The 71,542-nt window shown below is 41.0% G+C and overlaps 3 protein-coding genes across 9 annotated transcripts in view; 1 reads left to right on the top strand and 2 right to left on the bottom strand.

Moving 5' to 3' along the window:
* Window positions 1–16,101: 16,101 nt before the first annotated feature.
* On the bottom strand, window positions 16,102–49,131 carry GABPA (GA binding protein transcription factor subunit alpha). Of its 4 annotated transcripts, none has more exons than XM_080653978.1 (10): window positions 49,045–49,131; window positions 42,666–42,768; window positions 40,125–40,269; window positions 38,608–38,692; window positions 36,754–36,999; window positions 31,120–31,314; window positions 29,284–29,337; window positions 28,237–28,377; window positions 27,457–27,649; window positions 16,102–19,736 (listed from the first exon to the last, which is right to left on the bottom strand). In XM_080653978.1, exons 2-10 carry the CDS (start codon window positions 42,740–42,742, stop codon window positions 19,508–19,510), a joined length of 1,365 nt encoding a protein of 454 aa, XP_080510104.1. In that variant the 5' UTR covers window positions 42,743–42,768; window positions 49,045–49,131; the 3' UTR covers window positions 16,102–19,507. The 4 variants fall into 4 exon arrangements, with proteins under 4 accessions (XP_080510104.1, XP_080510102.1, XP_080510105.1 ...); XM_080653976.1 differs by lacking the exon at window positions 49,045–49,131 and adding an exon at window positions 48,530–48,739; XM_080653979.1 differs by lacking the exon at window positions 49,045–49,131 and adding an exon at window positions 47,094–47,202.
* ATP5PF (ATP synthase peripheral stalk subunit F6) lies at window positions 48,558–57,755 on the top strand. Of its 2 annotated transcripts, none has more exons than XM_080653986.1 (4): window positions 48,558–49,123; window positions 53,136–53,310; window positions 56,447–56,571; window positions 57,576–57,755. In XM_080653986.1, the coding sequence occupies exons 2-4, from the start codon at window positions 53,147–53,149 to the stop codon at window positions 57,611–57,613; spliced, it is 327 nt and encodes a 108-aa protein (XP_080510112.1). In that variant the 5' UTR covers window positions 48,558–49,123; window positions 53,136–53,146; the 3' UTR covers window positions 57,614–57,755. The 2 variants fall into 2 exon arrangements, with proteins under 2 accessions (XP_080510112.1, XP_080510111.1); XM_080653985.1 differs by having other exon boundaries at window positions 49,080–49,256.
* Window positions 57,756–67,123: 9,368 nt separating this feature from the next.
* Window positions 67,124–71,542, bottom strand: part of JAM2 (junctional adhesion molecule 2) — a 56,916-nt gene continuing 52,497 nt past the window's right edge. For 2 of the 3 annotated variants that reach the window (XM_080658402.1, XM_080658403.1), the window contains exons 8-9: window positions 69,357–69,399; window positions 67,124–67,301 (exon numbers count right to left, since the gene is read on the bottom strand). In XM_080658402.1, coding sequence (XP_080514528.1) covers window positions 67,269–67,301; window positions 69,357–69,399 — 76 coding nt within the window. In that variant the 3' untranslated portion in view covers window positions 67,124–67,268. Of the gene's footprint in view, window positions 67,302–69,356; window positions 69,400–70,276 lie in introns of all 3 variants that reach the window. The other variant, XR_013960057.1, reaches the window with a different exon arrangement.

Raw genomic sequence — 71,542 nt, 5'->3', positions numbered from 1 at the left:
GGGAAAGCCTGTGGCAGCCTCCCGCAGCCTTTGTGCGCACTGGCGCGAGCGGACTTTCAGTCTTCCGCCTTCCCCGGCTCCCGAGTCTCCGCCCGAGAGTCCAGACTCCCCCCACAAGAGCGTGGGTCCCCAGGGGCTCGCCCGGAATAGGTGTTCAGTGCAGTCAGAACTGGGGTTCAATGCGGTCGGGGGCTCCCTTCCCCCTTCCGCCAGAGAAAGCCAGCCAGGCACTCCGCCGCCCTTCCTCTCTGCGCGCACAAAGACCCTTTGCCGTACCTCCAATTCTCTGTGAGCTTTTCTCCTTCCTTCTAGTTGTAGAATTTTCACTCAGTCAGCTTTCCTGTGGTTCTGGATGGTGTCCGTTCTGTCTTTTAGTTGTAGTTTTGAAATTGTTGTGCGAGGCAGCAGTTTAGGTGTTTACCTATGCCGCCATCTTGGTTTCTCTCCAACAAATAATTTCTTATAGCTCAATTAAGAATAAGCAAAATAAATGGTTTTATTTCTCATTCATTGATTCCTTCTCCAACACTCTTTTGTCTTTTTGTAGATTATCTTCTGACCAATGTCATTTTCCTTCCTGAAGACTTCTTTACACATTTCTCATAGAAAATGTCTGCTGGCATTGAATCTCCTCAGTTTTTGTTTGTCTGAGATAGTCTTTATTTCTCATTCATTTTTAAAGGGTTATTTTGTGGGATATAGAATTCCAGGTTAGTGGGGGATTTTTCTCTCAAAACTTCAAATATTTCACTCCACTCATTTCTTATTTAACAGGCTTTCTGATGAGAAGTCATAGTAATCCCCTATAATTCTTATCCTTGTTCCCCTATAAGTAAGGCTTATTAAATATTTCTTTCAATATTTTCTCTTTGTCTTGGTTTTCTGCATTTAAATAAGATATGTTTATGTGAAAATTTGTGTATTTACCTAGTTGATGTTCTCTAAGCTTCTGAGATCTGTGGTTTTGTGTCTGTCATTAATTTTAGGAAATTCTTAGGTATAATTACTTCAAATATTTCTCCTGCTTCAATCTTTCCCTTCTTTTAGTATTCCAGTTGGGTATGGTATGCCTCTTGAAATTGTTCCATAGTTGTTGGAAGTTCTGTTTCATTTTATTCATCCTTTTTTTTTTCCTCTTTGTATTTCATTTTGGGAAGTTTTACTTGACAAATCTTCAAGTTCACTGATTCTTTCATCTACCACATCCAGTGTACCGATAAGCCCACTAAAGACATCTGCACTTCTATTACAGGTTTGTTTGTTTTTTATCTCTAGCATTTCCCTTTGATCCTTTCTGAGAGTTTCCATCTTTCTGCTTACATTTTCCATCTGTTACTACATGCTGTCTATGTTTTCTACACTTCTTTCTTGACATATTAATCAGAGTTATTTCAGATTCCCTGTCTAATAATTCTAATACCTATGTTACATCTGAGTCTGGTTCTGATGCTTGCTTGTCTTTTAGGTTTCATATTTTTCTCTTTTTTCTTTCATTTTCTTTTCAGAGTATCTTGAAAACATTTTTTTTGTTGAAAGGCAGACATGATGTATCAGATAAAAGGAGCTGAGGTTAGAAAGAGTCAGTTTTACGTTCATCTGATTAGAAATTGGACTTCGCTTCAAGTTTACTATAATTGTAGGTGCCAAGGGCTTCAGATTCCTCTAGTGTCCTTATTTTTATCTCTTCTGATAACTCTGGGTTTCCTTAGACTCCTCAGATAGAGTCTCCAGCTTCCAGCTCTTTATTTCCTAAGAAGAGATCAAAAAGAAAAAAAGAAACTAAGGATGAAAAACACTGTAACAGCAATCCACTGTTATTATATCGGAGCACTACTGGTGTGGCGGCAAAGGTGTGGGGGAAGAGAAGCATTCTGTCATCTTATGATTAAATCCCAGTGTTTCAGTGGGCCTGAGTCCCTGGGCTGTGACCTTCACAATGTTTCTTATCTCGCTCTTCTTCTTCAGTAAGAAGGCTAGAGGGGGCTGGAGTGGGAGGAATGTCCTTCTCCGGTTGAGAAGAGGTTCTTTTCCACTGAAGAGGTCTCCTTTGTTATGGAGAATGCCCTGGGCATGTTTCAAAGTGGTTACTTTCTCTCTCTGAGAGCCAGGAGCAGATCTGTCTTGGTTCTGCATCAGGAGAATGTGATGGAATTCCTGGAGGTGAAACCCATGACAAAGAGCGAGCCTCCCTTAGACGGGGCCCCAAATTGTCTAACTCTCCAGCGAATTCCCAGCAGCTGTCAGCAGTTAGAATCACCAGGTATGTGTTTCTGCCAGTTTATAGCGCTAACCTCAGCTGTTGGGGTTGAGCAGATATTGTCTGTGACTCTGAATTCACTTGTCCTTCCAGATTTCATGTGGCAGTTTACCCTGTAACCTCAGCCCTATGCTGGGTCCAAGGAAAGTCCTAGATTTTCAGTTTGTTCAGCTTTTTCTTACGGTGGGAACAGGAGTAACGACTTCCAAGCTCTTTACATGTCAGACCTGGAACTAGAAATCCTCCAGATATTTTATTTTTATTATTTTATTCTTCTAAACTCAAAAAGAAGCTGTGAGTGTGACATAATATTCCCACAGTAATGATTTATCATCCCAAGTGTGGGTAGAAATATTTTCTACTTGCCCTAGTGCCATATCCAAAAGTAACCATAAACACATCATATCAGAATGCATAGTTTTAGGCCAGGAATTTCGTGCTGTCAATTGGTTGACATGGGCATCACATTTAGACTGCCATCTCCACTCCAAAGGCTGCATACAGTGTTTTCTTTTCTCTCTCTTCTTTCCTCCACACTCAATGTTGAGTATCATTTGCTGAGAACATTTTTATATATATGCTGACAGCACTTAGAACCATGAAATACTCTTATGTGTTTTGTTAAGCTGTTTTCTACTGTGATATAGAACCTTATTGTTACATCTCTTGTTTCGGTTTCTGTGAACTTAGAAACTTAAATCTCCTTGTCTCACTGTAAAACAGACCCTGGAACTTGAGTTGAAAGAATCAGAACTAAAACTATGGTGCAAAGTTTACAGAGGCACCAAAAGGAAACCCAGTGTTTGAGGTAAAAAATATTTTAATGAAATTTTTTTCAGTGAATGCAAAAACAACCATGATGAATAAAATGTAAAGCGTATAAATGACATTTGAATCAGTATATTATCTTGTCTAAAGACTGCAAATCCTTCATACGTGGGCCAAGCATGCAACCAACTCTTTAATTGACCACAGCATAACTAAGACAGGTTATAGTCTTTCTTTCTCTCTCTCTCTCTCTCTCTCTCTCTCTCTCTCTCTCTCGCGCGCGCTACACACACACACACACACACACACACACACACACACACACTAGAGGCCCTTTGCATGAAATTTATGCACGGGAGCAGGGGGGAGGGGTGTCCCTCAGCCTGGCCTGCACCCTCTCCATTCCAGAACACCTCAGGGGATGTCCTGAACTGGCCATTGGACATTCCTGTTGCAATCCGGGACCACTGCCTCCTAACTGCTCATCTGCCTGCCTGCCTGATTGCCCCTAACCACTCTACCTGCCTGCCTAGTCACCCCTAACTGCCCTCCCCTGCCGACCTGGTTGCCTCTAACTGACCTCCCCTGCCAGCCTGGTCACCCCTAACTGCTCTCCCCTGTTGGCCTGGTTGCCCCTAACCACCTCTGCCTCGGCCCCCACCACCGTGGCTTTGTCCAGAAGGATGTCTGGTCTAATTAGCATAATTAGACACTAGGGGCCCAGTGCACGAATTTGTGCACCTTGAAAGGAACTGTGGGCTATGAGGCTGCGCTAGGCACAGGGGTGGGTCTTGGCCCATCCTCTGCGCCCCCGCCTGGCCCCTCCCACCACAGCCCCTGGTCCCCTGTCTGTTGGCAGCCCTGCTCCCACTGCCACTGCTCCCACCCACTGATGGTTCAGAGCAATTGGGGCCGGCGCCAGCAGCAGGTGCGAATGGTGGCTGCTGCCCCAATCACCCCTCAAGAGCAGGAGGTGGTGGAGAAGCTCTCAGGGTGATCAGGACCGGCTGCGGGTGCAAGCAGGGCTGATGCCTGCAGTGGGTGCAAGCAGCGGCTCTGGCACTGGCAGCAGGTGCAAGTGGGGCCGGCACCAACAGCAGGTGCAAGCACTGAGCGGGACCCTGGCGCACGGGAGCAAAGAATTTTCAGTAACCACTAGAGGCTCGCCCCTAGGGCAGTGACTGGCGTCTGCCTTGGTCTGGTGCCCCCGTTCACCTGCTCCACCATCCTGTGGCGGCCAACACCCGCCATGTTCTGCACATGCCCCCTGGTGGTCAGCACATGTCATAGTGACTTGTTGTTCTGTTGTTCGGTCTATTTGCATATTAGCCTTTTATTATATAGAATATATGTATATCTTTGTTGATTTCAGAGAGGAAGAAAAAGGGAAAGAGATGGAAACATCAGTGATGAGAGAGAATCATTGATTGGCTGCCTCTTGCACGATTGGGGATGGAGCCCACAACCCAGGCATATGCTGTAACCTCCTGGTTCATAGGTCAATGCTCAACCACTGAGCCACTGAAGCTGGACTAGGTTACAGTCTTTGGTAAGACTTTACTCAAGCTTCCGGGGCCACAGAAAGTGATTTCAATGCAAGAGACAAGCAGTTTTACTTTAGCTCTCAATGAACCTGCTGCTCTCAGAGCTCTTCAGACAAGAGTATCCTTACCAGGTGCATGGGACCAGCCTGCCTGAGGACAGAGAGTATCTAGACCTGCCCTGAGAGTGCCCTTGAGCTTATCTCCTGACGTTAGTGCCCCACCTTACCAGCTGCAGATCTACACAGCAGAACTGGGATCCATCTACTTCCTCCCTAATCTTCCTCTAGAATAGCTAACCACGGAATTATCAGTCCTAATTTCCCCCTTTAGAATCCATTTCTTCTTAGGATAATTGATGGTAAGAATATCCCTTTTGTTCAACAAAAGCCTTGGCTACAAGGCTTTGAATTTGTCCTAAAGCCTCAGTAGGAAATGACATCAGCGCACATTGCTACCACCATCAAAAATTTCTGCAAATATGGATGATGTGTTTTAATAGCCCCACACACAGACCAGCATAGTCCGGGCTGAGTTCCATCTGGCCAATTCAGTTCCCTCTTCATGCGAGATGACGTCTGAGATGCGTGTGGTTTTCACCAACATCAAGTCTCAATTCCTGGTCACTTATGAACAACTTCTCAAATAACAGAAGCAATAAAAACAGACACACACGCGCGCACGCGCACACACACACACACACACACACACACACACACACGTTCACTCCCGCAGAAAGAGTAGCAGATCATAGGCATAGTGCAGTTTACATTCAAATAGAGAAATATGACACTCTACAAAGGTTACCCTGCTTTGACTCTTCTCTCTGTGTGTGTCTCTCACACACACACACTTCAATTATTTTTTAAATATATATATATATATTTTATTGATTCCAAGGAAGGGGGGGGGGGAGAGAGAGAGAGAGAGAGAGAGAGAGAGAGAGAGAGAGAGAGAGAGAGAGAAACATCAATAATAAGAGAGAATTATTGACTGGCTGTCTCCTGCACACCCCACACTAGGGATCAAGCCTACAACCCAAGCATGTGCCCTGACTAGGAATCGAACCGTGACCTCCTGGTTCACAGGTCCATGTTCAACCACTGAGCCACACTGCCCAGGCTCACTTCAATTAATATTACACAGACTGTTCTACATCTAGAGGAGATCCTCTTCCAGTTTAACACATTTGCTTAATATATGCATCGCCAAATGATCTCTTCTGCTGGTTTCCCCAGAACAGAGGCCTCAGGTTATATTCAAGTCTTCACTTGCAACAGGGTTTCCACCAGTGTGATTAAGGTTTTCAAAATACTGAAAGCAAATTTTAGCTAAGGCACCAAGTTACAATAAATACGTCTTCTATTTTGACAGATTAGCACCAGTCACTAGTAAAAATATCAAGATTTCACTGGTCCTAAAAATAAGGACAAATCTCAGTTCCTCGTCACTTACGAACAAGATGTTATAAAGATAAACGCATTTAGTTTAAGAATACACCTTTATTCCTTGATTATATCCTTACTACCTCTTTTTTCTATTAATAAATTATTCTTTCATTAATTCATGATAAACTCATATGTCTTTTAAATTCCTAGTTTGGCAAAAATAAAAGTTTAAAACCATGAGTCAGACACCTAGAGTTGTTTTGTGGGTTTGTTGTTGTTGTTTGCTAATGGGCTGATTTTCCCCCCCAACATTTGTATGTTGAAGTCCTAACCCCCAATATCACAGAATGTGACTGTGTTTGGAGAGAGGGTCTTTTAAGAGGTAATTCAGTTAAAATGAGGTCATTAGATTGGACCCTAACCCAAGATGACTGGTGTCCTTATGAGAAGGGGAATTAGGGCACAGACACACACAGAGGGAAGACCTGTGAAGACACAGGGAGAAGACGGCCAAGGAGAGAGGCCTCAGAAGAAACCAACCCTGCCCTAACCGGTTTGGCTCGATGGAAAGAGCGTCGGCCTGCGGTCTGAAGGGCCCGGGTTTGATTCCGGTCCAGGGCACATGCCTGGGTTGTGGGATGGATCCCCAATGGGGTCCGTGCAGGAGGCAGCCGCTCGATAATTCTCATCATCGATGTTTCTATCTCTCTCTTCCTCTCCCTTCCACTCTGAAATCAATAAAAATATATTTAGCCCTGGCCGGTGTGGCTCAGTGGATAGAGCCTCGGCCTGCGGACTGAAAGGTCCCAGGTTCAATTCCCGGTCAAGGGCATGTACCTTGGTTGCGGGCACCTCCCACTATTGGTGTTTCTCTCTCATCGATGTTTCTAACTCTCTATCCCTCTCCCTTCCTCTCTGTAAAAAAATCAATAAAATAAATTTTAAAATATATATATATTAATTTTTTAAAAAAGAAACCAACCCTGCTGACAGTTTGATCCTGAACTGCTAGCCTCCAGAATTGTGAGAAAGTAAATTTCTGTGGTTTAAGACACCTACTCTGTGGTACTTTGTATGGCAGCCCTAGCAAACTAACATACTGTTTTTTGTATTGTTTTTGTAATTTTTCTCTTCCATGAAATCCCAACATTTTAGGAATCTCATCTCAACTTAACATGGGTCCGTTTTGTCTTGCAAATGGGCAAGCAGTTTGGCTTTGGAAAGGGGTGTCAATACTTCTTTCGAATCTCCTAGCACAACGTAGACATTTAATATTTGTTGAAAGCTTGTGATTAAAAAAAAAAAGTTACCCAAAAGATCACAGGGGAAATTAATTACTTAAGAAAATGCTTCAACACACACCCAGCAGACAAACTAGCAGCTATCTTACCGTCATCAGTAAACCCAAATCTGAAAACCAAGATTCATTTGACAGAATTTGCTTCACAAGGACCATTCCGAAGGAATCACTTCCTCTCTCTCTCTCTTTTTCATTCTTCCTTTCACCCTTGTGATTATCATTGTCCCACTCCGGGGGACTTTTCCGTCGGACTCCTTCAGGAGGTGAAGTCACTTCACAGATACTTTCTAGGAAGCACCTGTCTTCCTTGTCACCCAGTCCAGGAATCCCATTTGCAACCAAGTCCCAGTCAAGGTCCTGAAAACCTAGGTCCTCTCTGTGCCTTTAAAACCCACTTCCTTGTTTCAGTGCCTGTTTTTGAAACACCTGTGAGTGCACTGAGAGATCAATTCCCCAATTTCTCCAGCTCAGACCTGAGCGCCTCTCTCTGGACACCGTGACCCTCACCCACAGAGCATTCATCATCCAAAGCTGTTGATGGTGATGAAGGGCTGCGCAATCCTGGGTTTCCCAGCAGGGTTCCGAATACACAGTGTCCTCCATGCTCATCATTATTACTAGTTCATAGGTTTAAAACAGAAACAGCAAGCCCTGCTGCCGGCGTGGCTTAGTGGTTGAGCATCAACCTATGAGCCAGGAGATCACGGTTCGATCCCCAGTGAGGGCACATGCCTGGGTAGCGGGCTCAATCCCCAGTAGGGGGCGTGCAGGAGGCAGCCAATCAATGATTCTCTCTCATCATAGATGTTTCTATCTCTCTCTCCCTCTCCCTTCGTCTCTGAAATCAATAAAAATATACTTAAAATATAAGAAAACAGAAACAATAATTCTTAGCGGATGTGTTGAGTTCCAAGCTTGGTTGCAAATGGGATTCCTTGACTAGGTGGCTTTAGTACCAAGGACATCTCATATTGAGCTGAATATCCTTCATCTTTGCAAAAACCTTTTCTTCACGGAGGGTATCCCGTACCTTGCTATAGAAAATTGAATTTTAAACAGGTTGTTACCTACTTTTAGGCAGAACAACAACAAAGAATAGTCATTTTTTAAAGTAGGATAAAATGTAACCTATCATCTTAACCAGGAAAATGGCCTTTCACATCAAGTGTGACAATGAGAAACGGTCTGAAAGGAGATTCCCAAATCCTGTTCCTGTGGAGGCAGGTTTCCTAACAAAACCTTTGTGTAACCTCAGCGCCAGCACTTCGCACTTGTGAATATCACAATATGCTCTGTGGGGAGTGTTAATGGGTACATCTGTTTGCCTCCCCGCACAGCCCATTAACATCTGAAAACATGTTTCCCCTTTCAGAAAAACACCCCGTGAATGCTTGTTGACGAACAGGTTTCAGTTACCAGGTGCCTTCACTTTGCCATGTAAACTAACAGGAAAAGATACTCGAATCCTGAAACAGCTGCTAAAATGCAAGGACGCTATTTACTGTGGAGCCATCAAGTGCCTGGCATTTTTTTCTCCAACTTCTGTTAATGCACAGACACTCCGAACCATTAACACTTCTTTAGATAAACAACATGGTCTGTGCTGCGGGTGTCCTCTGTTACCCTGCCGATTTCCTGCAGGGAGAGAGACAGCCCGCCAGCCCTTTGCCGCAAACATAACCTGAAGATGTCTATTGACTGCGCAGAAGCGGGACTGAAGGCTGTAACACGCTACCTCAATGCACCAGTTCAGAGCGTGGGAGGATTTACCTGCTGTATCACTGCAGAGAGCAGCAATATCAGCAGCTTCCAAATTCATTACAGATTGGTTATTTGTTTGTTTGCTGACTCACGTTAGAGCAGATGAATGCATTCACTCAGCCATTCTGACTCCCAGAACGAATTCAGATGTTTTGCCCTGTTCCCCACCCTTCATTTAGCAACATCTCCCAAAATATATGCTTCTTGCTTCAGCCGAGTTGTGAGATGGATATCTCCTCCTCTCTGCTGCTTTATGCCAGATGTTTAAGATACCTTTGCCATAGTGACATCAACTGGAAAAAGCGGGAACTGGAACCTCTAAGCATCACAGAGACCCCCAAACTCCTATTTTTCTACATTACTTACAAGTCCTGCGCAAAGAGTCCTTGTATAAGTACCACAACGATCATCCCAGCTGCATTTGAAAGAGGACTTTTCAAATTGCTATATAAGTAATAAAAACAATGTTTATTATTATAAAAATAACCAAGAGAGCCGAAACCGGTTTGGCTCGGTGGATAGAGCGTCGGCCTGCGGACTGAAGGGTCCCGGGTTCGGTTCCGGTCAAGGGCATGTACCTTGGTTGCGGGCACATCCCCAGTGGGAGGTGTGCAGGAGGCAGCTGATCGATGTTTCTCTCTCGTCGATGTTTCTAGCTCTCTATCCCTCTCCCTTCCTCTCTGTAAAATATCAATAAAATATATTAAAATAAATAAATAAATAAATAACCAAGAGAACTAAGAGAACTAATTAGTCCGTATTTTTTGACTCGTACTTGGAAAACATCCTGGCAATAGTGATATGAGTGATTCTTCACTTGTCTTTCACATTTAAAAAAAATAGATTTCAAAATAAATTTATGGTATTATAAAATTAATGGGCAACTCATACTACTTATGGATAAACTTTATTGGAATAGTCATTCCTTTATTAGGCAAATACATATTTTAAAATCAGATACATAAGGCATCAACAATGCAAGTTGGGCTACAAATATGCATGAACCATGGTTGTTTTCTGTCTCCTGGGAATTTACAATACTACCAGGTAAACCGTTTACAATACATTTGAATAAAACCTATAAAATATAGACTGTGTTCATGGCTGTAAAGACAGTGACAAGAATTTAAAGGAAGAAAATCAGTCGGCATTTTAATTGGAATTCGAAGAATAAGTAAGATTTTTAAAAAATAATACAAATAAACAATACTTTATTGTTTTTTTTATCCCTATAAGTAATCTTAAGCTTTGTTCTGGAACTAGGCTTGATTTTTAAGCTTAGCAAGTCTTCTTTGAGCTCGCTAACTCATCCTCATGATGACAAGATTCCCCTCTCTGTCTGGTAGGAGCATAACTATTTCTGGTCTCATGTGAGCCTCAAGCATTGCGCCCCCTGCTCCTGGCAGGTGGGTCTTTCTGGTCTCTGCGCAAGACCCCCAGGCCCCTCCCCCACCCCGCCCAGGTCTCCCAGACTCTGTCTCTGCGCAGCCCTCTTCTTTCTGTGACTGCCCTGCAAACGCCAGCTGCCTGGGCTCCCCAGTCATCGCCCCCTAAATTCCTTTGCCCCCATTCTGCATGCTGGAATCTCAGACCACACAGTGAGCTGGAACATCTTGGGGCTCCCTCCTTGGCTTCCCCCTCTTAGGGTCCCAGGCCTGTGCTCCCTGATGTCCAATATCCAAGATATGTTGTTTCTTTTTTCCTTCTTCTTGTTTTATGTTTGTGTAAGGAGGGAAAATATATCCAGTCCCTGTGTCTTAGTCTGTTCGGGCTGCCTTAGCAAACTATCACTGATTTCTCACCGCTCTGGAGGCAGGAAGCCCAAGATCAGGGTGCAGGTGGCAACACGGTCAGGAGCAGGCCTTCCAGGTTGCATGGCGGTCCTCACGTGGTGGAAGGGGTGGGAGCGCTCTCTCAGGCCTCCTTTGTGAGGACCATAATCTCATTCATGAGAGAGAGACCCTCATGACCTAATCACCTCCCTGAGGCCCCACCTCCTAACACCATCACACTGGGCATTAGGATTTCAACACATGAATTTGTGGGGGAGGGGTGAACACAAACATCCAGACCATAGCACCCCCTTACTCCCACTTGACCATGAGTGGCAGTGTGACCACAGCAATGTGTTTTTATTATGGAGAATTTAGAATATACAAATTTGTGGGGAGTTTTGTTTTTTGTTTTTGACAGAATTTTTTAGTGGAGTCTTTATAGATTTATAAATAATAATACATTAACTCAATAGTTTAAACTTGCACATAACACAACAAAGGTACATTAAAAAAAAACATGAATGCTTGATTAGGTGTTTCATTACATCTAAAATATTATCACGCCACAGCCAAGGCTGCTTTTTAAAATAGAACATGATTAATGTTCTCAGTTAAAGACCCACGCTGGCCCTGACTGGTTTGGCTCAGTGGATGGAGCGTCGGCCTGCAGACTGAGAGGTCCCGGGTTCGGTTCCGGTCAAGGGCGTGTACCTTGGTTGCGGGCATATCCCCAGTAGGAGGTGTGCAGGAGGCAGCTGGTCGATGCTTCTCTCTCATTGATGTTTCTAACTCTCTATCCCTCTCCCTTCCTTTCTGTAAAAAATCAATAAAATATATTAAAAAAAAAAAAAAAAAGACCCACGCTGGCCGTTTTTATCCTCTCTCCTCTTCTCTGTTTTCTCTTTACTTGCATATCCAACATAGTCCTTCCTTATACTGCGCTCCTTCTGAGTGTACTGCTATGTCATGGGCCCTTCGACACCCACTATTTAAAGAACTCCTTCACTTATTAGTCTTAACTGAGATCTGTCTTTACGTGGAGTACATTGCCAGAACTTTGGCGTCCTATACACCTGGCAGCTACGGGCAATTAGAAGTCACACCCTGGGGGTACACGTAGCTCCCGTGGGAAGACCCTGGACAGGACTGATGCTTTTATGGAACCCCTTCATCTGGGATAACAAAGCCCTGGGACTCAGTGTAGCAAGTGGACTCTGGACTGGGTTTCAGCCTCTTTACAACTGCACAGCTGCAGTCCTGGGATACGGTTCCGTTTGCAGTTCTTGGAGTGGGCATTAACTCATTTCCTCATGCTGTTGGTATCAGAGGACTAGGCGTCTGCAGATGAGTGTCAGTCCGTGAACTGTTTGTGATCTGTCCACAAGGACAGATACTGAAACAATGATAGCAGTTTGACAGAGAAATCTTATGTCTGTGAAACCTACTAATTTTTTTAAAGTAGGTATTTTTTTTAATCTTTTTTCATTTCGTTTCTCTAGTAATTCAATTTTAAACTCTATTGTAATTTACATAGCCACGTGCCCCCATTTTAAGTTTCTATTTAAACAAGTTTGGGCAAATTGTCCACCTATGTAATAGAGCAAAATGCAGGCTATGCTCATCAACTCTCAACTTTTTCTTGTGCTCAGTCTTTGTTACTGCTGAGTGGCACTTCCATCACGCATTCTGCATTTGTTTATTCAGTCACCTGCTGAAAGACATTTGTTTACATTTGGGGGCCATGATGAATAAAACTACTATAAATATTAGTGTTCAAGTCTTGCAGTGGATTTATGTTTTATTTCTCTTAGGTCAATGCCTAGGATGAGAACTGCTAGGTTGTGACAAAAATGTGTTAAACTATTTCAAAGTAGTGTGCTAATTTACATTTTCACCAGCTATTTGCCTGATGTTCATTTGTCACCACCACCACTTGGTGTTGTGAGACTTTTAGCTTTCAGCAGTTATAATGGGTAGGGATACTGAATTGTGATTTTGTTTCCTTATGACCAATAATGCTGAACTTTTTATATGCTTATTAGCTATTTATATATATTTTTGGAAGTGTCTGTTCAAATCTTTTGGCCATGTTATTGCATTTTCTTGTTAAGAAAAGGGTTCCATATATATTTTGTCTATTTACCTCCCATTTGCCCGCTCTTCCACCTCCACCCCATTCCCCTGCCACAATCATTACACTGTTGTGTACCTCCATGAGTTTTTTTTTCTTATATTTTTAAAATAAGAACTTTGTAAAACATATGCATTATAAGTATTTTTTCCAAATCCATGTTTTGACTTTAAAGTTTCAAAAAACAAAGGTTTTTAAAAATACTGCAGTGTATTTTACTGATATCTCTGGACTTTGCTTTTTTGTCTTATCTAAAAAGTCTTTGATACCCCACACTCATGAACATGTTCTTGTTTTACTTCTGTAAGTTTTAGAGTTTTTCCTTTTTGGCTGATGATCCATTTTTTTATCCATCTTATTTTTTTGTGTGATATGAGGTAAGGATTGAGGTTCATTTTTCTCCATAAATATACCCAGTTGTTCTAACATTTAAAGGACTATCCTTTTTCTATTGAATTGTCTACCTTTATCTCAATACCATATCTTAGTTACTTTAGCTTTAAATAGCAAAGCTTTATATAATGTAAATTCTCTTAATTTTTCTTTTCCAAATTGTTTTAACTATTCTGGGTCACTTGAATTTACACATACATTTTACACATAAATTTTGTTTACAAGAAAGACTGCCAGAATTTTTACTTGAATTCCATTATTTATACATCAAATTAGGGATAATTAACATTTATAAAAGTGAGTCTTCCAATTCGCAATTATGGTATACAGACAGGCCTCGGGTTATGTCTGACTCAACGTATGTCATTTCATGGTTACATCGCCATCTCCCATTTACTTATTTTAAAAAAAAGTTCCATTATTTCACCGTATGTACATATGTGCTTTATGCTTATTATTTATTTACCACAAGTAAAGGTCAGGAATTATCTTTCAATTTTTTTTTTTACTGTTTCACTTCATTACTGCTGTGTATGTGCTCCATGTGAGTGACATAGGTGCTTATGTAAGTGGGTTCCAATTTACAGCGAAAATCGCGTTACTTCGCGCAGTAGGAAAGGATCTCCAACGTAACCCGAGGACCTACTGTATCTCCATCCACTTAGATTTTCATTCATTTTTCTTTTTCTTTTTAAAAAAATATATTTTATTGATTTTTTACAGAGAGGAAGGGAGAGGGATAAAGAGTTAGAAACATCGATCAGCTGCCTCCTGCACCATCCCCACTGGGTATGTGCCCGCAACCAAGGTACATGCCCTTGACCGGAATCGAACCTGGGACCCTTGAGTCTGCAGGCCAGACGTTCTATCCATTGAGCCAAACTGGTTAGGGCTTTTCTTTCATTTTTTACCAACTTCTGTGGTTTTCATTGAACAAGTCTTGTACAAATTTTGTTATATTTGTCCCTGTCCCTAAGTATTTCATGTTTTCTAATTCTACTAAGTGGTAGCTTTTACATTTCAATGACCAATTATATGTTGCTAGCATGTGGAAATACTAGTAAAACTGAATTATGTCTATTGACCTTGGACCTTACTTTACTCATTTATCAATTCTAGTCGTTTATCTATTTTTTAGGATTTTCAACATTTGATCATGTCTCCTGCAAAGAGTTTAATTTCTTACAATATGCATACTTTTTCTACCGTACTTATTTCATAGGTTGGATCTTCAGTACAGTATTAAATTGAAATGGTGACAGCATACATCTTGTTGCCTTCCCCAAATCTTAGGAGAAAAACAAACCATTATGTATGTTAAGTGTAGGTTTTTCAGATACTCCCTGTCAAGTTCCCTTCTAATTCTGGTTTGCTCAGTTTTTATCATAAATGGATACTGAATTTTATTGTACACATTTTCTGCACCTATTCAGATGACCATGTCTCCCCACCGTGTTGTTAATTTGGTGAATTACATTGGTTTTTGTAAATTCTAGTGATTCGTATTTAAAAACAAATTTGTGGTAAAATACACATAACATATAAGCGTAAGTGTACCTACCGGTCAGTATCATTAAGTACATTTATTGTTGTGCAACCAATCTCCACAACTTTTTCATCTTGCGTAATTTAAACTCTGTATTCATTAAACTCCCCATTTCCTTCTGCCCCTTTTAATTCATTTTTTAAAAATATATTTTTGATTTCAGAAAGGAGGGGAAAGGGAGAGATAGGAACATCAATGAGAGAGAATCATTGATCTGCTGCCTCCTGCAGGGGCCTACTAGGGATCAAGCCTACAACCCAGGCATGTGCCCTTGACCGAAATCGAACCCAGGACTCTTCAGTCCGCAGGCCGATGCTCTATTCACTGAGCCAACGCAGTTAGGGCCCATTTTTTTATATTTTATGAAAATTTCAGTCTGTGACCAATTGGAAATAAAGATTGTCCTTCACCTCAGAAAGTTTTATAAGCCATGTTCTAAGTCAGTCAGCTTACTAGTAATAAAAAGAATGCATTTTTTAATTTTTATTGTTGAAAATATTACATATGCCCCCCTTTTCCCACTGACCCCTTATAGCCCACCCCCATCCCTTCACCACACTATTGTGTGTCCATACAAGTTCTTTGGTAAAAGAAAGCATTTAAACATGTTCTTGGCTTGCAAATTCAGGTTTAAAGTCCCACCAAAAAGAAAAATGTATCAGTGTTTGGGGAGAACAAATATACATCACTTCCAAGTAGGTAAAATTAGCTGTGTTTTTAAAGCAATTTATTTCACTCAGACCGTAATTTCTTTTTCAGGGATGCCGAAGTCTTGACCACTGGCTCACCATAAACAAAAGCACAAGCCATTTTCTCCTGTCCTCTTTGATTCCTCTGCACTTCAGTCCCGGCTGAAGCATCCTGCTGTCACTCAGCCAACATGGACAAGTAATGTTTTTAAATCAAAACAAAAATAGACTTTACTAAGAATTTCTAGTTTAATAATCATTGGCTTGCCTTTTGACATATGCAGGCTTAACATTTCTCCAGTTATTCTACAACGGTTCGGCTTTGTGGATGGGGTTTCATTCATTCATGCATGCATGCATTCATTCATTAATTCATTTTAAAGACTAAACTCTATCACTCAATTTTAGTTCATGACATCTGTTCTTCACAAATTGAGGGTTTTAAAGTATGTGGGAATGATATATACAACAGATGTGGACTGTCGTATTTTCATCCAACCAAATATCCCTATAACTTGAGACTGCAGGAATAAAATGTCTAACACGGAAATATACTGTATAATAGTTTTATTTTTCTCATTTTACTATTTTTACATTTTATGCACAAATATTTTTATCTGAGTAAAAATAGAAAATAACTGTTTTATGTAAAATTACAAAAAAAATAAAAACCACAAAGAAATACATAATTGTTATTATGACAGTATAAGTGTCTTTATTTAAAGAGTAAAAATGTATGCAAAAATCCTCCTCCCTTTTACAAAAAATTGAGAATTTTTTTTTCTGGCAGCAAGTGAAATATCACTAAATATCAATATTTTTACACTTCCTAGATATGAAGACATTAAGTTAGTCACAGGTTGTTTTGCAGTTATGAATTTAAAAACATTTTTGTGCTATTTCAAAGATACACTGGTTCTTTTTAAAAGGCAGTAGCATAAAATGATGAATATGGAATATAGCAGACCTTGCTGTAAATATCTGGAGGTACAAATCTTTAAAGAAATATCATACTTGAGTTTCACCATTAGTCAGGGGAGAAAAACAACTAAACAAATTTTCCTAATTAACTGACATAGACTGATACAAAATGAATATGATTAGTTGATTCATGTGAAGATCAACCACACAAAGTAATTCTGCCTAATTTGATTTTCTGATGCCAGCACAAATCTCCAAACTTCAGGCTAGTTCTATACCTATAAAGGTGGCTCAGTGAGAACCTCATGTGGAAAACAAGTTTTAAAACAAAAGTGAACATTTCATTATTCTTGTACTTAAGGTATAAAAGATGACAAATAATTTTATCTTTCTTCCTTTAAATATATTGTAAATTCTCCTATGAAAAATTCATACATTAAAACGTAACGAAGAATGAATAGTGTGAATTATATTTTCTTCCATAATCTTTCTATATGGGAAAAGACTACCTGACTTTCTGATAACTGTAACCTCAATAAGGACAGTGAAAATCGTTTACTGTAACGACACAAAGTAACAGAAATTTCTTGAATCAATTGGGCAAACTACCTATGTTATGGTGCATAAAATGATAAGAGGCAACGAAGAAAAAAGAAAAAAACTTGATCATGTATGAGAACTGTCTCTGTTCAAATTGTAATGAACAATAAAAACTGTTATAGAAAAAAATGGAGAATGTGTTGTTTTTAAGCATCTGAGAAATGCTACAGACGAAATAATAATTTGACTTTAGGGATCTAAAAGAAATGTGGGTGTTCCTTGCTTTAAAAACATAAAAAATGTATACTCACACACACCTATAACTGAGATATAAAGGAAGTCTGCCATCCTGGCTAAAATGTTAACATAATGTCACCTTAAAAGCACTTCAAAAGTAAAGTATTTTAAGCTCTAGAAAATAAATCAGAATAGTGTAATTTTTTAGAACTATAAGTGATTTGTCAATTCCCTAGGCCAGTGGTCGGCAAACCGCGGCGGCGCAAGCCGCGGTTTGCCGCTCTGTTGACTAATGAGTTTGCCGACCACTGCCCTAGGCCATAAGTGGATGGTGCGAAACCTTATTTTTAGCCATTAGTTATCTGAAAGTAGGGCTTTTGTATATGAATTCATATTGCTAGTCTACTCAGATATTCTTGCAACCACTGCACCCAATATCTACTAACAATCTGTCAGTCTATTTTGCGTGTTTATAAAATGGTAACAGTGGGATGTTACGAACTTCATTCTTTTTTAGATGTGTACTGCAGTCTTAAAGGACTTAATACAAATGGTAATATAAATGGACCAACATTATACTATGTAGCCCTATAGCACAGCACTTAAAATTATGATTTGATGTTATCAGACAAAGAGATCACAGACCTCTCCTCTCCTCCTTGCTCCTAAGAGCCGTCTCCTGTGGTTCATTCCAAATGCTATTTAGTATATTGATGGCAGCAACTGCTAGCAATGCCACGTTGCCTATATTACCATGGCCCTTTCCTCCTGGTTAGTCAAAAACATTAACCCTTATAAAGCTGTTTAGAGGGATGAATTTAAAGTAAATGATGAGGGAGAAGGTGCATAAAGTAATATTTGAGAATAAATCTTCTGCTATAAGAGGATTAGAAGTTATTTGCCCGTATCTCACATCAGGATTTGTACATAATACCTTAAAACAAACAACAAAACGAAAGCAAGGAGAGCGAGCAAGCAAACAAAAAAGATACATATTTCTAGCCACTTCTGCTTAGTGTTAGCTTGTGGTAAGTAAAGAGTTTCATATTTATAAGAATTATTTAATTTTTTAAGATTAAAAAAATGAGTTACTACCTTTCCAAATATCTTTCCTTTTGAATATTATGTCTTCATATATGTGTATACCTGTATTTATAGGAAATGGTCATGTGGACATGTATACATATATCTGTATACTCATATATATTCAAAAAGAGAAATTAAATAAATGGGCAATTTTGCTTTAAGAGAAAACTGCCTGTACTGGAGGTAAAATTTTCTTTTTAAACTATTTGCAAATAATTTCCTAATATCTTGAAAGGTGAAGTACTGCTGACTGATTTAAAATCTTCATTTCATCAGAAACACAATGACCATGTAAGCTGCTTTGCATAATAAACCAGCATGAAAGGGTAATTAAAAAAAAAAAAAAAAAAGAGAGAGAGAGAGAAGCCAAACCAATTTTCTGGCTGAGGTATACCTTCTTGGTTTTTTAGATCTCTGACAGGAAAAAGAGATCATTTCAAAAATTTTTTAATAGTTGGTTTATTAGATTCAATGCTTCTCTTAGAAGAATTTAAATTCTTGACCTGACATTACGAATCTATACAAAGACCTGAGCCAGACTTAAACCTGGGTCTCCCTCCTCAGTACTGCTCTTCTGCCAGCTGACTTCTTTGTCCTTTGCTTGCAAATATATAAATTACTTTAATAACTTGATACTAATAGTTTAGTAATTTATTAATATTATACTTTTATTTGATATGACTATTTTAGCTCTGCCTGCTTAGATGAAACAGGCACACATGCTTTCGCCGTTAAAGTTCCATTTTCTGGTTTTATGTAAAGCAACATCTAAAGCAGCAGAGAGGGTAAACAGTTATACTTTCAAAAATAGTTAAGCCAGACTGTTTCCTGAAGATACTTCATTTATTTTTCATCCTCAGATGCTGCTGGCTATTTTTGGTAGGGCTAGACATTAATACTGACCAGTTTAGCTTTCCTGACTGTTAACAAACTACCCACAATGAACCTGCCTTCATACTGAAGCCATTGTGGTGATCCTGTAACATACACATATTCTAAAATATATGCTCAAAGTAAAAAGATCCAAATTCACAAGAGTATGAAATATTTATAAAAAAAATCATGCATCAGACTGTACAGTCTAGAAATAAAGATTCAAATTCAGTAATAAAGGTAAGAGCAATGCTTGCTCTCATAGTTAAGAAAGACCTTGAAATCCCAGCAGATCCTGGGCTCAGTTATCCTTTTCTGCTTGCAGAGAAGCTGCAGCCAGGGCTACTGCCGTGACAGGCTGGGCGATTCCATGGAGCTGCATCTTTGCAAGTTTCTTCTGTTCACACTCTGTGACCAAACGGTTCAACTCTGCCGCACTGTATCCAATAAGAGTCTTCAAGTCACAGACAAACTTGTACACAAATCGCTTGCCCTGAACTTTACAAATCATGTCCCCATCATAATAATACCTTTAAAAAGAGAAAAACACATCAGTACTATATAAAAAATAAAGAGTTTGGACTTCCCACAGTATTTCACACTCTTCCATAAGCAGAAGAATAGGAGAATACTGCATCTATCATAACAGAAGTTAACATAAAAGTTACATAGAAATATTTAATGTTACCATACAAGGAAACTTCAAAACATTACTTACTACAATTTCAATGCTCAGCACTCCAAAACTTTACATACTACATTTTCAAAGCATGTTTTCTACAATTAGGATGAAACACTGATTTAAAAACAAACATTATTAAATAAAACAAAAACCTTTGGGAGCAGTAACAGAACCCTATGGACAGGGGCTTAGAGTCAGAATGCTGAGATTCGAAATCTACTATCTTTACTTAAAATTTCCTTTGAGACCAGAAGAAAGCCACATTTTCTCTAAGCTTTTATTCCTCTTCTATAAAATAAGATTTAAAACAGTACTTACCCTCATAGAACTGTTGAGGATTAAAAGGATTATCTTTGCAAGGTGCCTATACATACAATAACTAGCACATAATCCTCTATAAAATATAAGGTATGTTAATAATTAAGAACCATATAATGCGAAGAAATTTTTACTATATTCTATGGATTTTTGGAATGTCCACAATTCTTTTCTGTCTTGTACAAAACCCTATATTGTGTAACCATGCCTTCAGTTAATATGTAAAGACTTTCCTTTCTGAGAAATTCACCAAACCCAATAGGGAACCTCAGAAGTATAAGTAAACAGGGCAGAAGAAACAAAAAAGAAAAACGGAAGTAGTACATCACTAAGAAACAATGCTTCTAAGCCTTGGGGAAATCACTCCAAAACAGTGATTTTCAATCTTTTTCATCTCATGGAACACATAAATTACTAAAATTCTGAGGCACACACAAAATATATTTTTTGCCAATCTGACAAAAAAAAGTTATAATTTTGATTCAGTCACACCAAACAGCTATTGTTGTCATTTTTTATTTGACAATCTAAGGGAAAAAAGGTCAGTGCCCCTGACTAAATAGATATAGCATAAAAATTCTTGCAGCACACTGGTTGAAAACTACTGCTCTAGAAGTCTAGTTTATTGCTGCTTTCTATGGAGATGGAAATAGAACAGAATTTATATTTAACTCAGAAAATAGACTTTATTTACTTCTATGCCCTGCCAATTCCAATTCCAATGAAAAGGGGGTGGAGAGGGGGCGAGTAAGTGAATACTTCTGGGCCGGCAGACTGTGAAGCCTTTATGTTAAAATTACACTGCCTATATGCACCCATTTGACAAGAGCTGTTAGTGACTTATTACAAAAGGAACATGTGCAAAAGTACCACTGGTATAAACTACCATATTTAGCAGGATTTCATTATAAAAGTCACTCCATTTAATTGAGTACATTAATGAAATGACTGACCTAAACACAGGAAATCATGTCATCTTTCCCTAAATGCAGAACAGCAAAAACAGAATAGTCATGTTCACTTCCCCCCAGTAAGAGATGTAACATTGGCTATAATCTTGTGTTTCCTTTTGTGTCAATTACGTTAATACATAATTTAGATCTCAGTCCACAAACCACCAAATGCTTGGCATCCAGTTTAAAATGCTACTGGCATTTCAATTTCTTAAGTAAATCCTATATAATAAAAGCATAGTATGCAAATTGTCCCCTCGACTGGGAGGTCATCCGGGAGTTCAACCAGGGGGCAGGGCCAGTCGGGGGAAGGGAGGGAGGACCCAGCCGGCAGCCAATAGAGACCCTACCAGTGTACAAATTTTGTGCACTGGGCCTCTAGTTTCTACATAATATGTAAGGCTGTACAAGCAGACACCACAGAAAAAAGGAAAATGAAGAAGGGAAGTGGTTTTATATTTCAAAGAGAAAAATTAAGTTGGTATAGTCTTAAGTTTCTTGGCAAGAGGTGATAAAAAATTTATATACATTAAGTTTTAATTTTATTTAACACTTCCTTCAATCTAGTAGATAAATTACACAACCACCACCAATTCATTGCATTTGCCCCCTCTCTAAAATGAGGAAAGTTGAAAGGTACACAATACCTGAATTTTCATGGTCATAATTTATTTCCTCCCTCTTTTTTTTGAAAAAAAAAAAAAATTATCTTTTTAACCTTCTAAATAGTGAAATATACTACACAAACAAAAAGGACAAAAAAGTGAACAGCTCAGTGATTACAAATTGCACATTCACCTGTTAAGTACAAATGAGGTCAGGAAACAACACTGCCAGCACCCCAGAATCCCCTCCACAGCTCCTCCCAATCATCACTTTCCCTGCCTCAAAGATAAACACAATCCTGTTTCATGATAGTAATCTCAGTGCTTTTATTTATAGTCTTACCACCCAAAATGTGACCGGGAATCGAACCATGATCCTGGTTCACAGGTGGACGCTTAACCATTGAGCCACGCCAGCCGGGCCAAAAATACATCCTAAATGCTGTAACTTAGTTTTTCTGCTTTTTTGTTTTTTTTTAAATATATTTTTATTGATTTTTTACAGAGAGGAAGGGAGAGGTATAGAGAGTTAGAAACATCGATCAGCTGCTTCCTGTACACCCCCTACTGGGGATGTGCCCACAACCAAGGTACATGCCCTTGACCAGAATTGAACCTGGGACTCTTCAGTCTGCAGGCTGACACACTATCCACTGAGCCAAACCAGTTAGGGCAGTTTTTCTGCTTTTTGCACTTTACTGTCTAAATGCATTCATATAGGATATGAACGGGTCTGGATTTTGGGGGGTTTGAATTCTTTCACTGAAGATTATATTTACGAGGTTCAGTATCTATGCTTGTAGCAACAACAGTTCATTTTCATGGGTACACAGTATATTCTCTTGTATACCACAATTTATTTATTCACTCTACTGTTGATAGATACAGGCATCCTAATATATAAAAACTCAGGGTCTGTAACATCCAAAACGACCGAAGGCTCGACTGACCGGAAATCAGTCCTGCAGTCAGTGCTGGGTTGCCGTGGCAACCCAGCATTGACTGCCGTGGCTGCAGGCGCGGCAACCCAGCACTGACTGCGGAGGGGGCTGTGGATCAGGCCCAGAGAGAAATCTGGAGAGAGAGGCAGGGTCTGATCCATAGCCTCCGTAGCAGCTGCTGATCAGCACTTGCCTTTCTCTTTCTCTCCGGGCCTGGCCAGGGCTGCTGATCAGCCCCGCCTCTCTGATCAGGCCCGGAGATAGGCCCAGAGATGCTGACTGGGATAGAAACCGACCAATCAGAACCAAATCTGGGTGAAGTGCGAGGAGCCAATGGCTGCCTAGGAGGCGGAGCTTTTGACGATGACTGGCATAGAAACCGACCAATCAGAATCAAATCTGGATGAACTGCGAAGGCAGAACCTAAGGTGGGGGATGAGGAGGGGTTTTAAGGGCAGCAGCTGTTTGGTGTAAGGTATAAGAAAGCAGTTCAATTTTTTAATGACCAGTTTGGCAGTATAGGGCATATGGCTGGCTATCAGTCCAGAGATTATGTATTTTTGTCTGCCAAGAGCATCTCCTCCTGCTGAAAAAGGCTTTCCCCCCCATTTAAACAAGCCTATCCTATATGATCTAACTATACTATGTAATAAAAGGGTAATATGCTAATTAGACCGGGTCGACTGACATCTTCCGGATGTCCGACTTCCTTCCGGACAAAGCCATGGTGGTGGGGGCCGAGGCAGAGGCAGTTAGGGGCAATCAGGCCAGCAGGGGAGGGCAGTTAGGGGCAACCAGGCTAGCAGGGGAGGGCAGTTAGGGGCGATCAGGCAGGCAGGCAGAGGGGTTAGGGGCAATCAGGCCGGCAGGCAGGTGAGCAGTTAGGAACCAGCGGTTCCAGATTGCGAGAGAGATGTCTGATTGGAGAGGGTGCAGGCTGGGCTGAGGGAACAACGCGCCCCCCCCCCCCCGCAACCCTGCATGAATTTCGTGCACCAGGCCACTAGTCATAATCATAATCTCTCACTATGAAACTCATACTCAATGTCCAAGGGAAATGTGAAGTAGCAACAAAATGATATTTAGAAATACAGAAGTAAATTGCAGAACTACTTTACTATATTCACTCATCAAAAAAATTTTTTAAAAGACACAATTCTATGATATTCCTATATATACTACTTCCCAGATACTTAAAAACATACTGAATTTCCATCATTGTAGCAAACATAATTCCTTATAGCAATTACATCAAAAAATTTTATATGGAGAAACCAAGATGGTGGCATAGGTAAACACCTGAAATTGCTGCCTCGCACAACAACTTCAAAACTACAACTAAAAGACAAAACGGATATCATCCACAATCACAGGAAGGCTAGCTAAGTGGAAATTCTACAACCAGAAGGGAAGAGAAAAGCACACTGAGACTCAGAGAAGCTGCAGAAGTAAAGAGCAGAGGTATGGAGGCACACGGGCATGCGCGCGGGCAGAGAAGGCTGGCAACTGAGTACGCGGCTGGCTTTTTCAATCCGGAGGGAGACACAAGCTCCCGACTGCTCTGAACTCCAGTTCTGGGCGAGACTCTGGGGACCCAGACTCATATCGGGGGAAACTGGACTGTCTGGCAGCGGGTGGAACTCGAGGGCAGCTTTCTTTCAGAGGTGCTTGCAGCAATTACCAAGGGACACTGAGACCCGGGGGCCTCTTAGGGCAGGGCTGATGGGAAGCCATTGCTGTTTGCTCCGCCCTGAGACTCTGCCCCATCCAAGCTGTGCGCAGAGGCTTTTGCATATGAATGGCCTGGTCCTTTGAAATCTAAATTTACCTAACAAACTGCAGCTGAGTCAGAGAAACCCAGAACATCCAAAAGAAGGCCCAAGGCCCCACAGCAGCTGGCACTGCTTCACAGCTGGGTCTCATCTGGGCACCTCCAAAACCCAAACAAAGAGGAATCTGCACATCCCTCCGTAGCTCCTGCTGGGTGGCCTCAGGCAGAGGCTAAATTTGCACCTCCTTAGAGATCCAAGAGCCAGTGTACCCAGAGTAGGACCAACCAGATTACAACTCCTCAGACCCATAAGGGACACACTCAGGGGGCAGACTCAGTGAGCACCAAAGCCCCACTGAAGCAAGTCTTACCCCATAAGGGTGTCTCCAGCACAGAAGTTCTCCCATCGAAGACACAGCTGATCCTCACAGCCAATTGACCTGGAGGTCAATTCCTCCCAGTGATACCAACAAAAATCAAGGCTTAACTACAAGACTGTGCACACAGCCCATAAAGGGGTGCACCAAGAGTGTCCACCTCAGGTAACTGGGGAGGCTGAGCCACTGGGACCTATAGGACACCTACCACACAAAGCCACTCTATCAACTCAGGGAAGCAGCCAAAATGTGGAGACAAAGAAATAGGTCACAAATGAAAGAAATGGAGGAAAGCAAACTACAGGATATAGAGTTCAAAACCACGGTTATAAGGTTTTTCAAGAATTTTCTAGAAAAGGCCGATAAATTTAGTGAGACCCTCGAGGATATGAAAAAGGACCAACTAGAAATTAAGCATACACTGACTGAAATAAAAAAATAATATACAGAGATCCAACAGCAGACTAGAGGATCACAAGAATCAAGTCAAAGATCTGAAATACAAAGAAGCAAAAAACACCCAACTGGAAAAGCAAAAAGAAAAAAGAATCCAAAAATATGAAGATAGTGTAAAGGAGCCTCTGGGACAACTTCAAGTGTACCAACATCCAAATTATGGGGGTGCCAGAAGAGAGAGAGAGAGAGCAAGATACTGAAAACCTATTTGAAGAAATAATGATAGAAAACTTCCCCCACCTGGTGAAAGAAATAGACTTACAAAACTTCCCCCAGGAAGCTCAGAGAACCTCAAACAAAAGGAATCCAAAGAGGACCACACCAAGACACATCATAATTAAAATGCCAAGAGCATGCCGAAACCGGTTTGGCTCAGTGGATAGAGCATCAGCCTGGGGACTGAAAGGTCCCAGGTTCGATTCCGGTCATGGGCATGTACCTTGGTTGCGGGCACATCCTCAGTGGGAGGTGTGCAGGAGGCAGCTGATCGATGTTTCTCTCTCATCGATGTTTCTAGCTCTCTATCCCTCTCCCTTCCTCTCTGTGAAATATCAATAAAATATAAAAAAAAAAAATGCCAAGAGCAAAAGACAAAGAGAGAATATTAAAAGCAGCAAGAGAAAAACAGTCAGTTACCTACAAGGGAGCACCCATACGATTGTCAGCTGATTTCTCAACAGAAACTATGCAGGCCAGACAGGAGTGGCAAGAAATATTCAAAGTGATGAATAGCAAGAACCTAGAACCAAGTTTACTCTACCCAGCAAAGCTATCATTCAGAATTGAGGGTCAGATAAAGAGCTTCACAGATAAGAAAAAGCTAAAGGAGTTCATCACCACCAAACCAGTGGTATATGAAATGCTGAAAGGTATTCTTTAAGAAGAGGAAGAAGAAGAAAAAGGTAAAGATAAAAATTATGAACAACAAATACATATCAACAACTGAATCTAAAAATCAAGTGAATAAAAAATCTGATGAACAGAATAAACTAGTCAATATAATAGAATCAGGGGCATAGAAAGGGAGTGGACTGACAATTCTCAGGGGGAAAGAGGTGTGGGGGTGTGGGGGTGTGGGAAGAGACCGGACAAAAATCGTACACCTATGGATGAGGACAGTGCCCGGGGCGGGGGCGGGGGGGAGGGGGGGTGGTAAGGGCAGAGGGTGGGTTGGGAACCAGGTGGAGGAGAGCTATGGGGGGAAAAAAGAGGAACAATTGTAATAATCTGAACAATAAAGATTTATTAAGAGAAAAAAAATTTTATACTACTTAGGGGAAATTATAAATAATTTTATTCTATTTCAATTCTATCAATGTAAACGTTGGAAATTCAGATTTAGTCAGATTGTAGGGGGAGGAAAAAAAACAGGAAAACAGGCCACCATTTTGCATCCAACATTTTGCATATTTGCTCAAGTTTACACTCAATGCACCTATGCAAATGACAGCGTCTTTATCTGTTATGTAAATAATAGAAACCTCAAAGATTAAATATGTTGGTTTTAAACACAGTAGTATCTGCTTTTAAATCAGATAAAAACAAGTAACTTTTCCCCATTAGGTATCAGCAGATTATGGGACAGGCCGGGAGTGGTATGACATTCAAAATATTGAAAGGTAAAAACTGCCAGCCAAGAATAATCTCAGTTAACCTTCATATGTTGTTTTTTTTTTTATTGATTTCAGAGAGGAAGGGAGAGGGGGAGAGAGAGAGAGAGAGAGAGAGAGAGAGAGAAACATCAATGATGAGAGAATCATTGATTGGCTACCTCCTGCACGCCCCCTACTAGGGACCAAGCCCGCAACCCAGGCATGTGCCCTTGACCAGAATCGAACCTGGGACCCTTCAGTCCACAGGCCAACGCTCTATGCACTGAGCCAAACCAGCTAGGGATAACCTTCAGATATAAAGAAGAAATCAAGGCTTTCCCTGATAAACCAAAGCAAATAATCTTAGAGTAGTCTGTAAAAAAAACTCTTTATTAAGAAGCCATTTTTAACATAAGTGTGAAAAATTTTAGCATATATATAAAACATCTTATGAACAAGTCAAGGATTTTAACACCATTACATCACAACGTTCACACCAAGAAGGAGGAGCCATATTTTAGAAAAGCTTGATATTTAAAAAGTAATAAATGTTACCTTAATGCACGACTGAGTTTCTCATAGTTCATTGTAGGTTTATTTTTACGTTGTCCCCATTTCTGTGCAACCAGTTCAGGCTGATTTAGTTTAAACTCGCCTTCATCACCAACCCAAGAAATGCAGTCTCGAGCATCCTTGTCAGTAAGAAGTTCTAGCAAAAACTGCCACAGTTGAATCTGGCCATTGTTTCCTAAATTGACAGGGACAAGCAATGACCAAAGTGCTATGAATTACAAAAGGGCAAAAGGCAACTAACAGGCTCTCTGGCTTTTAGCTCAGCCAAGCTAAAAGCACAGGTTTTTTCCCCCAAAACTGTCTAAGCACTGCCAGAGAAATAGGCCATACTCAGATTTTCACATCCTATCCTATGTAATAAAAGCCTAATATGCTAAGTGTCTGACCATTCGTTTGATCAGTCGCTATGCCACACACTGACCATGAGGGGGCAGACGGTCCGACATGTAGGTTAGCTTGCTGCTGGGGTCCAGGCGGATCCAGACTGGGTGAGGCCAGCCAGATACGCCCTGGAGCCCTCCCACAGTCCCTCCCCCGCCCCACTCGTGCACCAGTGGGGTCCCTTGGCCTGGCCTGTGCCCTCTCACAATCCGGGACCCCTTGGGGGATGTCGGAGAGCCTGTTTCTGCCCAATCCCCGCAGGCCAGGCCGAGGGACCCCACAGGTGCACGCATCTGTGCACTGGGCCCCTAGTAGTGAAATAAAACAAAATATACATAATTTAATAAATGTTATAAATACCAGATGAAAATGCAAAAATACCTGTTCTGTTCCCAGGTGAACTTCTATCTTCTCCTGAAATCCTTGGAGCTCTTTGTACTTTAGCTGCCTTTGCACTGCTGTTTATACCTTTAATGGTAGTTGGTGTTGCAGACTGAACTGATGCTGGAATAATTTGAACAGCTGCAAATAAAGACAAGGGAAAAAACTGTTTCCACTTCTAATACAAGCAGGAAAAAAACTACTGAAAGACATAAAATGCAATTAAGTTTAACGAATGCCCCTCTAATTACCTCAACAAAAGGCATTATTTCAAAAAGCCTTAATCCATAAGTTTTAAACAAAATTACGAAAAAGTTCCGAGGATAAGGTATGATGTTGGTTTGCATGACAGTTCATGAATCTCAACTTAGTAAGAGGTGGTCTTCTTATTTTTGAAATAACTTAGTGATGTATATACAGTCTTAAAATATTTGTTCATTAAAAATGGTTTGTCAACTGCTGGAGAAAATGTGGACAAATGAGGACTCACATTCCACTACTGATGAGAGTACAAACATTTACCACCACTTTGAGGAAAAAACTGGTAATACCTAGTAAGGTTGAAAAGGTAGAAACCTTATGATACTACAATCAAAGAATCTCATGTATATTCTGACAAATGCTTATTCAGTGATGTTGACAAAGTTTAATATACAGCAGTGAAAATGAATGACATCGAGCAGTAAGTATCAACATGGGTAAGTCTCATAACTTCTACCCAAAAAGTTTAAATGTGCAAAACAATGCTATAAAGTGTTTATGGTTACATAATTGGTAAATATCTACACAGTGATAAACATCCACTTCAGGATAGTCATTTAAAACAGGATCTACAACTGGTAAAGTTTAGATTTTATATATAAATATTTAGTTTTTAATAGTGTATGGTGTTATGGTATATAGATGGTGGTTGTTTATTATTTCTTTGTATATCTAAAATACTTCATAAATATTTAGTTTGTTCTTTTTTTACTATCTCGCAGTACTGAATAAAGGAAACATTTCTTACTGATAAATGGGCCTTATGTTATGGGCATGAATACTCACGTTGATCAATTGTAACTATCTCGTTCATCTGTTGTTCCTGGCTTGCCAATACATCTGAAGAACACACATAAAAATTTGTTTTTATTTAAAACCAGAATGTAAACCCCAATCCAGTAAAATTGAACTTAATAAATTTGATCCTTTTATAAGAAACTCCACAATTACAAACAAAACCAAACAAACAAAAAAGCAAAACATTAAACAATTGAAAGTTACTGGCATGATAACTTTAAAAAATATTTGATAGTCACTTTATAACGAACAGATATTTTTAAGAGAAGTAGCAGGGAAAGCTTCAATTTCTTTTAGAGTTCATTATTCAGAGAGTAATTTCTAAAGTAAATATCTATAATTTCTAAATGTAAATATCTATATCTATTTTTCTATCTACATAAAACCATGTAAAACATGAAAATCTTCAATATCAGATCAGAAATGAGAATATACACCACATTGAAATTATTTAGATATATACTCTTCAAAAAGGCTCCTTCTCAAGATGATCTGAGAAATCTTCATAATTTAATAATTTGTTCTAATATCCACTTTCAAATAACACTGCTTTAATTTGATAATGCTTTAAAGATAGATACATTTTCAATAAAACTGTAAATGTCCTAAATGTCACAACTGAACTAGATTAATTTAACATGTCTACAAATACAACTCCCAGTATAAGAGGACATCATAAAAGGCCCTAACGTAATCCATTAGAGAACCATTCGTTACTCATCTATTGCTATTCCTTACTCAAATGCTATTCTTTACCTCTCCAACAAGAGGAATGCTTCCCAGTCTCTATTACTTTAGCCTATTTACTGCCCACTATTGCCCCAAAGCTTCTGTCTTGAAACTGAATTGTACCCACCAGCAACCATATGTGTACTGAGCGTGAGTTCTGAGACCTGGGCTCCCAACACAGTTCTGCTTAGGGCACCATGCCAGGACCTAGTTCCAGACACACAGAGCTGGAAAAGGCTGGGAATAAAAAGAAGTCTGAATTCCACCTGTCAGATGGAAGTTGTCTTTGGGGGTCCTGAGTTTGGGAGTTTAAACAACTACATGGAACTAGCCCAGGAGAGATCTGGGTTCTGATCCGAGCACTCACTCACTGGATGTGTGACTTTGGTTAAGTTACTCAACTAACTTGAACATTAATTCATGTTTAAATGAGATATCCTCAACCTACCACCTCATGTGGTTGTCCTGAGGATTAAAAGCAAATGCTTTTCAGAAACACAGTGCCTGAAAGATAGTTAACTTTTCAGTAAACTGAAGACGCTACCGTTTTATCCAGATTCCTAGTTTTGAGCATTTTCCCCAAGAACTGCTGTCTTGAAGAAAAATCCATGCCTTATGTTTGTGGCAGATGGCCCCCCCCACCCCAAATTTTATAAAAGTACCTTGAAGAGGTAAAAGGTGCTACTGAAACTAAAACTGTTCTATTTGTGACTATAAATGAACAAAGGTGCCCTAGTCTGAAAAGGCAAAAGAGAGAGTCACCATCACATGGCACAGGCGTGACCAACTGATAAGATTAGCCTCTAAGTCCTAATTTTCAGAAAGTTTTGTCTTTTTCCTGGGATCTCTCAAAATAGAAGGCACAACATGGAAAGAGGTTTTTGAAAGCTTATAATAAGACCATATAGGCACTCGGTGATTTACAGCCTTAATACAGAGATTAAATAAAATAATACATATAAAACTCTTACCACAGCCTTATCCAGTTAATAAATGTTAAGTATTATTGCTATTATCAATAAGCAATTACCATAACAAAGGTAAAAAAAAAATTAAACTTAAGTTACAATGTAAATAGATAACTCCAATTCATACATTTTCGAAGCAGCTCCAGATGACTCCAGAGAATTTCTCCCCGAGGGACACGCTGAAAAAAATCTTCTTGGTTGAGACTACATAATTCTCGTCCTGAAATGTTGAGTGTGCTGAGATCTATATCAGTCATGCTGAATTCCTTCATGACCCAAACTACCCAATGCAAGACTTGGTCTGTAGACCACTGTATAGGATCTAAAAAGAAAAAATATTAGCATTAGCCTAGTTCCATCTTTTTATTATATACATTTATAGTTAACTTGTCAATACACACACACACACACACACACACACACACACACACACACACACACACAGAGATAAAATCCAGACAGCCTTTTTCTCCCAAGTAAGTAAACAAACAGTACATAAAGTAAAAAGATTTTTATGCTACATTTTCTCCATAGCTATTTTTCAATTCCTTCATCAAAATTTTTGATGGATTCCCATGGTTCTACATCAGTCTGAAATTTTATCAAGAAAAACAAAATGCTAAATTGCTCTCCAGTGGGCCAACTAGAATAATATATGTGATTATGGAGTAAGTTATCCAAGTTTAAAAAATTATCTTGTAGCAGTGTATGATTTGGTGCACCGGGGAAAAAAAGGGGGGTGGAGTTTCTAAGGAGCTAATTTATTATCCAAAATGTGAACAAAGTACTCATTCCTCCCTTCCACTTCCTGTAAAAAGCTGGCTGCTCTGCATTTACCCTTATGGTGGCACTTACCATACAACATGCTAACTGCCTCTTTACTTAGCTTTCTTCCCCTATAATTCATTAAGGTCTTAATTAAATACAAGGACTGTGTCGTGTAAACCATTCTATCTTCAAAACTTACCACAGTGCCTTGTGCATACATTTGTTGAATTTACAAAAGGTGAATCCAAACAGTTTCATGTCCTCATCACGTTTTATTGATTAAATTCACAAATGAAAAAATAGCCAACACGTATAAATATTTCATTGTTGTATCCCTGAGACCTAACAGCATTCTACCCAGAGAGGTTTAATAAATACCAGCTGAATTAATTTTGGTATAGGTACTGATGCATGGAGATGATCAATCCAAATGATAGTGGTTATATGCCATCAAGATACATGCTATTCAATATGAAAATAAGTGATAAAAATAATGTTTAGGTACTTATCAAGAGCCATTTTATAGTAAAATGAACATAATCAATATAAGAATACAGGACTAATAACCACAGAATTGATTATTTGATTTTTCACAAAGAAGTTAAGGAAGGAGGATTCTGAGAAGATGGCAGCAGTTTTAAATTTCTCTGAATTAAAAAAAAAAATCACTAAAAGCAACTAAAGAGCAAAACAAAAAATCCATTAATATTTACAATAAAACCAGGGGATAAGTTATCCCATGGACCCCAAAATACATGCAAGATAAAGGCAAAGCAGTAATAGCCACAAGCCCTCCACAGTATCAGCATCTGTGCAGAATGCACAGGGAGAAGCAAAGAGACATCTCACATTATCCACTGTGAAAGCAGGTAAACCTGAACAGTCAGGAAGTATTCATTAAAAGCACAACAGGCCAAGGTGAAAGGAGCAACTCAAAGTAGTTTTGCCCAATCCAACAACAGCTGAATACAAAGGTCTGTGGTAAGGTTTAAGGGGCCAGAGCAGTGTAACACCTATGACTTTTTCAAACTGAGCCAAAATCACTTCCAGAGAGTGGACCACAAAGAGGAGAAACTGGTGGGAGAGGAATTAAAAATGAGCACAAGGAAAAGGAAAGAGGAGGACCAGATAAAAGTGGACTAAGGGAACAGACAGGAACTGAGAAACAAGTGGCTCTATGTTTGAATACTACTTAAAAATAAGAGAGGAGGGGGTGCGGACGGTTAGAAAAACCATTATAGACCACTCTTCTCTTTAAAATTCCAAGAAAGCACCCTAGCCAATTTGGCTCAGTGGATAGAGCATCAGCCCATGGACTGAAGGGTTCCAGGTTTGATTTCAGTCAAGGGCATATACCTTGGTTGCAGGCTCAATCCCCAGCCATAGCTGGGGTGTGCAGAAGGCAACCAATTGATGTGTCTCTTTCACATCAATGTTTCTCTGTCTCTCTTCATCCCTCCCACTCACTGAAAAATAAAAAGGAAAAATATACTTGGGTGAGGATTAACAAAAGTCTATGAAAGCTCATTGTAGATAAAAAGAAACAAAAAAAGTTAGGAGAAAATAGAGATAGTTAAAAATAGTCTGATTTGTTTTCTGAAATAACTAGAGGCCTGGTGCATAAAATTCGTGCACTGGGGGGGAGGGGGGTGTCGTCCCTCAGCCTGGCCTGTGCCCTTTCACAGTCTGGGAGCCTCGAGGGACGTCCGACTGTGGGGAGTGGGCCTAAGCCGCAGTCGGACATCCTTAGAGCTGCTGCGGAGGCAGGCCGCTGTACTCGCCAGCCGTCAGCCCAGCTTGTAGCTGAGTGGTGCTCCCCCTGTGGGAGCGCACTGACCACCAGGGGGCAGCTCCTGCATTGAGCATCTGCCCCCTGGTGGGCAGTGCGTATCATAGAGACCGGTTGTTCCACCATTCAGTCAATTTGCATACTACCCTTTTATTATATAGGATATCAGTACTTCTGGTTTGACATTACTAATTGGCTATGCTTGCTTCTTTTCTCAGACTCCTGTAAAATGACAGTAAAGGACTTTTTAAGAGATGAAAACTCATAGGAATATAACTGGGAAATGTCAGAAATGATTTGGGAGATTTCCACAAATTTTTCGAAGACAATAAGCAGAGTGACAAGCCAGCAAAGTAGGAAAAGCTATAACCTAAAAGATCTATCAAGTATACCAATTAAGTGAAAGTATTCCTGCCTACAGAACCCCTACTGGCTTAGGTCATGGTGGCTCCAAGTAGCAGGAGAGGTTTAAGTGAAACATGTGGAGATTGATTTAAAGTATCTGGTGTGTTTAGAATCTCCAGGGCCTCGCCTTCATCCTCAGGAGCCAATCGAATGGAAGCATCCCCACACACGTGAAAACCAGGGAGAGACACAAAGCACAGACTGAGAAAACTGATCTCAGTAAAAAAAAAGTCTAAAAACTGAGGAGTGAGCCCTAGCCGGTTTGGCTCAGTGAATAGGTTCAATTCTGGTCAACGGCATATGCCCAGGTTCCAGGCCTGATCCCCAGTAGAGGGCATGCAGAAGGCAGCAGATGAATGGTTCTCTCTCATCTTTGTTATTTCTATCTCTTTCCCTTTCCCTTCCTCTCTGAAATCAATAAAAATCTATCCTAGATAATAAAAGCGTAGTATGCAAATTGTCCCCTCAACGGGAGTTCTTCCAGGAATTCGACCAGGGGGCAGGGGCAGGAGCAGGTCCAGTTGGGGGAAGGGAGGGAGGCCCCGGCCAGCAGCCACCAGGAACCCTACCAGTGCACAAATTTCATGCACTGGGCCTCTAGTTTTAAATAAAATTAAATTTTAAAAAACTGAGGAGTGATACCCTCTCTACCTCCCCACCTTTCATGTCCCTTTCCACTTCCAGAATGTAGTATTCACATCCACATTAACCCTAAATCCTCATGTCAACCTTCTATTCCTGAGAGATTTCTGGCCAATTCTTCAGAGAAATTTAAGAGACCCAAGAAATAAATCTACACATAATGACACTTGACAATCTTTTTTTTTAAAATCCTCACCTAATATGCTTTTACTGATTTTTAGAGAAAGGAAGGGAGGAAAATAAGGAGGAAGGTAGGAAGAATGAGAGAGAGAAAGAGAAACATCAAAGTAAGAGAGAAACATCAATCAGTTGCCTCCCACACACACCCCAACTTGGGTTCTATAATGCTACAAAATAACTCCTTACCCACTACATCTCCTCACTACTCCTGCATTCTCCCACTTCCCAGTTTTCCACATACTTTTCCTGTCAGGAATGTTCTTCTCTATCCAACAATTTCTTTGTCTAGAATAAATCCCACTATGACCTGTTTGAGATGCTAATAGCATGTAACAGCTTAAAAACACATTATCATTATGGAAATTACCTCTTTTCATCTACCTTCTCTCACAGCAACTACACTGTTTATACCCTAAGGGTGTACTTTTTTTTTTAAATACAATCGTGCTGCATAACGATGTTTCAGTCAACAATGGACCACATTTATGATAGTGGTACCATAAGATTATAACAGGACCTGAAAAATTCCTATCACCTAGTGACGTTCTAATGATTTTAACATTGTGTGGTACAAAAGTTGCAAAAACCAAGAGCTGTGGTTGAGATGGCAAACACCTTAACCTGGGTGTGGAAGAGGCGGACACTGCGGAGCTCCTAGAGGTGGTTCCTGAGGAACTGACTCATGAGAAGTTGTTGGATCTGGCACAGGAACGCATAGCTGAAGAAGCAGCAAGAGAAAAGGATACTGCAGAAGAAAAGAAACCCCGAGAAAACTGACAGTGAAGGGTTTAGAAGCTTTTGCAGACCTCAACAAGCTCCTTAAAAACTTTGAAAACATGGACCTCAACACTGAAAGGTTTCCATTAACAGAGAAGAATGTTCATTATCTGTTTACAAATAAACCTATGATAAAAAATTTTTTTTAAAGCAAACCACGATAGATGTATTTCTAAAAAGAGTGACACCTCCTCAATAAATGCCGCAGGCAGGTCCGTCGGAGGTATTCCAGAAGAAGGCATTGTCATTATGGGAGATGACAGCACCATGGAAGTTACTTATTGCCCCTGAAGACCTCCCAGTAGAAAGGACGAAATGTAGAGGTAGAAGACAGTGATAATGATGATTCTGACTCTGTGCAGGCCTCGGATAATGCATTTGCCTTAGTTCTTAACAAAAAATGTTAAAAAGTTAAAATAAAAAATTTAAAAAGCTTATAGAAGGATCTAAAGAAAATATTTTTGTACAGCTGTAAAATGTGTATTTTAAGCTACATGCTATTACAAAAGAGCTAAAAAGTTTAAAAAAATTTAAAAGTAATAAAGATACAGGAAGCTAAGGTAATTTATTGGTGAAATAAGCTTTTTTGGTAAATTATGTGTAAAGAGGTTACAAAGTCTACAATAGTGTATAGTAACTCCCTAGGCCTTCACAGTCACTCACCACTTATTCACTGACTCCCATGGAGCAACTTGCAGTCCTGCACACTCCACTCATGTGTATCCTTTCTATCTTCTGTGCCGTCTTTTTACTGTACCTTTTCTATGTTTAGATACACAAATACTTGCCATTATGTTACAATTGCCAACGGTGTTCAGTACAGTAACATGATATATTATGGGTCGACAGCCTAGGAGCAATAGAGTATACCTGACAGTCTAAGTGTGTGATAGATAGGCTCTAGCTCGTATGTTTGTACATGTGCGCTCTGTGTTTGCACAATGACAAAATTGCCTAATGGTGCATTTCTAAGAACGCACCCCATTGTTAAATGAAGCCCGATTGTACTTCTTTGTATTCTTAACACCCAGGACAGTATTTATCCATCATGTGTTATAGTTCAAAAAGGGAGAAATACAGAAAATTAATATTCTCCCTAAAAATTCTACATTTAAAACAAATTATAACTTACCCTAGTATCTTCTATGTCAAGCTTAATTCTTATTATCCTACCTAACATGAAATTATGTATTTTCTTACCATAGGGTATCCCAAGGCGTTCTTGCTCTTTCCTATAACCTTCTAGTGCGGCAGCCCATCTTGTCACTTGTTCCGAGGTTTCATCTGAAATGGTTGTAATGTGTTTTGTGCCATCAAGAGTTATCACTTGAGCTTCTTCAACAAGATGTGCTTCTGCTTCAGCATGATGAGCATCTGGATCAATGACTACTTCAACTGTTTCCGCTGGTTTAACAATTTCAAGGATGTTGAGCTTTGGTTCAATTCCTTTAACAGTGGATTAAAAAAATATCCAGATGAAAACATGAAATTGACTAACAAAATTTAGTTGAGTTTATATGTTCTCAAATGATAGAGCAAAACTCCATTTTAAATGTTTAGCAATATGTCTAGAGAATTTAACAGAGTCCTATTAAATGATAAAAACAACAATTCAATAGAATTTTGGTATTCTATATATATAAAAAGCTAATATGCAGTGTCCCCTCGGGAGTTCAATTGCTCACTGTGATGTGTGCTAACCATGAGTGGGGCGGCGCAGAACATGGTGGGTGACCAGCGGCAGTGGCAGGGCACTGAAGAAGCAAGGTAAGGAGGTGGGGAGGCGGCGGGGAGGGGAGGGGGACCGTGTGGTGGCGGCGCACAGGTGGCGAGAGAAGGAGGGAAGGAGAAGGCGGGAGGCGGGGAACCTGATCGGCCCTGATTGCCAGCCAGGCCTAGGGACCCTACCCGTGTACGCACCAGGCCTCTAATCCTATATAAAAAGTGCTTAATATGCTAAGTGTCCGGTTATCCATTCAACCAATCAAAGCATAATATGATGATGATATGCTAACGCTGCTCAACCACTCGTTATGACATGCACTGACCACCAGGGGACAGACAATCGACTGGTTGACCAGTCGCTATGGCGTGCACTGACCAGCAGGGGGAAGACACTACGACCGGTAGGTTAGCTTGCTCCTGGGGTCTGGCCCATGGGACTGAGCAAGACAGGCCAGACATGCTCTGGAGCCCTCCCGCATCCCTCCCCAGTCCTGATCATGCACCGGTAGGGTCCCTCGGCCTGGCCTGCACCCTCTCACAATCTGGGGCCCTTTGGGGGATGTTGGAGAGCCAGTTTCTGCCCGATCCCGCAGGCCAGGCTGAGATCCCACCAGTGCACAAATTCATGCTCCAGGCCTCTAGTATTATGTAACATTGTTGTGTCAATTAATATTTCCTGATTTTGAGCATTGTATTATGGTCATGTAAAAGAATTCCTTATTTTTAGAAAATGCATTTATTTAGGCATAGAAGGGAAACATGTATGCAACTTATTAGTAAATAGGTACCAAAAAATGTGGGGATGAGGAAGAGAATAAAGCAACTTCCTTTGCAAATTTCTCCTTTTGTGCTCAACTGCAGAGTCTAGATCTCCTTTGCAGCAAGGGACTTAGGCTCTAGAATCACTGGCATGAGCCTTCTATTAAGAAATGAGTTAAGAGGGGATAAGCAGGCACATGGCATCCATTTTCTGGCTCCTGTGGAGCACTGAAAAGGTAGCATGGTTCTAGCTTATGGCAGGCAGTGTCAGTCCCGCACTGCGCTGTGGCTGAGTCATTCTTAGAAAGCCAACTAGAACCCATTCTTCCAGCCCTCTCTCATCCTGTTATTTACTACCCTACCTTGCTGACTAAACCAGGTAAAATGTGAGATACTATCTGCTTCACCTCGACAGATACAGTAATTCATTTAAAAGCCTTAATATTTGGCTATAATATCACATTAAGTAATTTAGACAACCATCTAAAAGACCCAAAACTTATAAAATTGATTTCTCATATTAGAAAAACATGAGTGCAGTTTTAAATAACTACACAAAAATTAACTTACCTTGGTAAGAAATTACCTGTACACTAAGTTGTACAGTTCCATCTGTCTTTACTCCTTGGTCAAATAAACTTCGTTCTGGATCCAGCTAAATATGGGTAAAAGGAGTAAGATTATTTTCACATAATCATCTGGTTTAATAAAAATGGATATATCAAACTATACTTAACCACTGAAGTATACTAATTAAATTATAAGAACACATTTAATTGTGCAAGTTGTAATATCATGTAATTCTTTGCCAAAATTTAAAATATTTTAACCACTGTGGTAGTAATTAAGGACAACATAAAGAACAGAATTTATTTTAAATTGCAGTTTTCTCTAGCTCTAGAGTTTAGTTTAGGATTTTAAATAATGCCAAAAAGCAATTGTTTATTCCGTAAAAGTAAAGTAGAAAACAATGCAATTTATCTATCATTAAAAAGCAAGGATATTTAATTAGTGGGGACAATTTAAATAAATTTATTTATATAACTAGAGGACCAGTGCACAAAATTCATGCATGGGGGGGGGGTTAGTCCCTCAACCCGGCCTGCGTCCTCCCAAAATCCGGCACCCCTTGGGGGATGTCGGGCAGTCGGGCATCCCTCTCGCAATCCGAGACGCTGCATGCACCAGTGACCATACTTTTCACACATGTGAAAGGCATCTTGCTGTTGTATGAGCAGCTACATATTTTTTTTGCCCTGATTATAAAAACTAGTACATAACATGATCCTTCTAAGGCAGTAGTACCATTTTCCCCATCTTATGGGTGGAAAACTGAAGCAGAGAGAAGTAATTGGCTTTGTCACACAGGTGTCAGTGTCAGAATCAGGGCTGACCACAAAATGTGCAAGCCAGAGTCCATGCATGTCATCGCTGCATCATCCTGCTTTTTCAGTGTTAGAGTAGCCTTGCCAGGTTTTAATTTTTAAATCTAAGAGACTGTTCCCAATATATAGGGTAGGGTCCCTAGGTCTGGCCGGTGATCAGGGCCATCTGTGGGGCAACTGGCAGACGGGCAATTGGGGGTCCTGCTGACCCCCAGGCCTGGCGCTGCCCACTGGCCTGCCCCCCCTCCCCCCGCCCGGCATCGCTGCTGCCAGTCGCCTCCCTCTCAGGGGGCAGACGCTCAACGCAGGAGCTGCCCCCAGCCTCCTGCGTTGAGCGTCTGCCCCCTGGCGGTCAATGCACATCATAGCGACAGGTCATTCCTGCTGTTCGATCGATTTGCTTATTAGGGTTTTATTATATAGGATACTTGCTGTTATCAACCAAGTATACACATTTAAGGTCAGGTTTATGCTAAATCTCTGATCACAAAATTAATAAGGAACTTATGGCTTTGCTACCTGACCTAGATATGGATATCTTTACTCATAATTCTATATCCTTTAAGTATGAGTGCTTTTTCCCCTCATATCACCTTAATATAGTGAATGTATTTTACACAATGACAAATTGATGACAAAAAGTAATTCTGATTTTCAGATATGCACTTAAATGCTGAAATATAAATTTTAAAAAAAGATTACCTGAATATCTTGTAGACAAATTTCATGAGCATCCAAAGAACACTGTAGTCTTGGTTCTAGTAGTTTTTTTAAATTGCCTATTGGCTCATTGATGTCTATGGCCTGGCTTACACATTCAGCTGGGGTGTAGGTTTGTTCTACAATGCTAAATGTTAAAGAACATAATGGTTAAAAATTACATTTTTACTCTGAAAATTAAAGTAACAATACGCTCAAACCAAAACTGAATACCAAAACACATTTCTGGTCTTTGAAACTCATGTCTGCATAGACATCATTCATAGTGGTAGACTTATCACCAAATAGTGCTGCCAAAAGACTAAGTCCGAAGTGATGTATGGCTTCTTAAATTAGGTTATGTAAAGTAACACTGCAGTCCCCCATCTTGGTGCGCATGCTCTCTCAGGCCATTTGCCACAGCATGAGCAGCTCTACAGAGAAGCCCATGCGGTCAGGAAGTGAAGAGTCATATCACCAGTCTCATGAGTGATCCTGTAAACAGATATGCTAGCCCCAGTCAATTCCTCAGATGACTATAGCCAGACCGACAGCTTAACTGCAAACACATGAAATACCTTAAAGCCAGAACTAAGTTCTGGGGTAATTTGTTGAGTAAGAGAGACATGTAGTCTCTACTGTTTCTTCTGTTAAAGAAAATAGCATAGTGAAACATACTGAAATTCTCTATCAAAAAAATTAAGATCTTGCCCTGACCGGTTTGGCTCAGTGGATAGAGCGTCGGCCTGCGGACTGAAGGGTCCCAGGTTCGATTCCGGTCAAGGGCATGTACCTTGGTTGCGGGCACATCCCCAGTAGGGGGTGTGCAGGAGGCAGCTGATCGATGTCTCTCTCTCATCTATGTTTCTAACTCTCTATCCCTCTCCCTTCCTCTCTGTAAAAAATCAATAAAATATATTTTAAAAAAATTAAGATCTCTTGGGCAGTTATGACCTTTTCTGTCAGGAAAATATTCCTGTGCGAGGGTATGGAGGCAGAGGATAGGACCGAGGACAGCTAACATGGGGTTCTCCTAAGAGCTAGAGCCAGACCTCTCCTCTGAGAAGAGGAGGTGGTATGAGTGACCACAGCCAGCTGGCAGAAAATATGGAGAGCTGCTAAACAACTAGTATAAATCTCAATTATGCCAGATGAGTAAGTTCTAGAGGTCGGTGTACAACATGGTTCTTATAGTTAAATACACAGTATTGTACATTGAAAAATTTGTTGAGGGTAGATCTCATGTTAAGTGCTCTTACCACAATAAAACAAATTTTTAAAAAACAAAGGTCTAGCCGAAACCGGTTTGGCTCAGTGGATAGAGCGTCGGCCTGCGGAATGAGAGGTCCCGGGTTCGATTCCGGTCAAGGGCATGTACCTTGGTTGCGGGCACATCCTCAGTGGGAGGTGTGCAGGAGGCAGCTGATCGATGTTTCTCTCACATCGATGTTTCTAGTTCTCTATCCCTCTCCCTTCCTCTCTGTGAAATATCAATAAAATATATAAAAAAAATAAAAAAATAAATGAAACAAAACCTCATTTAAAAAAACAAAGGTCTAAAATCTTAGCTGTACCCTAAACATTCAACATCCTATTCAATCTTAGTAATTTGGTCCATTCTCATTGCAGTTATTCTAAACTTTTACTATATAGAAGTTCTCTACTCCTCTTTAGGCCCTTTTACTTTCAGTGTATTATCTCATCTCCTGCTTTGACCATCAGCCTTAACCCTAACCTCCTTCTTAACTCCCAAATCACTATTTTTACCCATATTCTCCCTTTGGATTCTGAACTTACAACCACAGCCCTTCTTACTTAATGGAGTAATATTCTATTACTATTCCAAGAACTAATACCTTTCACTACTCTATATGCTTAGTACTATACACATAATTACTCATATACCTGTATACCTTCTCAAACACAATGTGGCCTATACAAGGGCAGGTTACTGTCTCATATATACTCCTGATAGGTCATAGTAGTTACTTACAGATATTTGTTACATTAGTTCAGTTTGGGAATTAAACTCTATAGGAAATCAAAATAACCGGCACAGATGAAAGAAAAAAATAATCAAACAGTGCCATGAGGGATTAAAATCATCACAATTAACTGCTTGATTATTACTAGCTATGCATGTTACTTTTTTTTTTTAAATATGTTTTTATTGATTTTGGAGCGGAAGGGAGATAGAAACATCAATGATGAGAGAGAATCATTGATGGGCTGCCTCCCGCACACACCCTACTGGGGATGGAGCCAGCAACCCAGGTATGTGCCCTTGACAGGAATCGAACCCAGAACCCTACAGTCCATAGGCCAATGCTCTATCGACTGAGCCAAACCGGCTAGGGCATATTACTATCTTTTAAAACTATCTTTCCCTCTCAGCTATAAATTCATCAAGTCAGAGTAAAAAAGCAATACGTTATTCCCCAAAACGCTGTCAGTTGAAAAAAAAAAAAAAGGCCCCAAAAGAACTCTGGCTTGATTCTTAATTTTAATGTATGTTCATAATATATAAATTCAGATAATACCAACCTTTCTTCTGTGCATTCTGTTTTCTCTGTTCCATCAATTTCAATTTCTATCAGCTCCTCTGCTTCTCTTTTTGTCATGGTTGAAGTACTTCAAAAGCTCAACCCTGTAAGAGTTAAATTTTAAGACATTTTAAAATTATCTGCATAAAGAGAAATGCTACACAAGAAGTAGAGACCCAATTCAAATAAGAACAGAGGATAAGTAGAACAGGAAGAAGTAATCTTCACACATAAAAGAAAATCCACATGATAATGATAAACTAGTTTTTGTTAAACGTGGTGCTTATTAGCCTGACATGAATTCTCCATCGTTCTATTGGATTTATTGGGACTTGTTCAGCCCAATCTCAGTCAATAAATTAACTCAAGCTACTTCAAAATCAAATGAAAGGTATGTCAACTATATTAAAGCAACTTCAGTCTCAGTAACAGATACAAACTTGCAGCTTAAAAATCAATGAACGTAGATGAACCACTATTGTTTACCTAAAAGCTGAACTGTATGCCCTAACTGGTTTGGCTCAGTGGACAGAGCGTTGGCCTGCGGACTCAAGGGTCCCAGGTTCGATTCCGGTCAAGGGCATGTACCGTGGTTGCCGGCACATACCCAGTAGGGGGTGTGCAGGAGGCAGCTGATCGATGTTTCTCTCTCATCGATGTTTCTAACTCTATCCCTCTCCCTTCCTCTCTGTAAAAAAATCAATAAAATATATTTAAAAAATAAATAAAAGCTGTACTGTATTAGCAGGATGAAGAATGTACTTTATTAGCATTGTATTGATAGTGTGATATAAAACTAGTTAATCCTAGCTATGATTTGTTAAAAATTACATATCTTATAAGTGTTAGTACAATATTCTAAAACAGCAAAATCAAGTAACAAAATAGTTACCAATATGTATATTGTTGTATTATAATGAATTACTACATTACTGTAGGACTAGAAAAGTCTTCTTTTCCCCTTTAGAAAGGGCTATACCTCTCCTCAGGTCTATAATTAGCTGGCATCCAAATCTAGAATACCTAGTATAAAAATGGTCTGACTTTCCCCACATTATTAAGGTTGCTCTCACATGTCCTCTTATAGGAAGGAAGACCAATAAGAGGCTGGGTTCTCCAGCACAATACATACATATAATGCACCTCTAGCAGACTGGCCCTAGCCAACTTTTGCTTTCCTTTGTTCTGACCCTAGCTTAGTAGAACTTCCCTTTCCTTAATAAAGTCTATTCCTTAACATACTATTTGTAAACTGTGTTATTTATCTTGAGCACTAGAGCAAAACAGGTGGTGACCCTGTAAGGACAACATAAACCCCACCTGAAGGAATATTAGTATGTTTACAGAAGTATACAAAATACTTTGAACAGTACTTCACTCTTAGTAGGCATTCTATTAAAAAATGTTTTAAAAACTATTATCCTATATAATAAAAGCCTAATGTGCTAAGTGTCCAGTTGGCCGGTCGCTATGATATGCTAAGGCCATTCAACCGCTAGCTGATGTGCACTGACCACCAGGGGGCAGACAGTCCACCAGTTGCTATGACATGCATTGACCACAAGGGGACAGGCACTCCAATCAGTAGGTTAGCTTGCTGTTGGACTGAGCAAGTCGGGCAGGACATGCCCTGGAGCCCTCCCGCGGTCTCTCCCCAACCCCAATCGTCTCTCCCTGGCCCCAATCATGCACCGGTGGGGTCTCTCGGCCTGGCCTGGGCCCTCTCGCAATTTGGGACCCCTCGGGGGATGTTGGAGAGCTGGTTTCAGCCCAATCCCACAGGCCAGGCCGAGGGACCCCACTGGTGCACGAATTCATGCACTGGCCTCTAGTACACCATATAAAATTGACTTCAGGTCCCCTAAAGGCTTAAATGTGAAAGATCCTACATAATAAAAGGTTAATATGCCAATCAACCGAACAGCAGAACGACTGGTCGCTATGATGCATACTGACCACTAGGGGGCAGACACTCAATACAGAAGCTGCCCCCTGGTGGTCAGTGTGCTCCCACAAGCCATGCTCACGGCTGGCAAGCGCAATGGTGGTGGCAGGAGCCCCTCCCACCTCTGCAGCAGTGCTAAGGATGTCTGGCTGATGGCTTAGGCCCGCTCCCCCTAAGCTGGCAGTTGGACATCCCCTGAGGGCTCCCGGACTGCAAGAGGGTGCAGGTGGGGCTGAGGGACCCCCCCCCAAGTGCATGAATTTCATGCACTGGGCCTCTAGTAAAACTATAAAGCTAACAGAAAAAAATGGTGAGGATTTTTTTTATGGTTTAAGAATAGAAAATAATTTAACATTCCAAAAATTAAACCATGAGGCAAAAAACTAATGGACAGGGTAGCGACTGAGAAAAGATATTTTTGAGATCCAAAAGTGACAAAGGAATAACTGGAATAGACAGCAAATTGATTACAACCCCCCAAAAGTCAGGACAAATTAGAAAAGCAAGTTAAGTATAGGAAAAGGAAAGTAACAGATAAAACCAAAATGGCTAAGAATATAAAGAAATGTTCAAACTCAAATAATTCAAAAATGCAATTTGAAACAAAAACTTTATACCTGAGTGTGTGTGTGAAAAATGTAGTGTTGAATACTGAAAAGAACAAGCAGGGATGTGGAGCCATAAGAGTCCTCTGCCTCTGGACAGACAGGTCCAGCTATTCTGGAGAAAAATCTAGCAGCACTTGTTCAAATCAAGTATGCTTACACCTAGGACCCAGCAATCATGCACACAGATAAGCATTCCAGAGATATTGATTGATAAGGACATTCAGGGGATAGCTGAAGCTAGAGCCAATAAAAGTATCCATGGTAAGAAAGTACTGAGATGTAAGAAAATGGGAAAGAAGCCCACACCATGGAACTTTAGTAACAGTTAAAAACAAGGAAATAATGTACATACACAAATCATAAAGGGTGGGCCCTCCCTCCTGGAAGCCCCAGCCATGCCGTGCCTTTCCCCTCCCCCTCTTGCCTGGCGGGCGCCCCGCCCCCCCGCCGGTTACCATTAACTTCCTCATTCCCAAGCTCCTGGGGCCCTTCCTGAACTTCTATAACTTGTTTCCTAAACCCATTACTTCTAGGAATTACTGTTTCTATCTCTGTAATATACCCAATAAATGCTCTCTTACAAAAAAAAAAAATATATATATATATATATATATAATGAAGTATTGTATATTGAAAAAGAAGTGAGAAATAGTAAGGTTTATAGCAGAACAGAACTTTTAAAACATATTTTTATGTTTTATTTTCAGGGCCTATAAAGAGGTCTCCTCTCTCCATAACCAATTTTATTTTTTAAAAGTTTAGAAAACAATTGAATTTTCCCAGAACTTTGGGAAAAATAAAAAAGTATATGGAAAAGTAACCAGAGGCTGAGAAATGGCCTTAAAGGTTTATCAGCAGGGTTACCTGTGGTTCCCCATAACGTAAGCACTAAAACAGGGACTTGTTAAAAAGAAATTTATCCTGTGATCTTCCAAAAAAGTTATAGATCAGTCCCTAGAAGGTGCCCCCCCCCCCCCAGAAAAAAGAACCCCCTATACTTTAGAAAAAAATACTCAGTCTCTAAATTGATCCTTTTTTCTTTCTCAGGTCTCTAAATTTAGCCTTGAAAGAGAGAGAGAGATTGGGAAATTGTCCAAATCGTGATATCACTGCTTGAGTGGGTCTTAGCTCTTTTTCTGGAACCAGGATTCCTTTACAAAACTTGCAGTGGAGAAGAGAACATCACTTGGAGCCGTTCCACCTAAGGGCTGCCCTGGTTTCTCCTAGATTCAATCTCACCTGGGGTTCAGAACCCTTCACAAAATGGAAATACATGAAACTTAACTAAAAAGTCCAGAAAAGGCTAGTATTCTTTCAAATTCAGTTACATTTAATATTCTCCCTTGGAGCTGCAGATAAACTTGAGAATTACCCCTAGCTGGTTTGGCTCAGTGGATAGAGCATCAGCCTGTGGACTGAAGGGTCCCAGGTTCGATTCCAATCAAGAGCACATGCCGACGCCAATGGGGGGCGTTGCAGGAGGCAGCCGATCAAAGATTCTCTCAATTGATTCTCTCTCATCATTGGTATTTCAATCTCTCTCTCCCTCTCCCTTCCTCTCTGAAATCAATAAAAATATATTTAAAAAACAAAACCTGAGAATTAGTCTTCTTCACTGGAAAACATTATTAGTTTAGGTCAACTTTTCCCAATACGGGCAATACTTTTATGTAATATCTATATTTAACATATAAACTGTATTAAAAACATAATATATAAAACAAATGTATATTAAATACATATAAATATAAACTAAGAGTACCTATCTGATCAACTGAACATTTTCTCAAATTAAAAAATATTGTTAAATACCTGAATAAAAAAATTTTGTTTTTAAAAATAAAGTCCACAGCCCAGCCAGTGTGGCTCGTTGTACCCCATGCAACAGGAGGTCACAGGTTTGAGTCCCAGTCAGAGCACTTGCCAGGGTTTCCGCTCGAACACCATTAGTGGGACTGGAGGAAAGAGACCCAAGGAGGATGTTTCTCCCTCATTGATGTCTCTCTCTCCCCTTCTCCCTTCCTTTCTCTAAAATCAATTAAAAATATTTAAAAAATAAAGTCGACAGTTAAGAAAAAATAAGTAAAACGCGTATTTGTGTGTGTGTGTGTGTTTGTAGAGAGAGGGAAAGCAAACGTGGAGAATGACTGATACTTGGTGACTTCCCCGACCAGGTGAAGGTGTTCACTGTATAATTTCATTGTATAATTTTTCAAGTTTCCTGTAGATTTGAAATGTTATAAACAAAATTGGAGAAAAAATTAGTTTTAATTTACTATTCAGCCTCCACATCCTCTTATGAGTAGCCTCCATTTAGCATCTAGTTCAGTATTTACCTTCTTACTTCAAGACTATCTATCGCTCATAACACATAGTCCTGTATACTATGCAATCCAGGTAAACTGACTTAAGACAACCTGGTCTAAAAATAAATAAGGTTGGAAAGTCCGGATCAAACCCTGAAAGAGGGGTTAATCCCTAAAGTAGTTTGGAAAGAGCTGATCGGTTTCTTTTGAAGTTTAAGACAACACAGTACTGGCACTATAACCACTGCCCCGTTCCCGCTTTGCTCAGTGAGTCCGCAATCTGGGCTCCTCCCACGGGCCAGACCATTGCGCGTGTTTCTAAGTGACTCCTCATCACCGGCCGGGCAATGCGGCGTTAGGCACTGTCTTCCCTCCCGTTAACCCCATCAAACCGGGATCCCTACATACAAACAGGCGAAAACAGCTTTGCTCCCAGTCCACACAAAACACTTAAAAAGTTGGCAAACTGCATTAACCCATCATTTCCCCCTTGTCTTACTGCCACTTTTTAAAAGAGACCCAACGAACAACATAAACATGAACAAATGGCTTTGATGCAACTATGGGACCATTCTAGAAAGACAACTGGATTGGAAGGGAGAGCCAATAGCTGAGTCGGCGAGACTAGTTTTGCTTCTTCCTGTGAAATCCCGGGAGCCAGGACCACGTTCCGATCGCGGAGACTGCGGACCGCCACGCCGGGTGGTGGACGAGCGAGCGGCGAAGGAGCGGAGCCCGAAACAGGGGACGGGGCCCGACGGGGCCCGGGGCGCGCGGCTTCCCCGCCAGGCGCCGCGCGCCCCCCGCCCCTCCCTCCGCTCTCCGCACAGCTCCCCGCCCCTCCCCACCCGGCTCCCTCAAGTCTCCACGAACGGAAATGGGAGTCACAGCGCCGGGGACCAGCGGAAACAAAACACAGAGGCGGCCGCGGGGGGGCCGCTCTGGGGGAGCAGGCCCCGGAACGAAGCCGGCCCGCGCTCCCCTCCTCTCCCGCGGCCGCACTCACCCGCTCCGGAATCAACCGGGTCGCCCCCGCCCGCGTTCCAGAGCCGGCTGAGAACAGCGGCGGCGCGCGCTCCACGTGCGGCGTCTCTCCCGGTAAAACCTGCAGCTCCCGCGACTCCCAAGTGTGAGGCCCCTGGGCCCTTCCCGCGGAATCGGCGCTGAGAAACTCCAACCCCCCTCCCGCCTCCCAGGCACCCCCGGGCTCAGGACTACAAGTCCCAGTAGGTGGCGCGAAACGAACGCCCCGAGGCAACGGAGGCTCACGAGGCACAAAGGAGCACAACGCCCCAGTCCGCTTTGTTTTACACTGTCACTTTGTCGGGACGTTCAAACACTTCAACAACCCAAGAAACAGGACTGCTGGCTGATTGGGGCAGGAAGGACTGAACTCACGGAAAGGCCAGGCCAAGTGCGCATGCGTACATAGGAAGGTTTCCAGAAGGGAAAGAGGGAGCAGATTAAATTAGGAGGAGGAAAGATGGCGGAAGAGTCGCTAGGGGACCCGGAAGCACTTACCCTCTACTTCCTCCCGTTTGTCTTCTGCCTCACCTAGAGCCGTCCGGTCGCAGACTGTCTCTGAGACGCTTCCTGTCCGGTGAGTGCCGACCGACTGAAACGGCGGCCCACAATGCACTGCGATAGCGTGTAGGCGGGTGGGGGCGGGGCCAAGGCCGGAAGTAGGACGGCGGCGGCGGCGGCGGCTCTGGCAGCTCGGGACTGAGTACAAGGTGACTGGGAGGGTAGCTGGCCTAGCTGGGCCTCTTGGGACTCCAATTCTGAGTTTTTCTCTGGGGACTGGGCTGTCTAGTACCTTTGCCCTTCATGAGAGAGCAGCTTTTTTGGCCCAGGGACCTTCACAGCCGGCCCCGAGGTCACTGCAGACGCCGGAGCCTTTAGGCCTTGGAGTTTGCCAAGTAGGCTCGATAGATAGCCTGGATAATAATGCCCGCTCTGAGGGCAAGCCGGGGTGGTGCGGGTTGCAGGGACGCGGGGGTTTCCCGGCTGGGGCAGCCCAAGGTCATGCTCGCGTGGCAGGTCTTCAGCCAGGCCTGCTCGACCTGGGCTCATGGGAGATTGTTCTGAACTATTGAAAGCAGATCATGGTGATACGCATCTTAAAAGTTTGCAGCCCACCTAAAAACATAAGTAGTGCTAAAACTTTGTTAGGCAGCCGTGTTTTTACACTCCTTTCCTGCACAATCCTCCACCTCAACCACCCCGAGGAACAGGACACTGCCGGGGCGGCGGGGCGGGGTGGGGGGGCTGGTGCCTGAACCAGGGGAGAGGCCAGAGTGCGCATGCGAACACGGCAGGGTTTCCAGGAGGGAAAAGCGGGTCTAGTGAGGCGGATTGTGCATTGACTTTGAGAATATGCTTTGAGGGGCCCTGGCCGGGTAGCTCGGTTGGCCAGAGCGTCTTCCCCATACACCAGGGTTGAAGGTCAAGGCACATACAAGAGGCAACCAGTGCATGCACAAATAAGTGGAACAACAAAGTCGATGTTGCTCCCTCTTCCTTTATCCCTCTAAAATCAACAAGTAAAAAAGAAAAAGTATATATCTTTAAAGGATATGCTTTGAAGAGACAGCGAAAGGACTGACCTTTGGCTGGTCCGCCATCACTGTAAACAGGAGAACCTTGCTCCTTCTGCACATGCTGTGCCCTTTTCTGTTGCCTTCCCCAGTCTTTTTCTGTCAAATCCCTATCATAGCCTCTCGTGCACCTCGTAGTACTCCAATAGAAAACTTATCACAGTTGATATTTTACACCTGTTTGTGTAATAGCACGAGTCTCCTGCAGGCCAGTGGACAGTCCACACTCACTGTGTATTTAAACACAAATGAGATGATGTGTTCGTTTTTTAGACAAGATGAATTTGAGGGCCCTAAAGGACTTATGAAGGAACGTGAGCTGTTGAATGTATGGAGATCAGGGAAAAAACAAAATTAGAGATGTGATTTTGGAATCATCAGTACTCAGGAATCGAAAAAAAAAAAGATTTTACTCATGTTGCAGTAGGAATAACATGATTTTTGCAGTCAGAGCAAATTAATTGTGGGAATATGAGCAATTTAATAGCCTTCTTAGACATAGTTTTATTACCTGTAAAGCAGAGGTAACACCTTGTAATGTTTAACAGGAGTGCCATAAGGGTGCAAGGAGAGGATATATATGGGACTACTTTGCGAAATACCTAGGGCTGAACAAATATTAGATAACCTTATTGCTGAGTGTTAAATATGTCCTTAAGTTGCCAGAAAGGAATACATACACTGAAATGCACAATTTTTAAAATATACTTGTGTCCAGTAAGAATCTACTGTGTAATCTTAGACCAGGTACTTAGCTCTAAACCTCGGTTTCTGTATGAGTAAAATGGCATTTGAAATATGGAGCAGCTTAAGGTCATTTGTTGTTTGCTTGGAGTCTTTTCTCAAGTATCTTTCTCTGATGGGGTGTAAGAATGGTATGTGATGGATTCTCTCATTCCTTCATACAGTTTGCTTTCACCCTGGCAGGTGAAGGGTATTTTGTTGATTGTATACTTCCTTTTGGTAGTTTGTATGTGCTCTTCCAGGGCTTCTCAATGTTGGCACTACTGACATTTTGGACCAGGTAATTCTTTGTTGTGGGAAGTCCATTATTGTTATGGGATGTTTGGCAGCATCCCTGGCCTTTACCCACTAGAAGCCAGTAACACTCACCCTACCAGGGTCCGCCAAAAATGTCTTTAGACATTGCCAAATATCTCCTAGAACGTACCCCCACTGCTATTCAAGAGCTGTGCTACTCTACTGTCCTTTAGCGTAGTGCTTCTCTAACTCTCATTGGTAAAAGGCTTTCTACCTCCCCCCAACGTTTGTGGATATTTTTGAAGAATACAATAAAAATGAATTACTAGAAAAATTATATGAAAGATAAAATGAAGATACACAAAATACAAAAATAATTTTTTATTAAGTTCAGCAGATATCCTATATAATAATAGCCTAATATGCCAAGTGTCCAGTCGGCCATTCAACCAATCAAAGCGTAATATGCTAATGATATGCTAAGGCCACTCAGCCGCTTGCAATGATGTGCACTGACCACCAGGGGGCAGACAGTTGACTGGTCGACCAGTGGCTATGACATGCATTGACCAGCAGGGGACAAGTGCTCTGACCAGTAGGTTAGCTTGCTGCTGGGTCCAGCCCATCATGACTGAGCAAGATGGGCTGGACACGCCCTGGATCCCTCCCCTGGTCCTTCCCCAGCCCCAATCGTGCACCCAGTGGGGTACCTCAGCCTGGCCTGCGCCCTCTCACAATCTGGGACCCCTTTGGAGAGCCAGTTTCAACCAGATCCTGCAGGCCAGGCCAAGGGACCCCACGGGGCCTCTACTATGTTAATATGCCAAATTTCTTAAAAGTTTCTAAATGCTTACTTTCAATTTTTGTATTGCTATAGACCAGTGACACAATCTGTATGCTACCACTGGTCTACAGACCAGACTTTGAGGAGTAGTAGTATAACTTAATAGGGGTTCAGTGTCAGTATGATGATGATTATTGTTATTGGTATTATTAGTTAATTTGTGGGGGTGGAGGGATCATGTTAGCATTAACATGTCAGGTTTTTACTTTAAGGTTCAGAAATTGTACCAGATTATATTGAGTTGTGACTGTTGTCATCATTCCAATATAGGGTTTGGTAAGCCCTTTACTAGACTCAGTCTTTCTTAATTTAAGGGAACTTTTTTCTACTTATGGTCTCCTTATCTATTCTTTTTCTTTTGGAATTCCTGTTTGCATATATTTGTTGTAATTTGGTATTTTTTGCATTTGGTCTTTCAAGACACTGAATGAGATCTCCACTGAGATCAATTTATCTACTGAAATTTTTAGTTAGAAAAGTATGTCCTTTAGCTCTAAGGATTTGGAAGTCCTTATTTTTAAAAATCAGAATTTCATCTCCTTTACATATTCTAAATCACTGACTAGGTTGTACCACATGATTTTCTCTCTTTTGTTGGTGGGTTTCCTTGGGCTGGTTGCTATTTCTCCTTGCTGGTTGTGTTGGACTTAGATTTGCAGTTGTAACAGGCCTTAAATTTGCAGTTGTAACAGGCAGACTCCCTCTGTGGGTCTTCCACTTCCAAGTAGAAACTTCCAGGCTATCAATCCTGACTGAGGCAACTGTCTCCAGTTCCCTTTAGAGAATCCTAGCACATTGTTTTAAAGGTCAGGATTGTTCTTTTCCTTTGGGGGTGGATAGCTTTCCAACATCCTAGTTTGACTATTCCCTGATCCAAGACTAAGTTCATGGAGAGAAAACACCCCATTCCATATTCTGTGCTTTCTTTCTGCATGTGACCCTAGTGGAGCCACACAGAGGCCTGAGTTCGTAACTGCTCCTAGGACCCAGGTCTTCGGGTTAAGAATAAAAACTTGAAGTGGACAGTGGAGAGGGGAATGGAGCTAGGATCGGGTGATGGCTTTTAGCTTTCACTGAGTTCTGTTATGCTTTAAGTCCTGTAGCAATTAAGAGAATTAGATGTATTTTATACTAATTATATGTATATTAAAATATATTAACATTGTGGTGCCTTTTTTTCCTTTCCCCAGTAATAGTCACCATGATTCTTCAGAGGCTCTTCAGGTTCTCGTCTGTCATTCGGTCTGCAATCTCAGTCCATTTGAGGAGGAATATTGGTGTTACAGCAGTGGCATTTAATAAGGAACTTGATCCTGTACAGAAACTCTTCGTGGACAAGATTAGGGAATACAAAACTAAGCGACAGTAAGTGGGTAGATAACCAACTATTGTGTAAATATAAATATTTAAAGTATGTAAGTTTTGAGGTGGTCATAAACTTACTTGGTGTTTGAAAGTGTCTAAGACCTTTACTGAGCTCATCCCTTGCATAGAGGTTCATTAGATCTTGATTATTTTAAGTCCCGAATTTTATCTTTTTTTATATGGGTTTCCAGGGAGAGTTCCATTAAATCTTTTATTTTGGTTATATCCTTATATCTAAAGGATATATCATCATTCTACCTTTAAAAAAAAAGTGAAGACTTTACTCACATGATTTTTGTTTATAGCTTGAAAGAGTTCTCAAACCCACAGAAGGCCATTAATAGACATACCAGGTCTACCTCAGGTTACAAACAGTTGGTGTGAAGGTGGAACAGGTAAGTGGGTGGGAAGAGAATATCTTTTAGGAGGAAAGAGTACTGTGAGCTAAGGCATGAAAACTGGAAAGCATATTTGGGAAATTGTGTAATGCTATTTCCCAAGACTGTGGAGTGTATAGAGAATGTAGAGAGCAGTAAAGGATAGTCTAGGGTTAGAATGAGGAATTATGGAAGGCCTTGATTATAGACTGGACAATTAAAATATTGTATGAAAAGCGTATGTGAGAAATTAAAGATTTTTGGATAGGATGGTGAGGTGGAACAATATTGCTCTGTATTAGGAAGAAAATTTTGATCATAGTGTACTAGGAAATTTGGTATGAAAAAAGAGGAAAGATAGACATATTAGAAAAATGTAATATCAGCATTAATTGATGAGAATCCTGTCTTTATAGCAGTGGGAATATAAAAATGACAAGAATCAAAATACTGAGACTTGAGGTTGGGCGACTAACAAGGTTTTTTCATTACCTGAACTAAGGAGGGAGAGGGTGAAGGGATCAAAATGAAGATAATATTATGAAACTCTCACAACAACCTTATTCATGTCATCCCCATTTTATATATTAGAAAACTAAGGCTAAAAAGTTAGAATTTGCCTAAAATCACACTGTTCAGTAAGCAGGTGTGCAGGACTGGTTGGGAAATTGGAGCATCTTCTGTGTGGAGGTATTGTGGCATCACAATATTGATGCTGTTTGCACTTCCACTGTCCTTAAAAGCCTGTCCAATAAGAAGTCAGTCCTTCGGCATACTCTGAACCTCAGGGGTCTGGCTCCTTCATTTGTGCAAACAGTGCGGAGAAGTGTTCTGAGCATGAATGCTGGGCAGGCTATTTAACTCTGTACCTCAGATTTTTAATATATAAGATGGGGATGATAATAACAGTACCTGTATCATAAGACGTTACAAAGATTAAATGGTTCAATAAATTAGCATACCTAGTATTTTTTTTTAAGTGAAATAAATAAATCTCCCTTGAGTGTCTTCTTTGTCCCAGTCACCATTTAGAGCAGTGGCCGGCAAACTCATTAGTCAACAGAGCGGCAAACCGCGGCTCGCGAGCCACATGTGGCTTGCGAGCCGCAGTTTGCCAACCACTGATCTAGAGCAACATGTGCAGGGAGACTTATAGTCAGTTGAGGAGGAAGATGATTTATGAAGAGGGAGCTTTTCAAGCTTAAGCAGATGTATGGTAAATCAGATGTGAATGTATGCATTCAAGTTCTAATAGCTTTCACCTATCAGTAACTAGTATATTGATGAGACTGGCTGGATCTTTTCAAAGCAGTTTCTAAAGCTTGTGGATTCCAGAGCTGGAAGACAGGCACAAAGCATCTGGTTGAAGGCTCTTTCAAGAACTGCACTGTGGCCCAGCCAGTATGCTTCAGTGGTTGAACATCAACCTATGAACCAGAAGTTACTGTTCGATTTCTAGTCAGGGCACATGCCAGGGATGCAGGCTTCATCCCCATTGTGAGGCGTGCAGGAGACAGCCAATCAATGACTTTCCCTCATCATTGATGTTTCTATCTCTCTCCCTCTTCCTTCCTCTCTGAAATCAATATAGTTTAAAAAAAAAAAAAAGAAGAACTGCATGTGTATGTATTTCAGTAACTGTTATTCACATGTGACTATTCAAATTCTAGTTAATTACAATTAAGTTGAAGTAAAAATTCAGTTTTTCAGTTGCCTTAACCACATTTCTAGTGATCAGTAGGCAGATGTGGCTACCATATTAGACAGTACAGATATAGAGCATTTCTGTTATTACAGAAAATTTTATTGCTGATCTAGAAGAAAATTGGATCCATAACAAGAAGTATCATTAATAAGTTCTTAAACTATAGCTGTCTCTATATTTTGTGAAAATTCTATAACAAATGTTACCCTGTGCCTGTATCATAGGCATGTATGAAAATATATTACTCTAGATGGAATTTTCAATTGTAAATATTTTGTTTATTGTTCATTGATAGACAGGCGGTAATATTATGACAAGCCAAAGAATTTGTGCAAAGGATTAAGTAAATCTAATTGGTCTCATTGCTATATTTATTTCCCAAAGCCCAACTCTGGTATGTCATTTTATTGCTTTCCAAATAAAATACAAACTCCCAGGCTTAACATTTCAGGTTTCACATGATCTAGATCCTGCTGGCTTTTTCATCTAAACTGCTTAATATCCCCTTATAAAGCCGATGCTTTATCTCCTCCATATCTCTGCTTTTTCAGTCTTAGAATGTCTCAAATTCTGACCCAAATTTCTTTTTTAAATCTGATGCAAATGTATGATTTGTCACAAATGCCTTTTTTTTTTTTTAATCTTCACACAAGGATATATTTTTATTTGAGGGAGAGAAACCAATCAGTTGCCTCCTGTAAGTGCCCCAATTGGGGATGGAACCCTCAACCTAGGTATGTGCCCTGACTAGAATCAAACAAGGTGTTCGGGATGACACCCCAAACAACTGAACCACTCAGCCAGGGCACACAAATGCCATTTTTTTTTTTTTAATGAAGTTTTTTTCTGATTAGCTCAGCAAAAGTGCCCTCTCAACTGAGTAGCTTTTTGTTAAACCATGTCTTTGAAGCATATCATATGACTCCCTTATGGCATAAATGTTTATAAACGTTATTTTTTTCTTCTAAATGGCAAAACCTCTGAGAATAGGGAATAATTTTGGTTTTTTTAACCAGCACCTAAAATGAGTTTTTACTTGCTCATTTACACACAGGTCATCTGGAGGACCTGTTGATGCTGGCCCAGAGTATCAGCAAGACATGGAGAGGGAGCTTTTTAAGCTTAAGCAAATGTATGGTAAAGTAGACATGAATACGTTCCCAGACTTCAAATTTGAAGGTAAATCTCTAATCAGATTCATCCTTTTGGGAGATCACTTTAAGAGGAAAATATATATACCTATTTATGTTTACTTCTTTAGAGGATAAATGTCAATTACATGTAGATTTATTAGGGCAGTGATGTGTGCATGGGAAGCTCTGGGATAAATATTTGCCATTGGTATTGGTCACAGGGGTGGGGAACCTTTTTTCTGCCAAGAGCCACTTGAATACTTAAAACATCATTCATGGGCCATACAAAATTATCAACTTAAAAATTAGCCTGCTATATTTGGTCAAACATCCTAATGCCTTGGCAGGCCAGACCAAATGATTTCAAGGGCCTTATACAGCCTGTAGGCTGGACGTTCCCCACCCCTCGTATAGGAGATCATAACATGGAGTTTAGAATAATGGGGATCTGAAATCAAACTCCCTGATCTTGAATCCTCTGACAATATCACTTATGAACTATGTAGTCTTAGATAGTTAACTGATACCTGTTTCCCATCTGACATTTGGGGAGAATTATAATATCTTCCTCATGTGGTGGTTTTAGGTAAATGATGTATGTAGAGTCAATTAATAGCCTGGCTCATAATAGTGCTGAATAAATCTTCAGCAATTGTTATATTTCCATGTAGATGTTTAGAAACAGTCGGTATTCACTAAAAAAAAACAGCAAACGATTGATGAGTTAAATATTGAAGCCTTCTCAATAAGGCATTTTATTGCACTAGGCCAGTGGTTGGCAAACTGCGGCTCACGAGCCACATGTGGCTCTCGAGCCGCGGTTTGGCGCTCTGTTGACTAATGAGTTTGCCAACCACTGACCTAGACTCTCGATTCCAATAATTACAGGCTGTTGTTGTTCCTTGTGATTAAGCCCCTATCCCAGTGGTTGGCAAACTCATTAGTCAAAAGAGCAGCAAACCGCGGCTCGAGAGCTGCATGTGGCTCGCAAGCCGCAGTTTGCCAACCACTGCACTAGGCTAAGCTTGAACCTTTTTTTCCTCTTCTTAGATCCCAAATTTGAAGTCGTGGAAAAACCCCAGTCCTGAAGAAATGTAAAATATTCCTGGTCATGTGTCCTAGATGAGTTGTATAACTCATCAAAAGTATCAGAAGAAACATACATTTCAACAACTGTCAAATGTTCTTTCATTCTGATTCCAAATAAATTATTTGGTGATTTTGAGTGTATTGAATTCTATGTTTTAGCATTACTTTTAAATCATCCCATCTGGTTATAAGGAAGCATGTGGAGAACTTGGATAAATTGGGTACAGCTTGCCTATAACCTGCCAGACTCTTCTCATGTGCTGGGTATCCTTTTCACTCTGGAGACATACAGCCCAAGGGGACATCTCTCCTTCTTAACCCCATGACCTTGTGTTAGAGGAGAGTAAGCTAGGAAAATTCCAGGACAAGCAGAATAGGGAAACTAAGACAGATAGTTAAATAGCAGTTTGCAGTCACCTAGTAAATCCTATCTTCCTTAACCAAGGACACTTAAGAGTAAATGCTTTGCACTTCTCCCCAACTAGAGGGTAAATAGCTTAAATCACCCTACTCAGGGAGACAGATAACAGAAATCCAGCTAGTGCCATTTGCCAACCACAGCCAAGGACAAATTAAGAGAATAAATTATGGCAGGGTCTCTCTTTTCTGAGTCCAGCACGGAAAGAGAGATGATCCAGTTCTTCGAGTAGAGGGGCTGGAGATTGAGAAATAAAAGAGACAAGACACAGAGATAGAAGGAAAAAGCTGGGACTGGGTGGACCACTGCCCTCTTCTGATGGAGAGACAGTGACCCAGAGCCAATGCAGTGTGTTTATTTTATACCCCCAAATACCAGGAAGTTTCACCAAAAGTCAAGACAAAGGAGATTATTTGCATTCATGAGTGGGCCTGAGTCCTATTCATTCCTGGTGCTTGACTAGATTTACATATCAAAACCCACTTCCCTACACCTGGGCAAAGATAAGAGTCAATGCTGAGAACACATCTGCCTTTTTGGTAGGATGTGTAACCAAGACACGGCTTTGCCTGTCACCTTGGGTTCAGCTGACAATTATGAAGGAAGAATGCCCATGTGCCTTCCCAGGTGCTCTCTACAATAAATCTCATTTTGGTTCATCAGCAAAAGTTGATGAATACTCTGTTGATCCTCCCCTAAGACCTACCCTAAATGCTCAGCGTTTAAAGCCCCTGAAAATGAAAGTCCCAGCATGCTCTCTCTCCAGGAAGCACATCCATGCCATTCCCTTTCCCCCACAGGCACATGCCTCCTGAACTCCAAGGGACCCCAGGAAACTTGCAACCAGGGGAGCAGTGGGCAGCGGCAGCTCATCCCGGGCTAACCCCCTGAACCTGTCCCCAAGGCCCCCTTTTCTCCGGTTTCCCAGTGAACCAAAGCAGCCCAGCCCAGGCTCTCCTCTTGCTTCTTCTATGCCCTTCCTTGTTCCAATGTCCTACGTGTGCTTTTGGCTGCAGTCAATAACTTCTTGCTTGCTTTTCTACACTTTGTCTCTCAATTGAAATCTTTCCTTCAAGAAGACAAGAATCAAAAGAAGACATCTCACCAGTAACAGGTCACCAGGGCCAAGAGCCCCAGCCATGGGAAAAACTACAAGCCCTTCCCTTAAATTAACCCCTGGAGATGACATCTAGGCTTCAGCTGTGTTTCAGCTCCAGGCCCAAAAAAGCAGCAAACCAGACTGAGGGATGCCACGGCTGATATCAGGGCCAGCCACATTGACTAATGACTCCCTGCTCTGGCTCTGGACCCTGAAAGGACACACCTGGAAAGCTGATGAATACTCTATTGAGATCCTCCGGAGACCTCAGATAAAAGCCCTCAGGATGGAGGACCCAGTGCTACTCTATGGAGCAAGCCAGGGCCTTTCCCAACCCCCTTCCCCCGGGTGCCTCTCTCCTAAGCTCCAAGGGCCCTTCTTTTGCTGTAACTTGTTTCCTGAGCCCATTTCTTCTACAGCTCACTTCTACCTCTGTGACTTTCTAAATAAACTCTCTTATAGTTTGTCTTGGGTCTGAATTCTTTCTTAGCCAGAACTTAAGTACCAAGGTTGCTGAACCGAGGTCTAACACCTGGTACCATTTTGCCACCAATAAAATGTCCTTAGTTCCATTTGATGGGTGCATAAGGCAACCAAAGAGGAGTAGTGGCAATATGCCAAGATTGTATGTGTGGGGGTGGGTCTTGAATTTCAAGCTCAGGAGTTTAGACTTTAGTACTCAGACTATGTAAAGAACAAAAGTGAAAAGTTTTTAGCAAGGGGAGGGACAAGGGAGTTGACATTGTTTAGTAGAGTAATTGGGAAGTAACTGACAGGGTGGGGGAAGGGAGAGACTAGAGGGCAAAGGAGAGAATAGCAGATTGAAATTGTGATTAAGAAAGAGGGTGGCCCTAACCAGTTTGGCTCAGTGGATAGAGCGTCGGCCTGCGGACTGAAAGGTCTCAGGTTCGATTCCGGTCAAGGGCATGTACCTTGGTTGCGGGCACATCCCCAGTGGGAGGTGTGCAGGAGGCAGCTGATCGATGTTTCTCATCGATGTTTCTAACTCTATCCCTCTCCCTCTCTGTAAAAAAACAATAAAATATATTAAAAAAAAAAAGAGGGTGTTTGAAGGAAGAAGTTCCTAGAAGACAAAAGATGAGATATTAACAAAAGTCTGAGATAAAAGGGTTAAAGTAGTGACAATTATCAAATGAGTTAATGAATGGTGGACTCTGAACAAATGAGGTTAAAAACAAGATTGAGAAAAAGGGTAGTAGTGATGGTGATAGAATTTAAATGTATTCATCATGGTTGGCTTCAATAGTTTAGGAAAGATGAGAGTTGGGCATCTATGGTGAGGGGAAAGTGGACGAGAATGAAATGGTCCACCAAGGCATTTAGACTGGGTAGCAGAGAAAGGAGAGACTAGGGAGGGGTGGAGGGGTCAGAGATTCCTGAGGATGGAGAGGAAGTAAGGTAAAAGAGAAGAATTTGAAAATTGAATAGAAAGAATGTTCGGGGCAGAGAAAAGACAGCATGTAGCCCCCTTAGCTCTATGAACTTGGCAGTCACTGACCCTCGTCTGTAAAACAGGACGTCGCCCACTTTATAATATTGAGATATAATACCGAGATGAATGAGATTTTATATACCCTCTCTTCCATCCTCCCCCACCTCTGACATATATGAAATGTTCAATAAATAGTTGTGGCTTTTTATTTTCAGAGCTTTTTTTCCTTTTCAGTGTTTGAGAGGTTGGCAGGCATCCATATTGAGGTGATGAGATTCTAATCTCAGGCAGCTAAAGATCTAGCCTTGTAACTTCGGATGGTAAGAGGGTGTAGTTTCCTGGGTTTCACGGAACAATAGGTGGATGACTTACCCTGCACAGTTAAATGGGCTAAAGAGTTGAACAAGTTCAGCTATTTTTATAATGTAGACTTTTGTAAAATAAAACCACCTGTGAGATGAAGGAAGTTTTTTGCAAAGCTGTATTGAAAAACAACCACTTTTTCCAGATAGAGTTAGATTAAACACCCAACTAAAAATAAACTTTGTTACAAGAGCAACAATAATAATGAAAACAAAACAAAACTTGCTATGAAAGATTCTAGAGCCCTATTACTTATATAACACAATTTTACTGCAGGACCCGCTGTTTTTGTAAATAAAGTTTTATTGGAATACAAACAGGGCCATTTGTTTATTATTGTCTAAGGCTGCTTTCGTGGGACAAGGGCAGAGTGGAATAGTTATAACAGGAACCATATGGCCTATGATGTGTAGCCCTTAAAATACCTATCTGGCACTTTACAGAAAATGTTTGAAGGGGATTGATGAGAAGCATTGAATGCCATAAATGGAGGAGGGAGAGGGGAGTAGTCTGACTACAGGTGTCTTCCCAGTGACCTTGTTTCCAGGCATGTGCAAGACAGTGAGTGGTTAAGTCATTTCTCCAGTGAATCCTGAGAATTTGCTTTGCTTATTGGGCAAAAAGAATGTATGACTTTATTTTTTATTTTCTACGATTTTTAGAGAGAGAGGGAAACATCGATGTGAAAGCGAAACATTGATCAGCTGCCTCTCAAAGGCTGCAACCCAGGTATGTGCCCCAACTGGGGAAATGAATGGGCAACCTCTCCGTGTAAGGGATAACACCCAACCAACCAAGCCAGCCAGGGTGAGAATGGACTCATGTACAAGCAGCCTAACCATGTTCAAAGTTGTCCAAGGTAGCGAGGGACCTTTTCATCCAGATTTGCCCAGAACTGGAAATACCCTGGCCGTTTTTTGTTTTTAATATGAATGAATCAAAACAAATTATAATTATGCTTTTAACATAGTTGAACTGCTCTTACTATGAAACTAGAGGCCCAGTGCATGAATTCATGCACCAGTGGGGTTCCTTGGCTTGGCCTGTGGGATCGTGCCGAAACCGGCTGACATCCCCCAAGAGGTCCTGGATTGCGAGGGGGCGCAGGCCAGGCCAAGAGACCCCACTGGTGCACAATCAGGGTTGGGGAGGGACGCAGGAGGATGGGCAGCCGGGGAGGGACCGCGGGAGGGCTCCAGGGCATATCTGGCCTGTCTCGCTCAGTCCCGGTCATCTGGACCCCAGCAGCAAGCTAACCTACTGGTCGGGACATCTGCCCCCTGGTGGTTAGTGCACTTCATAGTGACTGGTCGACTGTCTGCCCCCTGGTGGTAAGTGCACGTCACAGCGAACGGTTGAGCAGCCTTAGCATATCATTAGCATATAATTAGCATATTACGCTTTGATTGGCTGAATGGCCAACCGGACTCTCAGCATATTAGGCTTTTATTATATAGGATTATGCTTTGATTGGTTGAACGGATGACCGGACACTAAGCACATTAGGCTTTTATTATATAAGATGGATCATTGACATTTTCACTTTGTGACACTAGCTGGAAGTCTTTGTGATTAATTAGTTGAGAAACCAGATAATTAGACCCATTTTCATTTCAGCCACCATTTCTCCTGTGCCCTGGATGTAGCAAGGGGATGGGTACCAAGCTCAGGGAGCCACAGTGAACTCCTTCAACTCATTTTACTGGTCACATAACTGCTTTTCCCCTCCGTAGCCACAGCTTTGTGATTAACAGGATTGGCAATCCACAGACCATAAGACCAAAGGACTTGGCCTAGCCCAAATTCCCTGCCTGATTTTTAGACAGATATGAAGTCACCATCCCTCAGGGAAAGGCATCCACAGGGTTCTGTTTGCAGGCGCTAGGTCACTGGTCCTCTTCAAACGGGTCTTAGGTGAAGGAAGTAGCAACAAGCAGGTCTGGGTGAAATAACACACTTGGGTTTGTGTTTGTCTCTCTTGAGTCATCTCTGGTCAGGAGGTATTTTTCTTCATGTTGCTTTTGGTTCTCAGAAATGTAAGTAAACACAGAGTACAAATCCTTGGGTATAAGACCCACTCCCACTACCTCTCTTCTGTGGATAAATGAGCAGTAGAATAAGGATTATATGAGGGGAGAAAAGAGGATTCTGGTGGAAATGAGACCAGAGTTCTCTTTGCATCTGTCAGAGTATTTCTGAACCCTCTAAATCTGTACAGGGAGTGCATGCAGTTTATACTTGCATGCTCTGAGGATTAATTTCACAATAAAAATATGATATATTTTAGTAACTTTCTCTAGAAGTTAGGACATTTAACATTTTACAAACCCCAGAATATCGCAATGTATTTTGGTTCTTTTAACTCAGTCCACACACAAGCAGCCAGACTATATTTTAGGTGCAGAGAAACTATTTGATTTTTTTTCTTTTTAGTCTTTTAATTACAGTTGACATACAATATTATGTTAGTTTCAGGTGTGCAGCCTAATGATTAGACATATAACTTATGAAGTGATCACCCTGATAAATCTAGTACCCACCTGGCACTATACAGTTATTACAATACTAGAGGCCCAGTGCGCAAAATTGCGCGAGACCCCAGGCCCGCCACGCCGGCGGGACCCCAGACCCACCACGCCACAAGACCCATCAATGCACCTCTGGTGACCATTCGTTTAATTGTTATGGCCACTGGCCTTTTATAATACAAATTATTGACTATACTTCCTATGCTGTACTTTACATCCCCATGACTATTTTGTAACTACCAATAAGTACGTCTTAACCCCTATCCCTTTTCACTCTTCCCCCTCCCCCCTCCCATCTGGCAACTATCAAAATGTTCTCTATGTCTATGAATTTGTTTTATTTTGTTTTTTGGATTCCACATATAAGTGAAATCATATGGCATTTGTCTTCTCATCTGACTTATTTCACTTAGCACAGTGGTCGGCAAACTCATTAGTCAACAGAGCCAAATATCAACAGTACAATGATTGAAATTTCTTTTGAGAGCCAAATTTTTTAAACTTAAACTTCTTCTAATGCCACTTCTTCAAAATAGACTCGCCCAGGCCATGGTATTTTGTGCAAGAGCCACACTCAAGGGGCCAAAGAGCTGCATGTGGCTCGCGAGCCGCAGTTTGCCGACCACGGACTTAGCACAATAACCTCGAGGTCCATCCATGCTGTTGCAGATGGTAAGATTTCATTTTTTAAGGATGAGTCATATTCCATTGTATATGTGCACCACGTCTTTATCCATTCATCTATTGATGGGCACTTAGGTTGCTTCCACATCTTGGCTATTGTAAATAATGCTGCAATGAACATGTCTTTTCAAACTAGTTTTGGGTTTCTTCAGCTAAATACCCAGAAGTGGAATTGCTGGGTTCTTTGTCTCTTATACACAAAGTTTGTTTTAAACTCTATTTTTTTTTTCCATTTCCATAAAATGTCTTTCCATCCCTTTGCTTTCAGTTTGTGTGTGTCTTTCAATCTGGAGTCTCTTGTAGACAGCATATGTAAAGGTATTGTTTTCTTATTCATTTTGCTACCTTATGTCTTTGGATTGGAATATTTAATCCATTTACATTTAAAATAATTGTTGACATATAGTTATTGCCATTTTGTTATGCATATTTTTATCTTTTTCTTTTTAAGTAAGTCCTAACATTTCTTGTAATACTAGTTTGGTGGTGATGAACTCCTTTAGCTTTTTCTTGTCTGAGAAGCTCTTTATATGGACTTTGATTCTGAATAATATGGGTAATCTTGGTTGTAGGTCCTTGCTTTTTATCACTTTGAGTATTTCATGCCAATCCCTTCTGGCCTTCAAATTTTCTATTGAGAAATCAGCTGAGTCTTATGGGAGTGCCCTTGAGATGACTGCTTTTCTCTTGCTGCTTTTAAGATTCTCTCTCTGTATTTAACATTTGCCTTTTTAGTTACAATGTGTCATGGTGTGGGCCTCTTTGGGTTCATTTTGTTTGGGACTCTGTGCTTTCCGGGTTTGTATGTCTATTCCCTTCACTAGCTTAGGGAACTTTCCTTTCATTATTTCTTCAAATAGGTTTCCAATTCCTTGCTCTCTCTTCTCCTTCTAGTACCCCTATAATGTGAATGTTGGTATACCTCATATTGTCCCAGAAGCCCCTTACACTGTCTTCATTTTTCAAAAATTCTTTTTTCTGTTTCGATTGGACATTTTTTTAAAATATATTTTTATTGATTTCAGAAAGGGAGAGGGATAGAAACATCAATGATGAGAGAGAATCATTGATTGGCTGCCTCCTGCATGCCCCCTACTGGGGATCGAGCCCCGAAATCCAGGCATGTTCCCTTGATTGGAATCGAACCTGGGACCCTTCAGTCTGCAGGCCAAGGCTCTATCCACTGAGCCAAACTGGTTAGGGCTCAATTGGACATTTTCTGCTACCTTATCTTTTAAATCACTGATTCAGTCCTCTGCTTTATCTAACTAATGTATTCATTTTGGTTATTGTAGTCTTAATTTCTGACTTGTTCTCTATCTCTATTTTTATGTTTCTTATCCCTTTGTTAAAGTTATCACTGAGATCACTGAGCATCCTTATAAGCAGTTTTGAACTCTGCATCTGATAGATTGCTTCTCTCCATATTTGTTTAGCTCTTTTTCTGGAATTTTGTTCTCTCCTTTTATTTGGGACATGACTCTTTGTCTCTTCATTTTGGCTGCCTCCCTGTGTTTATTTCTATGTATTAGGTAGAACTGCTAGTCTCCCAGTCTTGATAGAGTGGCCTTATGTAATAGGTTTTCTCTGTTTCCTGTGGGGCCCAGTGGTGCAGTCTCCCTAATCACCTGAGCCAGGTGCTCCAGGTATGTCCCTTGTGTGGGATGTATGTGCCCTCCTGTCGTAGTTGAGGGATTGCTGTTGGCATGGCAATGGGAGGGATTGACCCTCAGGCTGACTGGCTGTGAGAACTGGCTACAGTGGAGGAGCCATTGTGCAGGGACTGACTCTACAGAGCAGGATTTGCTTTAGTGGAGCTCTCATACCTGCCAAGTCTGCCTTTTGAACGTATTGTTTGTGGAGGTGGTTGAGTGGGACTAGCGTGGTCTGAAGCTGGCCACCAGGTACGTTGGTTCTGGGGAGGCACAGGCCCAGGTCAGAGACTGCCTGTGCCCTGCTCAGGGTCACTGGTGTGAGCTACCAAGTGATCTCTGGAGGGCTGCCACCTGTGCTGGGCTCGCAGATGCTGGGAGGGAACGGAGACTGGCTACCTCCAGTGCCAGGCTGGGGCTGCTTAGCGAGCGGGTCAGGGCACACCGAGGCCTGATGCTGCTGGTTTGGGGTTTGTGAACCTCTGAGTGATTTTAGGAAAGTTCGCAGTATGAACCAAGACAGGCTGTTTGTATGGAAAAGCCACTGGACTTGGCTTGAGTGGGCCCAAACGTTAGGTGGCCTTGGTGAACAGTGTTAGCCAGGTTGATGGAGACTCACATATGGTACCTGCCTGCTGGCTCTGTGAAGGGGGGACTACACAAAGGAGCAATGGCCTCTGCCAGCACTTCCTGCCCTGATGCCAGACTCTGCAGTTCCTTCCTGTATGTCCTTTTGTGCTGCTATCTGTATTGGAGCTCAGAGCCAGTGAGTCCCAGTCAGTCTGTGTTTGGGCTTTTAAGAATGCCTGGGACTCCAGCATCCCTCTGTCCCACTCAGCCACAATCCCCCCTGGCTTTCATAGCCAGGAGTTATGGGGATCTCTCTTCCCAGCATTGGAACCTGGGCTGGGGGGCCTGGTATGGGGTTGGGACCCGTTGCTCCTCAGCGGGGACCTATGCAGCCGAGATATTCTATGTTTCCGGTGGGGCCCAATGGTGCAGTCTCCCTAGTCACCTGAGCCAGGTGCTCCAGGTATGTCTCTTGTGTGGGATGTATGTGCCCAATTTTTATTGGCCAAATGTGGATGTGGGACCAGCCCGTCATGCGTCTCTGCCCCTCCTACCAGCCTGGAAGTGGCTTATGTATATCCTTGTTATACATAACCTGTTCATCTAGATTTCAGATAGTTTTCAATGTTGGTTGCTCTGTACTTTAGTTGTAATTTTGATGTCACCTTGGGGTGGGAGGAAGTGATTTTAGTTTTCTTCTTGACCAGAATACCAGACTGTTTAAAATAACAATTTCAAGTGATTTAGTGTTCATAAAAATTTTAATAAAATACCAATTTTATCTCCTTATGTACCTCTTTACAAATGTAAGACAAAGCAGAGTGTTATAATCCTTTAATAACTTGTGAACAACTGTGGTATTGATGTATTTCAGAGGTGGAATTCTTTTAAATTATAAAGGATTTTGAGTGCTTGAAATCCTATGAAAAGAAAGAAAAACCAAGTTTAAATATACAGTATTAATTTATATTTAAAGAAATATATAAATCTTATGAGTATCAGAATCTTACCGGTTCAAACCAGCACATATTGAATTAAATCTATTTTATGGGAAATTAAATAATTAAATACTAAGAGACACTGTCTTTGAAACTGTTCCTAAACAGTAAGGCAATAGGAGTGGGAATTAGAGCAGGGTAACTCTTATTTACAAAGGATGTGCTACAGCATTCAGTGGGTGAAAATCAGGGGCGCTGCTAAGCATTACCCAATGCACAGGGCAGCCCTCCCCCCAAAAAAACAGAATTATGTGAAATTATAAGAATTCATTATATATGAATTATAACACCCGGCCATTGTGGCTCAGTGGTTGAGCCTCGACCTATGAACCAGGAGGTCACAGTTCGATTCCCAGTCACGGTTCGATTCCCAGTCAGGGCACATGTCTGGGTTGCAGGTTCGATCCCCAGTATGGGATGTGCAGGAGGCAGCCAATCGATGATTATCTCTCATCACTGAGATATTTCTATTTCTCCCTCTCCCTTCATCTCTGAAATCAATAAAAATAAATTTAAAAATAAATAAATAATTAAAAAAAACTTTTGATGGAAAAAACTCTATAGAGCAGTTTGTGGGTGTTCAATATTAGTGTCCAGCAGGATCACCCAAGTGTTTAAAATACTGATGCCCATGCCCCACCCCAAGCTCCAGTGAGAGGAAATTTAAGAGCATCCTGCCATAGAGTACTAAAGAGTTCAGAGAACCAGTGCTCTATTTCTCAAGAAAGGGCTTAGGGCCCTGACTGGTTTGGCTCAGTGGATAGAGCATCGGCCTGTGGATTCAAGGGTCCCAGGTTCGATCCCGGTCAGGGGCATGTACCTTGGTTGCGGGCACATACCAAGTGGGGAGTGTGCAGGAGGCAGCTGATCGATGTTTCTCTCTCATTGATGTTTCTAACTCTCTATCCCTCTCCCTTCCTCTCTGTAAAAAATCAATAAAATATATTTAAAAAAAGAAAAAAGAAAAAAGAAAGAAAGGGCTTAGGCTCCTAAAAGCATTGGAAACCTTCCTTCCCCCCACCCACCCCTCCCACACACACACACTGTGTTCTTGAAAAATAAGGTAGAGAGTTGACTATACATCCAGAGAGCTACGACATCTGAGCAATGGATTTACTGCTTTACTGTCGTGTTTACAAACGCAGACGTACACCAGGGTCCAAATGTCTAAATCATGTTCCCTTAGCCATCTCCGTTAGACGATAATTGCATCTTTTCAAGGATTTCCGAGATTCTCCTTTCAGCAATAGCAGAGGATATTCTACATCCTTGAAATTTCTCAGTGCTTTCATTAACCAAAGGAGTGTCCTGGGACCACAGATGTGCGAAAGGAAGTGAGCTGCTTGGTCAAGCTGACAAAATCATGGTGCCTGGTTCCCAGCTCTGCCACTGTAATCCTCTGAGAACTTGTGTCTTAATTTCTTCATCTATAAAATGAAGTGGATAATACCAGCCCTAAGGCTGCCTAATAATAGAAAACACCACAGGAAAAAATAACGGTGTGGTAAAGCCTCCTCGCTCTGCAAATGCCGGGCAACTGCATCATGCCACCGCAGACAGGGATGGAAGCTAACATTTACTCAGCTCCTTCGAAAGGCCAGTGGTAGACACTAGTACAAAGTATATTAAAAGTGAAAATGCACCCGGCCGGCGTGGCCCAGTGGTCAAGCATCGACCTATGAACCAGGAGGTCATGGTTCAATTCCCGGTCAGGGCACCTGCCCGGGTTGCAAGCTCAATCCCCAATGTGGGTGGGAGGTGGGGGTGGAGGGTTTGCAGGAGGCAGCCGATCAATGATTCTCTCTCATCATTGATGTTTCTATATCTGTGTCCCTCTCCATTCCGCTCTGAAATCAATAAAAATATATTAAATAAATAAAGAAAAGTGAAAACCCATCACTTCTATACAACTACTTCCTACCCTTCCCTTATTCCCTAAACACATCCATTCTATAAATATGCTTTAACAATACTCACATTTTGACCCATTGGAGTGGCTTTAGATGCAGAGTTACTCTTCCTGTTTGTGGAATATAAAAGACATTTAGTACATGATCACTTCCAAGTCTGAAACACATACCCTCATTCAGTCAATGTTACCTCCATACATTTTCTCAACAGGAAGATGAACATTTGTAGCCAGATACAAGAAAAAGCCAGAAATCCCAACTGAAGTCCTTTATTTATAGGCAGCATCCACAGAGAAAGCCATGCAACACAATATTTGTGTGTGTGTGTGTGTGTGTGTGTGTGTGTGTGTGTGTGTGTGTGTTTGTTAGAGACAGAGAGAAGCCCTGTGTATCTGGTTGAGCCTAGGGCTAGTATACTAAGGATTTTTGTGGAAAATGCAAAAGAGACTTGCAAACATTTGACATTTTGAAGGCTTGAGATTACAATCTCAAATTTCATTTTTCCCATGGAAAGAAAGTTTTATGCGGTGACTATGGTTATGGGGTGACTTGTGTGTGTGTCATCGCCCCTCCCCCCACCCCCACCCCCCGCCCCGCGTTTCGTTCACTGCTGTGTCACCACAAGTCCCTAGGACAGTGTTGGGCACAGAATCAGTATTTAATTAAATGTAAACATGATGGTTGAATAAAATTTTAATTGGAAAATTTCTATTTAGCAAATTACTACAAATCTATTTTTTTATAGTAGTACTATGGAAATGCCTATGCAGTCAAATTAACAAATGTGTTTTGTCTCTAGGTAGTCAAACATCCTTGACAAGTAGGCATGAGGTGGGATATATTTCTTGATGAACTTGAGTCACAGTCACTTCCCATAGGACTAAAAACCTTCACAAATTAACTCCCCACATTTGGCTTTGAACAGATGAGTAACAGAAAATTAGTTTGTATGGAAGAAAAGCATGCATTTTAAGAAAGTATACTTACTGGAAGGTTTCCTCTATAAAAGAATAAGTATATATCATTAGTATAAGAGTTAAAATGGCATGATACAGATCCATATAAACATTAAATTTAAGCTTCATTTCTTTTTCTCAATCTTTATCATTAGTACAAGAGTTAAAATAGCATGATACAGATCCATATAAACATTAAGTTTAAGCTTCATTTCTTTTTCTCAGTCTTGATTCTCACTTGCTGACATTTGTACCTTCTAAATCAAGAGTTGGCAGACTTGTTCTGTAAAGGGCCACATTTGCAAATATTTTTGACTTTGTGGGCCAAGAGGTGAAATTGAGGATATCGCATAGGTAATTATATAGCAAGAAAAAACAAACTTCCAAAAACTTTTATTGGTTAAACTTTTAAATAAAATAATAAATTCTTGTGTTAACAGAATAATGGAATTCTCCTTTGGGGGAGCTAACATTCCTCTTAATTAAGGTTCAAAGTTAGTGTTCCCTATTTTCAAATTGCCAGGGTTCATCTGTAAAAACCATTCTTAGCTCTTGGGCCATAAAAAAAAAACAAGTGGCAGGCCACATTTGGTCCACAGGTTGTAGTTTGCCCAACGCTGTCTGAAATGCAAGTTCAAGAAAATGGTTCTCTTAGATTTTCTGCCAGATGAAAATGGAGTAACATTCTTAGCTAATGAACTGCCAACACCCAAATCAATTCTTTAATTCATTATTTTAAGAAAAAATGTTTACCAAATCTTCAAAAAATACTTATATATTCTTTGCAAGTAGAGATAAAGATGACAAGAATTTTGAGCAATCTTTTGTCTGTTCTTTCACTGGTGGCCAGCAGGGGGACTCAGCCAATTCCATTCATAAAGTTACACAGGACTAGTTTGAGGTACCATGCAAAAGAACAAGTATTATTCATTCACAGAACAGTTCTTAACTATAAAGAATTTCCCTGAAACCGTGTTCATGGAAACATTTTATGACAATATCTACTTAAAGGTATTATTATCGAAACCCCTTTTAAATTTAAGTTTTATTTTTGTATAGAATATTTTTTAAAACCTAAACTCCAAAATTAATGTTCACTATGAGACAGTGGATCTAAAACTAGTTTGTGCTGTAAATTTATGTATTATTCCATTAAAAATTCTACTTCATAACGCTATTCCCAATGGACTTGATGGGGGGAGTTCTACAGCTTTTGAGCTCTCAGGTAATTTTAAAGACTAAGGAAAAAGGAAATGCATTAAGAGAATAAAACAGATTAGTTTTAAATCTCACACAT

Source organism: Plecotus auritus (genome assembly GCF_963455305.1).
Source record: "Plecotus auritus genome assembly, chromosome: 2".
Lineage (NCBI taxonomy): Eukaryota > Metazoa > Chordata > Mammalia > Chiroptera > Vespertilionidae > Plecotus > Plecotus auritus.
The sequence above is the reverse complement of the archived record's forward strand: the minus strand, read 5'-3'. Positions and strand labels throughout refer to the sequence as shown.

What these genes read in the sequence shown, in the direction of transcription:
- ATP5PF (XM_080653986.1), top strand. Translation starts at nt 53,147, where the DNA reads ATGATTCTTCAGAGGCTCTTCAGGTTCTCGTCTGTCATTCGGTCTGCA. An exon ending in GAATACAAAACTAAGCGACA is followed by an intron (nt 53,311 to 56,446) that starts GTAAGTGGGTAG and finishes ATTTACACACAG; the next exon opens with GTCATCTGGAGGACCTGTTG. An exon ending in CCCAGACTTCAAATTTGAAG is followed by an intron (nt 56,572 to 57,575) that starts GTAAATCTCTAA and finishes TCCTCTTCTTAG; the next exon opens with ATCCCAAATTTGAAGTCGTG.
- GABPA (XM_080653978.1), bottom strand. Translation starts at nt 42,742, where the DNA reads ATGACAAAAAGAGAAGCAGAGGAGCTGATAGAAATTGAAATTGATGGA. An exon ending in TCTGGAGCTGCTTCGAAAAT is followed by an intron (nt 29,338 to 31,119) that starts GTATGAATTGGA and finishes TGTGTTCTTCAG; the next exon opens with ATGTATTGGCAAGCCAGGAA. An exon ending in AAACTCAGTCGTGCATTAAG is followed by an intron (nt 19,737 to 27,456) that starts GTAACATTTATT and finishes CTCTTTTTAAAG; the next exon opens with GTATTATTATGATGGGGACA.